The sequence below is a fragment of the Heptranchias perlo genome, chromosome 22 (assembly GCF_035084215.1).
Source record: "Heptranchias perlo isolate sHepPer1 chromosome 22, sHepPer1.hap1, whole genome shotgun sequence".
Lineage (NCBI taxonomy): Eukaryota > Metazoa > Chordata > Chondrichthyes > Hexanchiformes > Hexanchidae > Heptranchias > Heptranchias perlo.
The window spans coordinates 40,798,276-40,870,364 of NC_090346.1; positions in this window are offsets into that span (position 1 = coordinate 40,798,276).

A 72,089-nucleotide genomic window follows, 5' to 3' on the forward strand; every position below is an offset into this window, starting at 1 on the left:
GGTGAAGAATCTGAAGGGTTTAGGGAGGGAATTCCAGAACTTGCTGTATAGGTGGCCGAAGGCACGGCCGCCAATATTGGGGTGAAGGGAGAAGTGGATGCACAAGAGGCCAGAATCATAGGAAGGGAGAGTTTGTGGGGGGGGGGGGGGGGGGGGTTTGCAGGTTGGAAGGAGGTTACTGAGATAGGGAGGGGAAAGACCATAAAGGGATTTAAACACAGCCTACAAAAATTGAAAAGGAACAGACATCACATGCAAACAGTGTTGCATTGCAATGTAATGTATTTGTTACATTTTTGGGAATTTCACACTAAACATTTTCTTGGATTCATCATCACTGGTCACTCCTGGAAGCTGGCTTCACGTCCCTTACAACCTGGAGTGCACCTTTACAGCCAACTGTCTAGTTAAATGATACCAGGGTTCAGATATTCTAACATAGAACTTTTGTGGCGTATACAAACACTGCAGCCTTTACAGAGAAAGACATGGCCAGTTAGCTTGGGATTAGCTGTGTTGAACATGAGTTTTCACCTAGAACGGAGGCAGAGTTGTGTTTTCATTATTTTATATCTGGATTGAGAGGCACTGGAAATTGACAAAGCTCACTATGAAAGTTTTTTTTTTATTCGTTCATGGGATGTGGGCATCGCTGGCGAGGCAGGCATTTATTGCCCATCCCTAATTGCCCTTGAGAAGGTGGCGGTGAGCCGCCTTCTTGAACTGCTGCAGTCCGTGTGGTGAAGGTTCTCCCACAATGCTGTTAGGTAGGGAGTTCCAGGATTTTGACCCAGCGACGATGAAGGAACGGCGATATATTTCCAAGTCGGGATGGTGTGTGACTTGGAGGGGAACGTGCAGGTGGTGTTGTTCCCATGTACCTGCTGCTCTTGTCCCTCTAGGTGGTAGAGGTCATGTGTTTGGGAGGTGCTGTCGAAGAAGCCTTGGCGAGTTGCTGCAGTGCATCCTGTGGATGGTACATACTGCAACCACTATGCGCCAGTGGTGAAGGGAGTGAATGTTTAGGGTGGTGGATGAGGTGCCAATCAAGCAGGCTGCTTTGTACTGGATGGTGTCGAGCTTCTTGAGTGTTGTTGCAGCTGCACCCATCCAGGCAAGTGGAGAGTATTCTATCACATTCCTGACTTGTGCCTTGTAGATGGTGGAAAGGCTTTGGGGAGTCAGGAGGTGAGTCACTCGCCGCAGAATACCAAGCCTCTAGCCTGCTCTTGTAGCCAAGTATTTATATGGCTGGTCCAGTTAAGTTTCTGGTCAATGGTGACCCCCAGGATGTTGATGGTGGGGGATTCGGCGATGGTAATGCCGTTGAATGTCAAGGGGAGGTGGTTAGACTCTCTCTTGTTGGAGATGGTCATTGCCTGGCACTTGTCTGGCGCGAATGTTACTTGCCACTTATGAGCCCAAGCCTGGATGTTGTCCAGGTCTTGCTGCATGCGGGCTCGGACTGCTTCATTATCTGAGGGGTTGCGAATGGAAATGAACACTGTGCAATCATCAGCGAATATCCCCATTTCTGACCTTATGATGGAGGGAAGGTCATTGATGAAGCAGCTGAAGATGGTTGGGCCTAGGACACTGCCCTGAGGAACTCCTGCAGCAATGTCCTGGGGCTGAGATGATTGGCCACCAACAACCACTACCATCTTCCTTTGTGCTAGGTATGACTCCAGCCACTGGAGAGTTTTCCCCCTAATTCCCATTGACTTCAATTTTACTAGGGCTCCTTGGTGCCACACTCGGTCAAATGCTGCCTTGATATCAAGGGCAGTCACTCTCACCTCACCTCTGGAATTCAGCTCTTTTGTCCATGTTTGTACCAAGGCTGTAATGAGGTCTGGAGCCAAGTGGTCCTGGCGGAACCCAAACTGAGCATCGGTGAGCAGGTTATTGGTGAGTAAGTGCCGCTTGATAGCACTGTCAACGACACCTTCCATCACTTTGCTGATGATCGAGAGTAGACTGATGGGGCGGTAATTGGCCGGATTGGATTTGTCCTGCTTTTTGTGGACAGGACATACCTGGGCAATTTTCCACATTGTCGGGTAGATGCCAGTGTTGTAGCTGTACTGGAACAGCTTGGCTAGAGGCGCAGCTAGTTCTGGAGCACAAATCTTCAGCACTACAGCTGGGATGTTGTCGGGGCCCATAGCCTTTGCTGTATCCAGTGCACTCAGCCGTTTCTTGATATCACGTGGAGTGAATCGAATTGGCTGAAGACTGACTTCTGTGATGGTGGGGATATCGGGAGGCGGCTGAGATGGATCATCCACTCGGCACTTCTGGCTGAAGATAGTTGCAAACGCTTCAGCCTTGTCTTTTGCACTCACGTGCTGGACTCCGCCATCATTGAGGATGGGGATGTGTGCAGAGCCTCCTCCTCCTGTTCGTTGTTTAATTGTCCACCATCATTCATGACTGGATGTGGCAGGACTGCAGAGCTTTGATCTGATCCGTTGATTGTGGAATCGCTTAGCTCTGTCTATAGCATGTTGCTTCCGCTGTTTAGCATGCATGTAGTCCTGAGTTGTAGCTTCACCAGGTTGGCACCTCATTTTTAGGTACGCCTGGTGCTGCTCCTGGCATGCTCTTCTACACTCCTCATTGAACCAGGGTTGATCCCCTGGCTTGTTGGTAATGGTTGATTGAGGAATATGCCAGGCCATGAGGTTACAGATTGTGCTGGAATACAATTCTGCACAATCTGTAACCTCACAGCGCCTCATGGATGCCCAGTTTTGAGCTGCTAGATCTGTTCTGAATCCATCCCATTTAGCACGGCAGTAGTGCCACACAACACGTTGGATGGTGTCCTCAGTGCGAAGACGGGACTTCGTCTCCACGAGGACTGTGCGGTGGTCACTCCTACCAATACTGTCATGGACAGATGCATCTGCGACAGGTAGATTGGTGAGGACGAGGTCAAGTAAGTTTTTCCCTCGTGTTGGTTCGCTCACCACCTGCCGCAGGCCCAGTCGAGCTGTTATGTCCTTTGGGACTTGGCCAGCTCGGTCAGTAGTGGTGCTACCGAGCCACTCTTGGTGATGGACATTGAAGTCCCCCACCCAGAGTACATTCTGTGCCCTTGCTACCCTCAGTGCTTCCTCCAAGTGGTGTTCAATATGGAGGAGGACTGATTCATCAGCTGAGGGAAGGCTGTAGGTGGTAATCAGCAGGAGGTTTCCTTGCCCATGTTTGACCTGATGCCATGAGATTTCATGGGGTCCAGAGTCAATGTTGAGGACTCCCAGGGCCACTCCCTCCTGACTGTATATCACTGTACCGCCACCTCTGGTGGGTCTGTCCTGCCGGTGTAAAATGGACTAGTTTGTTGGGTTACAACTGTACCACGTCTCACGAAAGTGCTTTTCAGTCCACTGTCCATAAACACAAGAGTACATGTTGTAGCACATGCAAGAACTGACATCAAAGCTCACCTGCCAAAAACTGGTCCCCATTTAAAATTGGGGCCAAAGATTAAGTTCTGGAGCAGGCAGTCCTGATAGAAAGTCAGTTATCTAAAGGAGCTAATGTTTGGTAGAGGAGTTTGGTGTTAATGAATAAAAAGATAGGTATGTGTACTGTCGATTCAACCACAAACAAAAAGCAAAATATGATGAATTTATAAGGGATAATATACAGCTTGTACTTCTGATGTGTGAGTAAACTTGGGGAGTTAAATTTCTGTGTAATATTACTAAAATAAAGATAATACAAGAACAAAATCGCCGGTTATTAGTTTGCTGACAATCTCACTGACTGGATTCAATGGGATACAATAATGCATTGTCGCTATAATTGGATAAAATCTCAGCTGTATTCCTGAACAGCAGCAGCACAACTGAAAATGACGTATCTCTCAGCCTGTTTTTGTTTTAAGGATCCATATCTATGCAGTTTATTACCTTCATAGGTACTGGACTGAGTGCTGTGTCACTTATAAAAATATTACACTTAATATGTGTTTCATCTGAAGTCCGTCACAGAGCAAGAGCTCTTGCTATTAAACCAAGGTGACAGTTCGGGAGCAGCAAGGAAATGACTCAAAGGCATTCTGCAGTACATTAAACATATCGATACCAATCTCAGACAAAACCTTACTATGTTCAACAAATAGGACTGGGCAGATCATGGAAACAGTGTTATCCTTGATAGCGTAGTTACCATTTGCGAACATAATGCTATATTTTCTCTTGCTTTCAAGTGGTTAGCTGTCCTGCAGGTGATGTATTGCAAGCATTTGAGTACCCTTGACTGGAGAACGATAGTTGCTGGGACTAGAAGGAAAAGAAAAGAAAGACTTGCATTTATATAGCACCTTTCATGACCTCAAGATGTTACAACCAATGAAGTGGAGTCACCATTGGAATATAGGAAGCATGGCAGCTAATGTGCACACAGCAAGGTCCCACAAACAGCAATGAGATAATGACCAGATAATCTGTTTTTTTTTAGTGATGTTGATTGAGGGATAAAGATTGGCCAGGACATTCGGGAGAACTCCCTTGCTCATCTTTAAAACAACACTGTGGATTTTTTTTACACCTGAGAAGTTTAACATCTCATCTGAAAGACAGCACCTCTGACAGTGCAGCACTCCCGCAGCACTGTACTTGAGTGTCGCCTAGATTTTAGGCTGAAGTCTCTGGAGTGGGATTTGAACCCACAACCTTATGACTCAGAGGTGAAAGTGCTACCAACTGAGCCATGGTCAACACAGGCTAAAATGGTTGGGCCGAGCATCTCTGGCAGCAGCAGAGGAAAGAAACTGTAAAAAAAATCTGGAAATAAACGTGTCCAAAAGCAAGAAAACTACAAGGAGATATAGGTCATGAAATTCTTCGGAGCCAATCTTCCGGGAAAGTTAAAGCAGCAGAGCCCCCCCTCCCCCCATTGTGTATTCTCTTTTCTGCTGATTCCCAGCTCTTCTGTATCTCTGCATCCTTTCAAGCCTCCTTTGGTGGCCGTGCCTTCAGCTGCTCTGGAATTCCATCTCTAAATCTCTCTGCTTTTCCACCTCCCTCTCCTCCTTTAAGACCCTCTTTAATCAAGCTTTCGCTCACCTCTCCTAATCTTTCCTTCTTTGGCATTTGTTTTTCCGTACCCCTCTGGTGACGCACCTTGGGAATGTTTTTCTATATTAAAGGCACTAAATAAATGCAAGTTTTTGTTGTTGTAGGGTTTTCTGTGAATTTTCACTAGCAGTAAAGGAAACATCAGAATGAGCCCTGATTCTACTTTCTGTAAGTACATTGGTTTCCAATGTAATATAACATTTTTATATAAAATTTAGCATATGGGAATTCCAGCATGGAGGTCACCCGACCCTGCAAGATTTACCTTCCATGCCATGTGCTGGGATCTTGAGATTGGAAAAACAAGCCTATTGACCCAGAGTCCAAACCTATGGACCAGCTCCTTCTAATTAAAGCTGGCAGCCATAACAACCCATTGTCTTGGCTTTGTGATTCCATCAGTTTACTGTAGGTTAGTCGGTTTACCTCATTATGGAGTGCAGCCACGGGAAGAACAGCATGCAATTGGCTGCACTCCATAATGTAAAAATGCCCTTTAATACATCAGAAGTCATATCATCAGTCTCTAGTATAAAGGGGGAATTAGTCCCATTGTAGCATGCAATGTCCCTTCTTTTTCTCATTACCCTGCTTAATGGCCTATCAAGCACCTTATTCGCTATCATTTCTTTCTCTGGTAATAGGCTATTAGAAACATTAGTGCCTTTTCCAGAGCTTGTTTGAAATACTCTATGTTAAATAAATTCATCTCTCAAAATCTTAAACTTCACTTTTTTGTCTGACGATTATATATGGAGAATAGTGCTGACTAGTTCTTGGCTCTCAATCTCCAACTTGCATTTATAGATCAACTCAGTCACAATTAAATAAATAGCTAGGGAGCACTGGTGGCTTCTGACTGTTATCAACTGAAAGCAAAACAATTTAGAAAACTGTTAAGCTGATTATTGTTGCAACTAACATTTCTACAGAGAATCACTGATCAAAGTGCTTCTCAAACAAAAGGGCAGAGAACGTTGAGATTCTACGTTATTAACATTTTCCCAATCAGTCACAAGCTGCTAAACAAAGACACCAGCAACAGACAGATTAATACCTCCACCAGTCAACAGAGAAATCAATTCACAATGACCCAGGGACCATGCAGTAAAATAGGAAACATGAAAGATCCTGTTCCCAGCTCAATAAATTGAATATTCATACAATTGATGAGGATAATGAGTCACAGATCCTACAGTTACAAAACCACCAGAGACACACAGAAATCCCAAGGAAACTTCCTTACATTAGTAAATAAAGTATAACTGCAGATATATAGTTACCTCAATGCTGCCTCAAGTTAAATGCAATTGCTTCATTCCCTGTATTACTGCGCTAGGGTTGTCAGTTAGTTTGAGAACAGCAGCATTAGCCATTATGATCAAGTGATTGGGTATCTACCATCCAGAATAAGGGCCCTTAAATATTCCAAAATCTTTGATTGCAGAGTCCATGCTTCAAACTAATCTACGACCATATTTAACTTGAGTAATTAAATCCGAAGGTTTAAAATGTATCACATATTCCACCTGTTATTCGGTGAAAACCACGATCTGGAAGATACAAGCTACGCTATGTGAAATTGTCTTTGGATTCCATTTTGTATCAAGGACTCCATTTTGTGGTTAAATGTAAACAATCTTACAACACCAGGTTATAGTCCAACAATTTTATTTGAAAATCACAAGCTTGTGATTTTCAAATAAAATTGTTGGACTATAACCTGGTTTTGTAAGATTGTTTACATTTGTCAACCTCAGTCCATCACCGGCATCTCCACATCATTTTGTGGTTAAAGACGGTTTCTTCAGAAATTTGCTGAAATAGGCAGTATCTGGAGAATGTCAAAAAGACAGCCCAAATCTCGAAGGACCTTGCGAGGCTGGTACTGACTGTTATCATATGACAGGTTTCTGATTCCTGATATGGTTCTGACCTTCTAATAGATACACCTATCTGTTTGACAACTATATGTTTATCTTTTCTGTACCTGTTAAAGCATGTGGCATCCTTGGCTTTATAAACAGATTGTAAACAATTTTACAACACCAAGTTATAGTCCAGCAATTTTATTTTAAATTCACAAGCTTTCGGAGATTTTCTCCTTCCTCAGGCAAATGTTTGCCTGAGGAAGGAGAAAATCTCCGAAAGCTTGTGAATTTAAAATAAAATTGCTGGACTATAACTTGGTGTTGTAAAATTGTTTACAATTGTCAACCCCAGTCCATCACCGGCATCTCCACATCATTTATAAACAGAGGCATAGAGTGCAAAAGCAAGGAAGTTATGCTGAACCTTTATAAATCAATGGTTAGACCCCAACTGGAGTATTGTGTCCAATTCTGGGCACCACACTTTAGGAAGGATGTCAAAGCCTTAGAGAGGGTGCAGATGAGATTTATCAGAATGATACCGGGAATGAGGGACTTCAGTTACGTTGAGCGACTTGAGAAGCTGGGATTGTTCTCCTTATAGCAGAAAAGGTTAAGGGGAGATTTAGTAAAGATGTTCAAAATCATGAAGGGTTTTGACAGAGCAAATATGGAGAAACAGATTACGGTGGCAGAAGGGTCAGTAACCACAGGACACAGATTTAAGATATTTAGCCAAAAAACCAGAGGTGCGATGAGGAGAAATTTTTTTACGTAGCGAGTTGTTATGATCTGGAATGCACTGCCCGAAAGGTTGATAGGAGCAGATTCAATAATCATTTTCAAAAGGGAATTTGGTTAAATAACGGAAGGGGAAAAATTTGCAGGGCTTTGGGGAAAGAGCAGGGGAGTGGGATTAATTGGATAGCTCTTTCAAAGAGCTAGCACAGGCACGAATGACCACCTTCTGTGCTATATCATTCTATGATGTAAGGAGACAGGACTGCTTAGTCATGTCCTGAGACCCGCTTTGAAGCTTTTCACCCCATGGTACCACAAGGTACCATAACCTTCATCACCATCCATAGATATATACCGCAGATAGTTTATTGAAAGATTTTTGCAGGTGGGGGGTGAACTGTCTTCTGGAAAAAGCTTCAGGTGTGAGAATGTCTCCTCTACTACAAATCTGAGTTAGCAAACAGAAAACCCACTTCACAATTGTATTTGGGAGCCTGAGAATAAAATAGAAATACATTAATAACAAAAGTCAACCATTAATAAGTTCTGGGTGTTATAATAGTTAGTCACTGGCAAAGCCTAGGTGCCTTCCAGTCTCTCCATTAAGAAAAGATATATGCCCATTTGCCTTTAACATCTGTTCCTTTTCTCTATCATAAATTTGCTTTAAAATATGGCATAAATCATGTTCATTACAACGTGTACATCTCAAAAAGGAGAGACCAATTGCAATACATAATTTTTGAATCATAGATTCTGACTCAAATGTTCTTGTGTAGGAGTTGGTTAATAGTAATAGCCCTTATAACAAAACACGAGAGAAAATATAGAGAAGAGGTTCTTCTCAAACTACATACAAGCAATTCATTTAGTATTGAGTCATCCCTGTATTTCTATTGACGCAGCAACAAGCAGATGTCGACCAGTTTTTATTTAGCTCTGTGGCAATTTCTAATTGACACTGTTGGCCGATTTATTGTAACTTTCAGGAAGGGTTGCCAAAATGGTTTGGAACTCCGAGTAATCCAAGGGAGCATTTATGCCAGAACTGTGTGTTCCTGTCATGTGAAGTTATCAGAAGTACTAGATAAGTGCCAGGCAATGACCATCTCCAAGAGAGAGTTTAACCACCTCCCCTTGACAGTCAACAGCATTACCATCGCTGAATCCCCTACCATCAACATCCTGAGGGTCACCATTGACCAGAAACTTAACTAGACCAGCCACATAAATACTGTGGCTGCAAGAGCAGGTATTCTGTGGCAAGTGACTCACTTCCTGACTCCCCAAAGCCTTTCCACCATCTACAAGGCACAAGTCAGGAGTGTGATGGAATACTCTCCACTTGCCTGGATGAGTGCAGCTCCAACAACACTCAAGAAGCTCGACACCATCTAGGACAAAGCAGCCCGCTTGATTGGCACCCCATTCACCACCGTAAACATTCACTCCCTTCACCACTGGCGCATCGTGGCTCAGTATCTACCATCTAGAGGATGCACTGCAGCAACTCACCAAGGCTTCTTCGACAGCACCTCCCAAACCCGCGACCTCTACCACCTAGATGGACAAGAGCACCAGGCACATGGGAACACCACCACCCGCACGTTCCCCTCCAAGTCACACACCATCCTGACTTGGAAATATATCGCCGTTCCTTCATCGTCGCTGGGTCAAAATCCTGGAACTCCCTACCTAACAGCACTGTGGGAGAACCTTCACCACATGGACTGCAGCGGTTCAAGAAGGCGGCTCACCACCACCTTCTCAAGGGCAATTAGAAATGGGCAATAAATGCCGGCCTTGCCAGCGACGCCCACATCCAATGAAGGAATAATTTTAAAAAAACTAAAATTTACCCGAGTAATTTTATTTCGCTCACCAAATTTTCCATCCCCGCTCCTCTCCAGTAGGCTTTGACTTTTTGCTTGGGGACAGTTCTTGCTTCTTGCCCCTTCTACCCCGGTAACTCATCCAAGTGAATGTTCCTCATAGTTGAGCCCAGTTGGCGGGGATCGGCAGACTATTCAATCTGCCAATGCTCACTGTTACAGCCAAACCTCATCCTGTCCTATTGCTCAGCAAGATTGCCACACCTGAGCTGGTTACAAGAAAACGGGAGTGATTTTCATCTGCCTACTGCCCCAAATTTACGGCGTGTAAGAACATAAGAGTTAACGACCTGAAACGTTCACTCTGTTTCTTTCTCCACAGATGCTTCCTCACTTGCTGAGCTTTTCCAGCATTTTCTGTTTTTATTTCAGATTTCCAGCATGTGAAGTATTTTGCTTTTGATTAAGAACATAAGAAATAGGAGCAGGAGTCGGCCATATGGCCCCTTGAGTCTGCTCCACCATTCAATAAGATCATGGTTGATCTTCTACCTCAACTCCACTACACCCTATCCCCATATCTCTTGATTTACTAACTCTGAAATCACGTCGTCCTGTGCAGTGGTCTGACTTCAGTTCAAACTATTTTCTCGTTTCTACTCCCTCAGTATTTAAATAAATTAAATCTCATCTCCTCTCACTTTTTCTTCTAAAGTGAATAATCCCAGTCCCTTATCCTGACCTTATCCATGTCTGGGAAGCGTTGTGCTGTCCTCTGTACCATTTCTAATATGTTCATGTTCTTAGTATCCCTTAGTGTCCAAAAATCTATCGATCTCAGTCTTGAATATACTCAACGACTGAGCATCCACAGCCCTCTAGGGTAGAGAATTCCAACGATTCACAACCCTCTGAGTGAAGAAATTCCTCCTCATCTCGGTCCTAAATGCCCGACCCCTTATCTTGAGACTATGACCCCTGGTTCTAGACTCTCCAGCCAGGGGAAACAGCCTCTCAGCATCTACCCTGTCAAGCCCTCGTAAGAACTTTATACGTTTCAATGAGATCACCTCTCATTCTTCTAAACTCCAGAGAATATAGGCCCATTCTATTCAATAGGGACGGTAGTGGAATGAGAATATTTTTTTAAAGTCGTGCCGAGTTTGCGCCAAGGCCCGCCTGATGCAATTATCAAGTGGACCTTGATTTTGGCATCCAGTGCTCTTGCCTGAAATAACCACATCCAACTTGGGGTCCTACACTGGTTTCAGGGACCCTACACCATTTTGGTTGCTACCCATGTTGCTGTTGACAGTCCCTCAAACTACAAATCATTGGATGGTACAAGTCGGGAGGACACTGCTGTTTTCCCTCCATTAATTGTATATGATATCAAATAACATATTAGAAAGGGTACAGAGAATAGCACAAAGCTGCTTCCCAGACGTGAATTAGGTTAGGCTAAGGGACTGGGATTATTGACTTTAGAAGAAAAAGTGAGAGGAGATGAGATTTAATTTATTTAAATACTGAGGGAGTAGAAAGGAGGAAATAGTTTGAACTGAAGCCAGACAACTGCACAAGAGGACATGATTTCAGAGTTAGGAAACAAATGAGAATTAAGAAGGGCCTTCTCAATAAAGACTTGTCTCAATAATTCTCACACCAACCAAAGGCATATAAAATGGTCTTGATTAGGAATGTATGAAACATGAATGCATTCAAACTGGCCAAGTCAGACCGTTGCCAGCAGTGAGTTTTGGGATAGATTGTGTGTTTCTGCATCTGCTAATTGCCCTCTCGGCCAAGTGCGAGCTGGACGGTGGGTTTTAGCGTGCTATGCAACATCAGGGGCTATCACAGCCAAACCCAATTCTGGGAGGAATAGTATTGTGACACTCCAGAGGGATTCTGTCAGTCTCCTGTCGTAACTCCTCTCTCTTTTCTTCCTGGTCTATCCTGAGCCCCAGCACACTCTTCATATTCTTGGAACAACATTTACACTAACCCTTCACACTGCTCTCTGGTTAAGGGGGGCTCCAATTCAGCATCTAGCATTATGGCTACACAGCTCTCCTCACAATAATTTACAAGCACAACCCTAAACCCCTTCCTCCACTTTATCAGCCTTAAACCCCATATATCTTCCTTCACCTCTCACAGGCCACTTGGTACACATTCTTCAACTGCTAGTCTTACCCTTATTCACTTTATTATCTTCCAGGTCTAATCATAGAATCTTACAGCACAGAAGAAGGCTATTCAACCCATTTTGCCTGTGCCATCTCTTTGAAAGAGCTATCCAATTAGCCCCACTCCCCTGCTCTTTCCACATAGCCCTGCAAATTTTTCCTTTTCTAGTATAAATCCTATTCCCTTTTGAAAGTTATTATTGAATCTGTTTCCACCTCCCTTTCCGGCAACACGTTCCAGATCACGACAAATCGCTGTGTGAAAAAAATTCTCCTCAGCTCCCCACTGGGTGACAATGTCTGCCAAAGGCGGGCCATTGGAGGGGGCATCCCCAGCCTTAAGTGCCTCACCCACTTCAAGGAGAAGGTCATGCAGCTCAATGAGGAGGCACTCAGCTCTCGCTGTGGGAGATGGAAAGGTCGGTGGCATCTGGCTGGTGCCAGGTTACTTCCCGAGCGCTGATACAACTACAACTTTTTATCCACTTGTCCGTTTCTTTGATCCCAAGGGGGTGACACTCACCCTTTGTCTTCGACCTTCCATTCCTGCAAATCCATCACAGCAACTGGGGCACAGCAGGAGGAAGATGACGGCGAAGACGATGATGTGGACCAAACTACCCAGGTGTCGCAGCTGCATGATACAGCAGCACATGCAAGACCTCCTGCCAACCCTCTTATAGCACTCCAGCAATGGGAGGTGACACCAAGCTGCCAAGAGATGAGGGCCTCCTCAGTCCCATGAGCCTTTCGAAGAGTATGAGCAGCCAACCAGAGTATGATTCTGACTCTCAGGTGGAGCCTAGAAGAAGTACGAGAACAGGTGAAAGAGACATGTGTAGGCCTCCAAGGGAAGAAACATGGCGTGGAGAAAGAATAGGCTGATTGTGTGCACTTAGGAATTCACTATAATAAAATAGAATGTACAGTGACTTGGTGCCGTGTTCCTCATGGAGGTCAGAGTCAAACAGGAAAGGGGGCTCTCACGTGGGGCTGATGTCTTCACTGATGTATGATGATTGTCCATAAATACAAGTTGTTATGATTCGCACGCTCGTGTAGGGCAAAGAGGGCCGCGATGTTGTCGCGTGATAGATGTGTGGTGGATTGAAGGGATGCCCCTTTATTGGCAAGATGGGTGGGGTGGAGGTTTAGAAGGACACATGGCTGTCAAGGGTAGACTTTGTCCCACTGGAGAGAAGACTTCAGTGATGAGACCTGCTGTGATGCCTCCTGCAGCAAACGTTACCCAGAGTCTCCTTAGCTCCACCCTGTAGTTCTGCAGCCCGTCCGTGATAATGACACGCAAGAGTATGCCCATTGGCAATGCCATGCCTGCTCCTGAGAAGTCCTGACAAAGGGTAAGGGGGGCTAGAAGAGAGAGGGAACTTCCAATCCAAAAATCTGCTGGTGATCTGACCTCTGAGAAGCAGCCAGAAGCAAGTGCAGGTGTCTGTCAGCTTAATGCAGCAAAAAAAACCACACTTTAAAAAACAGTTCCTTTCTTCAGAAATCTTCGATAAAAGATCTGAAGACTCTTCTCTGTCAAGAGCTCCTCACTTTATTCGCTGATCCTAGCGGCTGGTGTGCCTCCTACAAATGGGTGTAACGTTGCCCTCATGCAATAGCGGGATAAATCCAGGACACTCACCTACGGCACCACTGGCTGACAGGCAGCCACGTGTAAACGAAACTCGTGAAGGCTTGCGGGCGCATCTTGGAATGACTCCAGAAGCACGAGGAAACTCGGGGGAAGCTATTTAAAGGCGCACAAGCACCATAAATGTCTTCCCCAGGAGTTTCCTCACTAGAAAAATCATTCCAATGCCGCAATGCACCAGAAACGGTGAGGAAATTAATTTCATAAGAACATAAGAAATAGGAGCAGGAGTAAGCCATACGGCCCCTCGAGCCTGCTCCGCCATTCAATAAGATCGTGGCTGATCTTCGACCTCAACTAAATTTCCTTGTTTGTTGGATATAATGTGATAAATAGGATGATTCAAATTCCATGCAGGCATTAAAGCTTCGACGACAATACCATGTTAATCAAAGGGTTGATTACTCTAAGGGAGGACTGACAGTAAGAATACTGAGTGTTTCTAGAACTGTCAACTGTGAAAGCTGAGGGAGCCAAAACAGGTTCCTCTTTGACAGAAGAATCGACTAACTTTTTATCCTTCTTACGTCAAGTGACTTTCCTCTTGATACCTCTGTTCTGTGACATTTAGCTCCCTCATTCCTAATCGCTAAAAATGCCAAGCAAAATGGGCCCCTCTCCTTCAGTAAATATCATGGTGTCAAACAGAGGATTTGGAAGATTTTACTCTGAATTGTTTTTATTTTCAAAATGCTCATGGATTATGTATTAGAACTCAAAAGATTTGGCTTGGCAGCAATCACAGCTAATTGGAATAGTTTCTGAGTGTAGTTCAATCTTTGGAATTGTACACGCACTCTCTCATTCACACTTTACCTAACTCAGACTTCTGGGGACATGGGATGGCCTTAACCTGAAGTATGGAGTAAGTTACAAAAGATGGAATGCAACACCAGGCATTGCACAGAGATTTTTGTAGGGGGTGGTGGTGTGTGTCAGCTTCACCTCTGACTTCTGAGCGGTCCGAATCGCTCCCACTCCCTGGGTTCTAGACCTTGGACTTATTTGGGGGTTGTGACAAAGTGCAGCAGACAACTGGTTTTGGTGCAAGAAACTTTGACCTTTATTCAAGAGAGGAAATACAACACAACAATCTTAACACTCTAATAAAATGGGGAACACTTCAGTACACGTGAGGGAAATTACAGTAGAAAGATACCTCACCCCTCCCAATCCCACTGTACTAGCTAGGTTGAACTCTAAAGGGCCAGAGATAATGCTCACCAAACGAATCCTTGACAATAATTCACCCAGAGGTAAGTCAGAAATAGATTGTAGAGTGGAAACTTTGCGGATCTTCGGTTTTCTCCTGAGTTGGTTTTCTTTGGTCGCGGTGGCCAATATTACCCAGTTGGTTGGTGGTAATATTCGGTTGGTTGTTTCGTAAGGCCCTTGTTGCCGCGAGGTGTCAGATGGTCACTGGGGCTGTTGCTCTGGTTTCTTCTTGTGTGTGTCGGCCTGCTTCTAGAGCTGCTGACCTTCCCTGTCCAACTGCTTTCCTCTCCTTGTTGTTCGCTGGAAGCTGCTCTTCCTTCCAGACACAGGCAGAACCAAGACAAGCAGCCCACCAGAGCCAGCAAACCAGAGAGAGAGAGAGAGAGAGAGAGGTTTCGAGTTTCCACTTCTGATAACCCTCTCTTACAAAGGTCTTCATCACTTTAAAAAAAACACTTCGGGCTCGAATTTAGCAGGCCTGCGGGTTCCCAGCGGGTGGTCCTCCGGGAGCGTCGAAAACGCGAACGGCGAAATTAGTGGGTTGCCCACGCGATCGTAGCAGGCAATCCACTAATAGGATCCAATTACCTGCTCCTCCGGGGTCCACGGCGCTGGCCTGCGCGTCGGTCGGGCTGCGCATGCGCAGTACGATCTGTCAGCTGGAGGCTCTCTAGTTAAAGGGGCAGTCCTCCACTGACAGATGCTGCAACCAATAGAACAAATTACAGCATGGAGCAGCCCAGGGGGAAGGCTGCTCCCAGTTTAATGATGCCTCACCCCAGCTATCATCAGATGGGGTGAGGAGGAGGGGGAGGACACAGATCTTCCCCCCGGCGGGCGGGAGGAAGCGGCCTGCCTCTGCCACCAAGAAGGCCTGGCTCGAGGTGGCAGAGGGGGTCACCTGCGCCACCAACATATGGCCCACCTGCATACAGTGCAGGAGGCACTGCAATGACCGCAGTAGGTCCGCCACAGTGAGAACACGAAGTCTTTCCCCTACACTCCGTCTGCCACAACACTGCCCCCACCCCAAATCTCCTTCGGCACCGCCAACACTATTCTGTCACATCACCCTTCATGCCCACTCACACCCCATCCTCATCTTACCTCCACCTACTCACCTCGCCAGTACTCATCCTGCCACTAACACGCGACCCAATCCTCATACAATCTCATGGCTCCATCCCATACTCACCCTCTCGTGCATCTCCCTCACGGCGTGCCTCACTCAACCTGCCACCACCTGTGCTGCAGCCACAGGGCATGCATCACATATGTGCAGTAGGCAGGGTAAGGCAAACGTCTCGTCAGCATGAAGGGGGTGCACAAGGGTGTCTGAGGGTTTGTCATGGGTGTTACCCATATTGAATTTCAGAGCCACAAACAGCACACATTATATTGACACCACCACTGCCATGTCTCCGCGAATCCTGTCCATTGTGTCCAATTATGCCCGCTCCTGGGTATCACTATGAGGACCCACCACTGATGCCACCCATCGTGTTACTGCAGAGTAGGTGCAGGTGTATTTGCAGGGCTCGTCCGCGCAGACGACTGAGAGACATCGGCGGTGTAGCCGGCTGCACCCTGGAAGGATGCGGAGGAGAAGGTGTGGAGGACAGTGGTGACTTTGCCAGCGACAGGTAAGCAGTTGGTGCTGGGGCCAGCCAGGAGCAGCTCAGCATGAAAGAGGCTGCAGATCTCCACGACTACATGTCGACCGAATCTGCGCCTCCCTGTGCCCTGCTGCTCGGAGAGGTCCGGGGAGCTGCGCCTCGGTCTGTGGACCCTGTGGCGAGGGTAGTGCCCTCTGCGACGCGTCTCTCTCTGCGGTAGCCCTCCCTCCTGCTGTGCAGGTGGGCGTGCAACCACACCGTGTTGGGGGGATCCACGTCTCTGCGGCGGACGGCGTGGACTGCGAGGCTGCTGGTGCTGGTCATGCTCTTCGTCCTCCGAGGGTGTCCACACACCACCCAACTGGCAGGTGTTGGTCTGAGGGGTTGTGCAGGGTAGGTGTGTGGGTCCTCGGACTGGGGCTGCGGTTTCGTGTCGGTCTGTCCTCTGGCTTGGCCGGGGGGTGGTGGGGGGCAGGGGTTGCCCTATGTGACGCGGTGGCCTCCTGCGTGGGTGAGGGCTCTCCCCCGTGGAGCGCACCTTGGCACCTGCCACAGGCTGCTGGCTGCAACACGCCTGGTTTGAAGGGTCCTGTTTCCCCCAGTGTGGGAAACTGACTGCTTTGAACGTAAAATCCCACACTTCCTCTTTTGACAGCTGCTTCAGCTCATTAACTGACCACAACGAGCAAGTTAAGTACTCTCAAGTGGAACCCCGCTGGCTTTAATTGCCTGCGGGATTCCCACCAGCGGGGCTTTCGCGCGCAGCCCCGCACGTCAGCGCGGTACCCGGAAGTGGCCGGGATTTCGTCCGAATCCGGTCACGTGATCGGAGATCGGGATTTTCGGGGCCTCCCCGCTGGAAACCCGCAGGTAACCCGACCCTAAAATCGAGCCCTTCATGTCTGTTTAAACAGTTCTTATAAAGTCCTTAAGAATCTTTGATGGCTTTTTGATGGTCCCTCATCATGTTGCAATTGCTTCTCCCGATGGGTCATTGTTAATTCCGATTTTTAGAGCTTGTCAAATAAGGCTTCCTTTTGTATCCAACGTCCTAGGTGTTGATAGGTTTTGCTTTAAAACAAAGGCATGGCCCCATGTCTGGAGCAGTTACCTCTTTCAATGGCCTTGAGTGTCGACCACCTGCTGTCGGTTTTGCATTAAAACAGAGACATGTCTGAAGCAGTAAATTCTCCCACATTCCATGTGTGTGTTGTGGATTTGTCTGGTGACCTCTCACCTATCCTTCCATCTTAGGATTTCAGTCAATGGCCAAAGTTTTCCATACTCAGGGAAAAGATGAATTTCTTTAGGGTTTTTCTCCGAGTTTTGGGGGATCTGTGAATGTTGAGAATCTTACATCTTAAACCCACAACCTTCTAACTGAGAGGTGAGATTGTTACCCACTGAGCCACTGTTGACACCTTCCACATTTACCTTTCTAATGTGCAACTGGTCTTCCTGTAAATTTGCTGCACTGCGAGGGACCCATCATTCCATGCGTGCATAGATTGACCGTGACATTTTGGACAATGCGCACACATGGACTCACATCTGCAGTGAGAATGGCGGCATGCGCACATGATAACGTCATGATGTTGCATCACTGACGCGGAATTTTGCCGCCGCGTTCACTGACCTCATGATGACTGGCAGCAGTCAAGACAACCCAGTAAAAAATGGGTCTTCTTGGCCGGCTGCTGGCTGAGAGAGACCTGGGCTGCAGGAGCTTGAAGCTGACAATCAACATAGAAGCAGTTCAAGGCCGGCCATGGTTGCATACACACCTTCTTGCTTCTTCATTAACAAGTTCACAAAAACTGGGTGGTACATGGAAAACGCAAGGGGATCGATGTCTGTGCGATAATGTAAGATGGATGATAGGGAGTCAGCAGCCAGTTAAAGTCAATTGGAATAAAAATGGGGAGAGATGTAAAATGGGCTGCTGACTCGCTATTGCCCAAAGTCAAGATCTGCCCCAAGGAAAATTAGGTGTTTCATATACTGTACAACACACTAGACAGAGCCACGTTATCAATCATTCAGTTGTATTAAGCTAGGCAAATTGTATCCTGATCCAATTGACATTATGAAGTCAATGGAAATGATAATCGGGAGAGATATATAATGGGCGGCTGATCTGAAATCGCCCATTTTACACTATCACCCAAAGTCGAAATGACCCCCAGTCTCTTCCTGTTTCATCATGCTGGGAATCATGGTTTAACATATTGCATGGAGTTATATCCATTCCAACAATTCACTGGTCCCCAAACACAGCCCATATTAGCAAAGACTTAACCAGATCAATTTACTGATAGTAACACACGGCTTAAGCCCATATCTGCTCACACCAACACTTGGTGCAAGGCAGAGGCAAACAATTTGCTGTGGCACAATAGATAACAAGCTCCAGCAGCCCCTTTGGGTCAATTACACAGCTTGTAACCACACATCGTCTTCATGCACAGTTACCCATGGCTAAATCTAACATTACATCAAGTGCAGTCACTGCACTGCTTTCCTCTTAATATAAACCAGGACACCTTGTTGCCCCATTATGATTCATGCACACTACATAAAGATGCAGTCACCCATTTTTTCTGCAATGTGTAGCCAGAGGTATAGACTATTGCTGTGACTCTCCCGGACTCTATCTCTAATTCCCATTATGAAACCTAGAAGAGCAGAGACTGAATTTGAAATTGTAGTTTTAATTATGTCTTGCTTTCTCCCAGAAGGCACTGCCAGGAAACAGAGGCACTATTTAGTCAGATTTAGCCAGACGTCACTATAGGGAGATTGTTGGTTTTGTATCTTTGCACTCTTCCCTTGGAGAATAGTGGGAAGTAGAGGAAGGACTCGCAGACTGATTAACAGCCCGACAGGCCGTGATGTGAGCACTCCAAGGCCGTAACCATCTTTGTACCAGCCAATTGGGTGGTTAGTCCTTTACGGCGGGAGGGTTTTATGGGCTCCCACAACCCATATGTCGAGAGGTGATGGGAGGGGGGGGTCACCCACACCCGCGGGTATCATGCTGAATGGCAACCCTGAATTCAAAGCCAGAGCTCCTGACTGTCTGGAGCGAGGGTTCGAATCCTGCACCTTCTGACCCGAGGTGGGAATTCTATCACTGAGCCAAAGACTCGCTCCTACAGGAAGTTATAGACGAGATCCCCTTGAGGAATGTAAAGTATGACATGGTATAGATAAGGTGAACCCAGAGTGTTAATTCAAGGTAAGTCGGGCTAGTGATGCCAAAGGAAGTAAACTTAAATGAGTAAAAGGGATATTTAAATCCTTCTCCCCCGCCCCGCCCAACAGGCCAGGAACGGTGCAGGCATGTGAGTTAAGATGGTGGGGGCGTTCGCGTTACGTTCCCAATGCGATCACACCCCCGACCATCTTAACTTATCTGAAATCAGGCACTGGAAGGTCAACCGCCCATGAGGGGGCCTAATTTAAATGATGAAGTCATGTCCTGATGAAATCTACAGAACGCAGACGCTATTTTAACTCCCGGGATCGGGAGGCTTGCACGCACTGAAGCCACCAGCAAAAGGTTGTGGCAATCAGCATTGTGTCAAAAGAGGCCCAGGTAAGCTGGGTTTTTAAAAATATTTTCTTAAGGTTCCTTGTGGCCCAGGAGGAGCGGGAGTGCAACAAGAAAATCCTGGGCCTCCCGTCCCCAGGGCTTTCCCTTCCCCTCCTCCAGCCGTGATCGGCCTGGGCCCCCACCTCCTCCCCCCGCTCACTTACCTTGCCGGGGACCGTCCCCTTGGGTTCCCGGCAGCGTCGGCCTGCCATCCGATATCCCGCTCCCACCCGTCGGCTCTTACAGCATTCCTGCTGGCTTCAGGCGGGAGACAGTGCAGAGAAATGTAAATGAGGCCTGGGACTTAAAATGGCCCAAGCCTCACGCGGGGATTCATTGGAGTTTCCCCTCCTACCACGCCCAGAACGTACCCCAAGTTAAAATCGGGACTTAAAAGTAAACTTAAAAGGGAGTTTAGAAAATGTCACCTTGTTTGGGATAAGGCGATAATGTCAAAGACATTTGGATTTGGAATGCACAAAAGACCCTGGATACTAAGCTGGGTGAATTGGAGTACAAAAAGTTCGAAGGTCAATGGGCCAAATGACGTTTCTCATCCTTAACTTTTCTTATTTTCCGACAGTACAACAGTGACTACACTTCAAAAGTACTTCATTGGCTGTAATGAGCTTTGGGACATCCTGAGGTCGTGAAAGGTCTGATAGAAATGCAAGTTCTTTCTTTATGTTCTAATAATGGGTGGGAAAAATGGGAAAGCGTTCCATTTCCATCAATCAACTCAACGCTCGGGCGACAAAACTGCCGAAACGTCCACCCTTTATAGAACCTAGCGGATTTTCATGGCTGCATAGAGTGACACCACTATTCCCGGCCAGAACAGGGTAATTCCCCTGTCAATCACGTCTGGAGACCGTAAGTGACTGGGACTGATTTTACTGACGATTTGTTTGCTGCAGCTCCTGGAGGCTCTTTGTAAATAGACTTTGTAAATAGACTTTGTAAACAAACTTTCTTTGCTGTAAAATTCACTGTTTGGCTTTAAGTCCTGCCCCACCTCCAACTCATTGGCTGACACAGTGGTGTCAATAGACACTACAGATTTTCATTGCTCGATTTTAATTGCCCAATGTCCTTGGACAATATTCTTTGGGCAATTTTCATTGGGCGATCTGCTCCACTAGATTACCGCCCAACTGGTGAAGGTGAAAATTACCACCAATCCAGTGCAAACTACTTCAAAACACACTACTACATTGGCTTAATCTTGCTTTTATTCTAACTCTAGTTATAACAGATTCCTCCCCTCTAGTTTATACTAGCGTAGGGTACGTTGATCAAATTAAAGACGATTGGGTAGAAATTATAATTACCACTGTTGTTCTATCAAATAAATGGGTTAATGACTGCATTAAAGTAGCACAGGAATTTCAGATGAGCATAAGAAAACAGGGCCAATTGTAATTCTTATCCTTATCTCTCATGGACAAAGAAAAATTCAATCTAACCACATCAACATCTGTTACTGAGCAATGAGCTGACTAAAGTTGCCTCCACTAATGGTGTAGCTTGCACAAGAATAAAATACAAGGTCACAGTGAAGCACTGCGACATGCCTTGACTGAAAAATCTTATGAAAGAAGTTTCTTGATTTTATCATTTATTGCTAAGGAAATAGATGCAAATATCTGTACAGTGGAACCTTGGATGAAGTATAATCTGCTATAATCACTAAAAGAGAAAGCTCATCATCACCTTCTCAGAATAACTAGAGTTGGGCAATAAATTCAGCCTTGCCAGTGTCGGCCCCATCCTGAGAACAATTTTTTTAAAATGGTATATCTCATTCATTGCTTATGTTTTTTTTTAAGTTATAACTACAATTAACAATTTTCCTTCCGAGTTTTTCCTAGCATCTCTACTCTTTTCGGATTTTCCTTCTCCTCCCCGGCAGTGACTGCCTCATTCCGACGTATGGCTGCACTGGCTATCTTCTCACTCACTTCTCACCCTACTCATAGACAAACTTAGATAGTGTGGATTAGCAGCTCATTCAAAAACCTGGAGGCCATCACCACTGCCAAGACTGGGCTGAATTTTGAGGCCCCCTGCCCGCCGGAAATGTGGGGGGTGGGGGGTAGTGCCCCGAAAATCACAGCGAAAGACTTACCACCCTACTCCCACCATCACTGAGGCCTCGGTGGCCGGAGCTTGGCAGAGTCAGAGATTAGGCCCATTTAAAAGGCAAACCGGGGTCCTACGACATATAAGCTGGAGGTTCAGCCGTAGAGGATCCCTTCTTCTGTGGTAAGCCTGTGTTTATTTTTCTGGGACCTGGAATGCTCCTCAGGGCCCCACGAAAATACTGCAGGCTGCTGCCAGCCTGGGCTCACAGGATAACAGTCAAAAGCAGGAATCCTGACTGATTTCTTTTTTTTCTCCTCGGTAGCTCTGGTTTACCGAGGACAATCATGGAATCACCCCCGTCAACTTGGCTGAGATCACGGAACCCAATTCACGCCAGGAATTGAATCTGGGAGCTTCGTATATTTAATGAAAACAGCGCTTTTCACATGGAGCCATGGAACTAGACTCCTGTTTAGCCTTGTTAAGCCTTAGAACCATAGAAACGAAACAGCACAGAAGGGGGCCATTCGGCCCATCGTGTCCGTGCCGGCTCTGTTGGTTCTCTCATACTCAGAAGCTTCTGGCATCATGGAGGCAGTTTTTGTGGAACTCCCCCCTGTGTGGCAAGGGGAATTGGGACTGTTACCCACGATCCATTGTTCCCACTTCATGATGTTATACAAGGGGAAATTCCATCATATAATGCTCGGGTCCAATTGCTTCTAACCAGCAGTCCCAACGTTTTAAACAGGGTGAGAAAGGATGACTGAGAGATGATGGGCATGATTTTAGCTCGGAGCCGGGAATCCAGTGATATAGATATTCACCTGGGGAACCCAGAAGCCAAATGAGTGCTTTGCAATCTGTTGATCGCAACTCAATTGAAGGTAACTATTTGTGCTTCTGGGTTTCCCTTGCACCAGGCAGCCAGATTGACAGGTTGGTTGTTTGTCGTGAGGGAAAGGAGACGCAAATCAGAGAGGGGGGGAGGGAGGGAGAGAGAGATCATGGGCCGTGAAAGATATTGGAGGGGTGGGAGGAGGTGGGGGGACACAGACGACATTGGGTGGACCTTGGAAAAGATCGGGGGGTCCAGCATCCGGGTGAGGTGTCCAGCGTTGGCGGGGCAGAGCAGCATCGACCGGGGGCGGGGTGGGGGGCATGTCCAGCATTATGGGGGGGGGGGGGGTGTCCAGCATGAGTGGGGGTTTTCCAGCATCAGGAGGGAGGTGGAAGGACCAGCATTGGGGTGGAGGGGGTGGTTCCAGCGTCAGGTGGGGTCCCCCATCGGGGTGGGGTGGGGGCCGCTGATCGCGAGGGTCCTATCGCACCAGGTGAGCTTGTTGGGCCTCAATGAAGCACTCCTGCTCCTCCGGGCCCACAAGCAGTGCAATAAAGGTACTCACTTCATAGATCCAGCCCTTCCCGCCTGCTTCCACCTGACTTGAATCGGATGTAATAGGAAACGTGAACAGGTAAGTAAAATTTGTTTTACTTTGTAATACACAAAAAATTAAGTGCCTCAACTATCACAATGAGGTACATTGCCCCTTTAAGTATCGGCCTGCCGGCTTTAAGTGGGGACGGGGCATCTGGGTTTCTGTTGTGTGCGCACATCCAAACGCGCCTGGGTTAAAGTGGGCGCATTGGAGTCAGGATAAGAACATGAGAAATAGGACCATGAGTAGGCCATTCAGCCCCTCGAGCCTGCTGCACCATTGAATAAGATCATGGCTGATCTTCGACCTCAACTCCACTTTCCTGCCAGATTCTTTGATTGCCTTAGAGTTCTTTGATTGCCTTAGAGTTCAAACATCTAGAGAATTCCAAAGATTCACAACCCTCTGAGTGAAGGAATCTCTCCTCATCTTAGTCCTAAATGGCCGACCCCTTATCCCGAGACTATGCCCCCTAGTTCTAGACTCTCCAGCCAGGGGAAACAGCCTCACAATATCTACCCTGTCGAGCCCTCTCAGAATCTTATATGTTTCAATGAGATCACTTCTCATTCTTCTAAACTGCAGAGAGTATAGGCCCATTCTACTCAATCTCTCCTCATAGGACAACCCTCTCATCCCAGGAATCAATCTAGTGAACTTTCATTGCACTGCCTCTTAGGCATGTATATCCTTCCTTACGTAAGGAGAGCAAAACTGTACACTGTACACCAGGTGTGGTCTCACCAAGGCCCTATACAATCGCAGCAAGACCTCCTGACTCTTGTACTCCAACCCCCTTGCAATAAAGGCTAATATACCATTCGCCTTCCTAATTGCTTGTTGTACCTGCATGTTAACTTTCTGTGTTTTGAGTACGAGGACACCCAAATCCCTCTGAACACCAACATTTAATAGTTTGTCACTATTTTAAAAATATGTTGTTTTTCTATTCTTCCTACCAAAGTGAATAACCTCACATTTCCCCATATTATACTCCATCTGCCACTTTCTTGCCCACTTACTTAAACTGACTCGATCCCTTTGCAGACTCTTTGTGTCCTCCTCACAGCTTACTTTCCCACCTAGCTTTGTATCATCAGCAAACTTGGATACATTACACTCAGTCCCTTCAATTAAGTCATTAATCTCGATTGTAAATAGCTGAGGGCCAAGCACTGATCCCTGCTGCACCCTACTAGTTACAGCCTGCCAACCAGAAAATGACCCGTTTATTCCCACTCTCTTTTCTGTCTGTTAACCAATCCTCTATCCATGCTAATATATTGCCCCCAACCTCATAAGCCCTTACCTTTTGTGTGGCACCTTATCGAATGCCTTTTGAAAATCCAAACATACTACATCAACTGGTTCCCCTTTATCTACCCTGCTAGTTACATCCTCAAAAAACTCTAATAGATTTGTCAAACACGATTTCTCTTTCATATATCCATGTTGACTCTGCATAATCATATTACCGCTACAGGTGAGGTGCCTGAAGATTGGAGGGTAGCAAATGTTGTGCCTTTGTTTAAGAAGGGCGGCAGGGAAAAGCCTGGGAACTACAGACCAGTGAGCCTGACATCTGTAGTGGGTAAGTTGTTAGAGGGTATTCTGAGGGACAGGATCTACAGGCATTTGGAGAGGCAGGGACTAATTAGGAACAGTCAGCATGGTTTTGTGAGAGGAAAATCATGTCTCACAAATTTGATTGAGTTTTTTGAAGGGGTAACCAAGAAGATAGATGAGGGCTGTGCAGTAGACGTGGTCTACATGGACTTCAGCAAAGCATTTGACAAGGTACCGCATGGTAGGTTGTTACATAAGGTTAAATCTCATGGGATCCAAGGTGAGGTAGCCAATTGGATACAAAATTGGCTTGACGACAGAAGACAGAGGGTGGTTGTAGAGGGTTGTTTTTCAAACTGGATGCCTGTGTCCAGCGGTGTGCCTCAGGGATCGGTGCTGGGTCCGCTGTTATTTGTTATTTATATTAATGATTTGGATGAGAATTTAGGAGGCATGGTTAGTAAGTTTGCAGATGACACCAAGATTGGTGGCATTGTGGACAGTGAAGAAGGTTATCTGGGATTGCAACGGGATCTTGATCAATTGGGCCAGTGGGGTTTAATTTAGATAAATGTGAGGTGATGCATTTTGGTAGATCGAATCGGGCCAGGACCTACTCCGTTAATGGTAGGGCGTTGGGGAGAGTTATAGAACAAAGAGATCTAGGAGTACAGATTCATAGCTCCTTGAAAGTGGAGTCACAGGTGGATAGGGTGGTGAAGAAGGCATTCGGCATGCTTGGTTTCATTGGTCAGAACATTGAATGCAGGAGTTGGGATGTCTTGTTGAAGTTGTACAGGGCATTGGTGAGGCCACACTTGGAGTACTGTGTACAGTTCTGGTCACCCTATTATAGAAAGGATATTATTAAACTAGAAAGAGTGCAGAAAAGATTTACTAGGATGCTACCGGGACTTGATGGTTTGACTTACAGGGAGAGGTTAGACAGACTGGGACTTTTTTCCCTGGAGAGTAGGAGGTTAAGGGGTGATCTTATAGAAGTCTATAAAATAATGAGGGGCATAGATAAGGTCGATAGTCAAAATCTTTTCCCAAAGGTAGGGGAGTCTATAACGAGGGGGCATAGATTTAAGGTGAGAGGGAAGAGATACAAAAGGGTCCAGAGGGGCAATTTTTTCACTCAAAGTGTGGTGAGTGTCTGGAACGAGCTGCCAGAGGCAGTAGTAGAGGCGGGTACAATTTTGTCTTTTAAAAAGCATTTGGACAGTGACATGGGTAAGATGGGTATGGAGGGATATGGGCCAAGTGCAGTCAATTGGGACTAGCTTAGTGGTATAAACTGGGCGACATGGACATGTTGGGCCGAAGGGCCTGTTTCCATGTTGTAACTTCTATGATTCTATGATTTTCTAAGTGGCCCGTTGCCACGTCCTTAGTAATAGATTCCAGCATTTTCCTGACTACTGAAGTCAGGCAAACTGGCCTGTAATTCCCTGTTTTCTCTCTCCCTCCTTTCTTGCATAGCGGTGTTACATTTGCTACCTTCCAATCCACTGGGACTGTTCTGGAATCTAGGGAATTTTGGAAGATCACAACCAATGCATCCATTATCTCTGCAGCCACCTCATGTAGAACCCTAGAATATAGGCCATCAGATCCAGGGGATTGTTGGCTTTCAGTCCCATTAATTTCTCCAGTACTTTTTCTTTACTAATATTAATTACTTTAAGTTCCTCACTCACATTAGACCCTTGGTTCCCCACTATTTCTGGTATTTTTTTTGTGTCTTCTATTGCGAAGACAGTTACAAAATATTTGTTTAACGTCTCTGCCATTTCCTTATTCCCCATCATAATTTCACCTGTCTCAGCCTCTAAAGGACCCACGTTTACTTTTGCTACTCTCTTCCTTTTTACATACTTGTAGAAGCTCTTACAATCTGTTTTTATATTTCTTGCTAGTTTACTCTCTAAATATTCTATTTTCTCCCTCTTTATCAATTTCTTGGTCATCCTTTGCTGGTTTCTAAAACTCTCCCAATCCTCAGGCTTCTTATTCTTCTTGGCAACATTATAAGCCTCTCTTGTAATCCAATACTATCTTTAACTTCTCTAGTTAGCTGCGGTTGGATCACTTTTCCTGTGGAGTTTTTATTTCTCAATGGAATTTATTCCTCAATTGAGAATTATGAATTATTTCTTTAAATGTTCACCATTGCTTATCTACCATCATATCTTTTGATCCAATTTCCCAATCTACCTTAGGAAACTTTCTCCTCACACCTACGTAATTTAAATTTAAGACACTAGTTTCGGACTTAACTACATTACTCTCAAACTCAATATGAAATTCTATCATATTATGATCACTCTGCCCCAGAGGATCTTTGCTATAAGATTACTAATGAACCCTGTCTCATTACACAATACCAGATCCAAGATAGCCAGTTCCTTAGTTGTTTCCTTGACATACTGTTCTAGGAAACTGTCTCGAATGCATTCCATAAACTTGTCCTCCAAACTACTTTTGCCAATTTGATTTGTCCAGTCTATATGAAGACTAAAGTCCCCCACGATTATTGCATTACCTTTGTTAGAAGCTCCTCTTATTTCTTGATTAATACTCTGTCCAACATTATAACCACTGTTAGGGGGCCTGTAAACTACTCCCACCAATGTTTTCTGCCCCTTGTTATTTCTTATCTCCACCCACACTGATTCTACTTCCTGATCTTCTGAGCTAAGATCCTTTCTCACTACTGTCTTTATGTCATCTTTTATTATCAGGGCTACCCACCCCCACTCCTCCTTTTCCATTTTGTCTGTCTTCTCGAAAAGTCAAGTATCCTGGAATATTTAGTTCCCAACTTTGGTCACCTTGCAACCACATCTCTGTAATGGCTACTAGATCAAACCCATTTATCTCTATTTGTGACATTAATTCACCTATCGTATTACGAATGCTTCATGCATTCAGATAAAGCACCTTTAATTTTTAACTTTTTACTAATTTTCCCTAATTTGACCTTATTCACTGATGCACTATTACCCTTAAACTCTCTGGCCCTTCCTAACACACTCTGCTTATCTTTACCCAAATCGTTACACTGCTCAATGGCCTTGACTCTTCTCCTTAGATTTTTAAATTTACACTTACCTGAACACTCCTCGACCCCCCACCTTTAGCTTAAAGTCTTGGGATGCAGTCCCGCTCCAAAAATCTACTATTTTTACTGCCCACCCATCCCCTACCCACCCGTTCATGGGGGTTAAAATTACCCTTGATGTTTCTAAGGCATTGCCCTTTATAAAATTTAGGATTATAGATCAGTTCAGTAGACTGCACTGCCTTTTCAAATGGAATTTTTACAGACCTTATGTAAAGAGCACATATTTGGCCAGGAGCCACATCGTACATCATCAAAAGGAGTGCATATTTAAGGCAAAATGTTAGAACTCTAATTACCAACTTTGAGTTAATTTTTTCAAAAAAAAAATCAGTAATTATCATTATCAGAAATACTTTGAACATATGCAAATGGAAATCAATATTGTCAAAGTTAAATTAGAAAGCCCTATGGCATTTTCAAATAGTCTGAAAAGTGCCTGAGAACGACAATAGCATCCGTTATAGAATCTTAGAATGGTTACAGCACAGGAGAAGGCCATTTGGCCCATCGAGCCCATGTTGGTTATTGATTGAAGTTACTATTATCCATAAAGCATTATATAGTTACAGTCCCAGAGTACCGACTTCAAGTAGAAAGCGCTGGAGAATTTCTGCTTGTAGCATTTACAATTATATTGCACAATTGCGTACATATTCAGCAGATGGAGCCTCGTCAGAGAGGTAATGTTATCATTCAGTTGGTAACAACGACTTGCATTTATATAGTGGCTTTAGCAAAGAAAAACATCTCAAGGCACTTCACGGAAGCATAATCAGACAAAAATGGATTCCGAGCCAAAGAAGATTTATGTGTTGGGGGGGAGGGGGTGACCAAAAGTCAAAGAGGTGGGTGTTAAAGCAGGAAATGGAGATGGAGAGGCGGTGGGGTTTAGGGAGGGAATTCCAAGGGCATGGGGTCTAGACGGCCCAAGAACGGCTGCAAATTGTGAGGCGAAAGATGTGAGAGATGCACAAGAGGCCAGATTCAGAGGAACACAGTTGTGGGGGTTAAAGGGTTGAAGAAGGTTATGGAGATAGGGAGGGGGAAGTAGGCGGTTTGTTAAAGCTGGGAAGTGGAACACTTTCCCATTTCATGCATCAAGTACTGCCAGGTCAGCTAGAGTTCAGATAGAGTGAAACACTATTTAATCTCCCCCAAGAATGTGACTCAGAATAGTGCCCATTACTACACCATCTCCCATTTCTCACACTGAAGCAGTACATGTGCTTAATGCCCAATTATAAAATTCCAGGGTTGCCTCATCTAATGTACTGGAGCTGTGAAAAAAATTAGCCTTTTCACCTGAGGGTGTTAATCCACCTTTACTTTCATAAAGCATTCTAAATCCTCTAGTATTTTGGACATTCCAATATCAACAAATGTAAACAATCTTACAACACCAAGTTATAGTCCAACAATTTTATTTGAAAATCACAAGCTTTCGGAGGCTTCCTCCTTCGTCAGGTGAATGTCAGGAAATCCTTGAACCTTTCGCATTTATATTCAGAGAACAATACCTGGTGATTACAGATAATCATTCCAACTGCCCGTTGTCAAGGCAATCAAAGTGTTCAGACAGAGAGGTGTTACCTACAGGACCACTGAATATACAAACGGCCAGAACACAAAACAGAGAGAGAGAGGGAGAAACATCAATAAATTTCCAGGCCTATCTGAAAGGCTTCTTCAAGGCACGCTCCCTCACCTTAACAACAAGCAGTTTGGCGCATTGCTTCCAGCTCACATTAAGGACAGCTCCTGTTCGCAGAGAATGGTGCTGGCATTTAAGTGACAGAAAACAAATATGGCAACTCTTCAAACTGAAAAAGGTTGTGTGGTTGTGTTGAAAAAAACAGGGTCTGTGGCACATCAGCAGTGAGAGAAAGCAACAACAAAAACAGGCCCCACTAATGGCCTGAAAGTCAAGCTTTCTCCAGAAGGATTTGTCCCTGCAATCTCAGATGTTTAATGCAAAGCTGTTTTTAATGCTTGAGGGCAGTAATGATTCAAAAAAGGTAGTTCTCTTGTGCATTGTTTAATTTAAAACCAAAGCTGAAAGCTGGCGGTAAAGGAAATGCAAAACTCATACATTTTACGCCAAATGCTCTCTTTATTTAGTCTGAATTTAATTGAATTGCTAACCGTGCCACTTTATGAGCATTCCAAATATCACGTTATCAACATTTAAGCTGTGAATAATTAAGAACAGAACAAGTTTAAGTGCCGTACCTATTAAAAGATCTGTACTTTTCATCACCAATTATCTTTTATTCCATAGTAAGCCAGAGCAAATGAAACAAATAGAATATTCTTGTATGTAAATCAGCTGCTGTTATATTACAATCTTTTTGATTTTGTTTTCACAAAATGATCTGGATTTAACTGCAGAACTCTCATTAAGCTTTTTCATTAGCACCAATGCAGTGGAAGCAAGATGTCTTGTATTTAAAGATCTAATTAAGGTGATTTTCATTTACACAAGGTCAAAGTATCTCGGATTCTGGTAGCATGAATAGAGCACATTACAGTTATTAGTATTAATAAGCTAACTCATTAGCCAACAAGTATTAGCTTTTAAAGCATATTTAATGGCCACATTAATGTTTAGAGTAAAAGAAAAAAAGACTTGAAAGATTTGCATTTATATAACACCTTTTACGACCTCAGGACTTTCCAAAACGGTTCACAGCCGATGAAGTACTTTTGAAGTGTAGTCACTGTTGTAATGTAGGAAAACAGTCATTGATACAAATTCGCCAGCAACAGAGATGTCAAGATGTATTAAAATCAGTGAGATAGCCTCTCCGAAACTTGCAGAAGGTCACTGGGGAAGACGACAGGGCGGTGGGAGGGTGCAGGGCCTGCCTGAGCACCCCTGAAGTGTCCGGGGGGAAGCCTCTAGCCACTCTTGGTGGTAGATCTTAACTTTGTGCGATAGTGTAAAACAATTGATAGCGAGACGGCAGCCTGTTTTACATCTCTCCCGATTTTATTTCTATTGACTTTTACACTATTGCGCAAAGAGGTAGAGAAGGACACGGTGCTCGGGAACTCGGTGCAGCAGAGCAAAGAATTCATTTTCCGTGAGTTTAGAGCACAATAAAGTAAGGCCATGTGATCGACATCAAACCTGTGAGGCTCAAGGAAAATACGTGAGGGTAGACTTACTGCAGTCAGTCAAAAGAAAGAAAGAAAGAATTTGCATTTATATAGCGCCTTTCATGACCTCAGGATGTCCCAAAGTGTTTTACAGCCAATGAAGAACTTTTGAAGTGTAATCACTGTTGTAATGTAAGAAATACGGCAGCCAATTTGCGCTCAGCAAGGTCCCATAAGCAGCAAGGTGATAGTGACTAGATTATTTGTTTTAGTGTTGTTGTTTGAGGGATAAATATTGGCCAGGACACCGGGGAGAACTCCTATGCTCCTCTTCGAATAGTGCCATGGGATCTTTTACGTCCACTGAGAGGGCAAACGGGGCTTTGGTTTAACGTCTCAATCAACTAGCTTGCTACACTGGGGTTTCCAACAGATTCTACTTTTGATTTGACCCTGTATTTACCTCAATGGGCCTTTCTCATGAAAAGTAAGACTTCTATCCCATTTAGTTGGAGCATACTGTAAAATATAGTCATACCCTAGCTCTTAATTTCCAAAGTCTCTAAGTAGAGGAAGAAGTCAATTATGAACAAAATGACATGACTCTGAAAAATTGGGAATAACCAGGGGATACAAGGAAGTGTCCATCAGCCCTTCCTATAGAATTGTTGTGGAGATGCCGGTGATGGACTGGGGTGGACAAATGTAAGGAATCTTACAACACCAGGTTATAGTCCAACAAATTTATTTTAAAATCACAAGCTTTCGGAGATTATCCCCTTCGTCAGATGAATGAGTGACGAAGGGGATAATCTCCGAAAGCTTGTGATTTTAAAATAAATTTGTTGGACTATAACCTGGTGTTGTAAGATTCCTTATAGAATTGTTGATCATATTCTCCTAAAACACTTACTGTACCAGGATTAATTAAATAGTTGTCAAATACTGTACTAGACTGTGAAAGGACAGAAACATGTTATGCTTTTTGATGCTGTCAAAACATTTCTTTGTAATTCTTACTAAGGCTGGAAATTTTTAGTGTTTGATTTCATTTTTATCTGGTGAGTTTTTATTAAATTAACCCTTGCCCTGTAGTAAAAAGCTTTCTTCAGTAATGTATGCAGTTGACCATCCCATTGCAAGTATATTCAAAGAAAGAGGTTCTGTTGTATTATGCTGGTTTGTGGTTTTCATAGATAAAATGGATGGAAACACAGAATTAAGTCTGAAAAGCACAAGTACAAACCCTGGAATATCACGTCATCAAAATAGAACTTGACAACCAGAAAGCACATCTTGACTTTGTGTGATAATGTAAAATGGGTGAAAACCCGTTTTACATCACTCCCAATTTAAAAGTCCAATTCCTTGCTCGATAAAACTGAACGGGGATAGATCTGGACTTTGTGCGATAGTATAAAACAGGTGATAGCTCGTCGGCAGCCCATTTTACATTTCTCCTGATCTTTATTTCCCTGGACTTCAATGGAAATGAAAATCGGGGGAGATGTATAATGGGCGGCTGATTCGATATTCCCTGTTTTACACTGTCTCCCAAAGTCAAAATTACCCCCAATTTCTCTAAAATGACACCCAGAGCAATGCAGAAGTACATGAGAGCTCAAAGCAACAGGTTAACAAACTTGCATTCTGATTTGGTGATCCTTGGAGGTTGGACTTAAAGAAGAAAGGCTTGAATTTATATAGCACCATTCATGACCTCAGGATGTCCCAAAGCAATTTAATGCCAATGAAGTATTTTGAAGCTGGAAATGTTTAGTGTTTGATTTTGTTTTTATCTGGTGAGTTTTTATTAAAGTTGCCCAACTGATGTAATGTAGGAAACCTGGCAGCCAATTTGCATACAGCAAGGTCCCAAAAACAGCAATATGTTAATGACCAGATAATCTGTTTTTAGTGATGTTGGCTGAGGGATAAATATAGGCCAGGACAGTGGGGAGATCTCCCCTGGTCTTCTTCGAATAGGATCTTTTACGTCCACCCGAGAGGGCAGACGGGGCCTCGGTTTAACGTCTCACCTGAAAGACAGCACCTCTGACAGTGCAGCACTCCCTCAGTACTGCACTGAAGTGTCAGCCTAGATTTCGTGCTCAAATCTCAAGTCAACCTCCACAGGGGATTCTCCTAATCAGCCGCCGTGACTCCAGCAGAATATTCGCGGAAACCCTGGAGAAACAGCTTAAACAGCGTTCACACCATTTCTCCAGGAGCTTCCGTAGATCTTCCACCAAAGTTACAGCGGACGATCAGGAGAATCCCCACAGAAATTCAACCCCATGGTCTCTATGCAACCGATGGCATATGTCAGCTAGTAAAAAGAAAGGCTTGCATTTATACAATGCCTTTCATGACCTCAGGACGTCCCAAAAAGCTTTACAGCCAATGAAGCACAGCTCTACTGAGGCAAAATGCCACAGACTTTTGCTGATCTGATGTGCCAAAGAATTAATTGTTTTGGGCAATTCTTTTTAAATGATTGGGCCCTCCACAGTCTCCTTTCACTGTTCTACAGCTGTTCAAAACAATATACCATTTGTGGAGACAATGGGCTCGATTTTGACTTTTGAGCAGAGTGCGCTGGTCACCCACCCAGTTGGGAGGCAAAGCTCCCCCCCCCCGCACCCCTGATTTTGAGGCCCGACCTCATTTACCAGGTGAGCTGCATGGCGCCAAATGGGTGTCCCGACGCAGCTCGCCAGATTCGGCAAAGGAAACTGGGCTGGAGCTGCCGCCAGGAATGTAAGTGGGGAGGGGAGATGGGATTGCGGTCTTGGATGGTGGGGGTCTCAGGGCGGTAAAGGCCCAGATAATTTTTGTGGGCCCCGGAGGTGCACTCCTGCTGCTCCGAGGCCCACAAAAATAATTCAATACTTACCTTTAGAGGACCTCTTCTCCTCCATCGCCCGCGGAGTGCAGGCTCCGACTAGTTCATACCTAAAATGGCAATCGGGATCCTATTTTTTTTTAATTCGTTCATGGGATGTGAGTGTCACAGGCGAGGCCAGCATTTATTGCCCTTGAGAAGGTGGTGGTGAGCCGCCCTCTTGAACAACTGAGTGGCTTGCTAGGCCATTTCAGAGGGCAATTAAGAATCAACCACATTGCTGTGGGTCTGGAGTCACATATAGGCCAGACCGGGTAAGGACGGCAGGTTTCCTTCCCTAAAGGACATTAGTGAACCAGATGGGTTTTTACGACAATCCGGTAGTTTCATGGCCACCATTACTGATACTAGTTTTTTTTTATTCCAGATTTTATTTAATTCATTGAATTTAAATTCCCCAGCTGCCGTGGTGGGATTTGAACTCATGACTCTGGAATATTAGTCCAGGCCTCTGGATTACTAGTCCAGTAACATAACCACTATGCTACCGTACCCATACCCAGTTACATTATAGGGCCCTGATTTCCATATTAGAACGGGCCTATCGCCTGAATCAGGCGGTGCTTTGGACCCGCAGGGGTAGGTCCCTTTTAAAATGGAGTTGGCCATATTGCCGGTGTTAACAGGACGATAAGGCGACTGACCCCATTTTGAGGACGTTACTGTCCCATTAACACCAGGCGAAGGGAGTCAAAAGCAACCCCATTGTTGCTAAGCAACTAAAAGGTTCTGTGTGTAGTTATTTAACCCTAGTTCGACTGTAACCCAAAGCAAACATGTATTATGCTGGTATATGAGTTGTAGAATGCCTGATTGGCTTATTTTAGTTGGGTCTGATTCTTAACAATTATTTTAACTGGTATTGCCTGTAATTAATCAAGAATGCAAAATCAAGTCGGTGGTGTTCTCAACATCAACCTAATATCAAATAAACCCTTTCTGTTCTAACTGCTAAATGGGCAGCAGTTTCACTGCAAGACAGGATAATTCCGCTGTATGATTTTAATAAAGGAACGGTCTGCCATTTTATGTATTACACTGGACATTTGTTTTTTAAGCTCTTCACAAAATTCAGTGCTATTAAAAGGAATGCAGTAGATTCACTGCCTGCAACCATTTCAGATACCGCTGAGCAAGCACACTGCTCCTGCAGCGTAACCTAGCCTGTTCTTTTTCTAATTAAAAATCTTATCTTTTGAATTTTTACAAACTTTCGGAACTACACGCATTAATTACAATTTTTTTTTAACTGACTTTTCAACCAAATACCTTAAGCAATTGTCAAATAAATCCCAAATGGTACTGAAACTCTCTTCATTAAATTGTATTGTTTCCAACATTTTTTTCTTTGCCCAACGGATTGGACGGATCACTCTTCCATCCATCTAGCGCTTTCAGTTCTCCTGAGCCCGTAGGATTGATTGTTCGAAGCTGTTTCCAAATTCATTTGCCTATTTACCCTCCCCAGCTCGGAAATATTCCTCCTTAGATAGAAGTAGCTAGGTTGCTGTCATCCTGTGCATGATCCTGGCCTTATACTGCAGTACTTGGGTTTTGAATGCTGATATGTGAAATAACTCTTCCCTGAAGGTTAACAGTCATATTGGGGCCGATTTTCGGATGGCCGAGCGGGTGCGTTGGGGACGGGGCGGTGGGGGGGGGGGGTAAAATGGGGGAATCCCGGAGCGGGTCCGGAGCCCGGCTCCAACCTGCCCACTTCCGGGTTCCACAATGGCGCGTTCGGGTGCGCGCGCAGTTCCCCCATGCGGGACTCCCACTGGCAATTAAAGTTGGTGGGATGACAATTCACGTACTTATTTAGATAGTTGAAGTCCTTGACAGACCTCATTGACTGGAGATTTTGGCGGGGGTGCAATTTTCAAGTATCCTCAGCGTGTTTCCCGTGCTGTGGGAAACACTCCATGTTGGAGCAGACGTGTTTCAGCCAGCAGCCAGTGGGAGATGCAAAAGATTCTTTGACAGTTGGAGGGAATACCTCATTTATTGCAGTAGGGCACTCTGTCACTTCAGATAAAGTTTTGGCTGCAACACCTTTGTCTTTCCACTCAAAATTATTAATTTATACCCTAAACTCTGCTGTGCAAACACATTTACCTACTTTGCGGACCCCCTCAAACTCACACCGTCAGGATGGGGGGGCGCCATAGCTGCATTCACCACTTCATCCGAGGACGAGCAACATCACCAGCCTCGCCAGGCACGCCGTCCACTTCCGCCACGTGGAGCTCCACAACACAGTGCTGTGCCACAGGCACCTGCACAACAGCAGGGAGGGCAACAACAGAGAGAGCGACGTCGCAGGAGGCACTACCCTCGCCACAGGGTCTACAGACCGAGGCTCAGCTACCTGGACCTCTCTGAGGAGCAGTGCATACGGAGGCTCAGACTCAGTCGCCAGGTAGGCGCGGACATCTGCAGCCTCCTTCATGCCTAGCTGCTCCCGGCTGATCCGAAGAGCATCTTCTTACTTGTCGCTGTCAAAGTCACCACTGCCCTCAACTTCTTCGCCTCCGGATCCTTCCAGGGTGCCACTGGGGACATCGCCGGGGTCTCTCAGTCATCTGCACACAAGTGCATAAGGCAGGTCACCGACGGCTTATTCTGCAGGGCCTCGCACGATATCAACTTCCCCATGGATGACCTCAGCCAGACGGAGAGGGCAGTTGGATTCCACGCTGTGGCTGGCTTCCCACAGATGCAGGGTGTAATCGATTGCACCCATATAGCAATACGAGCACCTCCACACGAGCCAGGACTGTTCATCAACAGGAAGGGCTATCACTCCATCAACATTCAGCTCATCTGTGACCACCGCAAGAAATTCCTTCGCGTATGCTCCAGATACCCTGGCAGCTGGCACAATTCCTTCATCCTCTGGGAGTCCAACATCCCGCCCCGCTTCCATGTACCCAACACCTGCAAAGGCTGGTTCTTCGAAGACAAGGGATATAACGACAGCCACATCGCTACCAGGTCTACAATTGAGCATGCTAGAGGGCTGCTCAAGATGCACAACATGGCACAACAGAGAGGGGTGCCGCTGGAGGAGGCCCCATCCACATCTGCCACCCATATTGAGGAGGAGGAGGAGGAGGACGAGGAGGAGGAGGCAGAGGAGGAGGAGGCCAAGGAGGAGGAACAACCCATGGGCAGAACAGTGGCTCACCTGGCTGCTCGTGAGGCCAGGGAGTCACTGATATGTGAACGGTTCTCCTAACATCAGACAGTGTGAAGAGTCTAATCCTCACCACCTGGACAGAGGAGCGGCCACACCAGCCCCCTCTCCTGTCCCCTGCACAAAATAGTTGTGCAACTACACCTACACTCACTGTAGAGTGACCCAATAGGTGGCATCAAGTGTGGGTATTCATGGTGAACCTCATGAAAGGGACTTATTGCATAAGCCAGTCAAGAATGGGCAAGACGTAGCAGTTGTGACAATAATAAGATTTATTGTGAGTGGAAAAAAAATCAAATCTAAATAAAAAACATGACAAGTCGTCAAACACCCTTGTGCATCCCCTTTGTGTTCACAAAACCTTTGCCTTACACTTCTGGCTACTCCTGTGTGGTGCTTCCCCTGTGGCTGCAGCAGAGGTAGTGGCAGGATAAGGTCCCACACAAGAGGTTAGTGTGCAAAATTAAAGCACATGGGATTGGGGGGAATATACTGGCATGGATTGAAAATTGGTTAACAGACAGGAAACAGAGAGTAGGAATAATCGGGTCTTTTTCCGGGTGGCAGGCAGTGACTAGTGTGGTACCCAGGGATCAGTGCTTGGGCCCCAGCTATTCACAATATATATCAATGATTTGGATGAGGGAACTAAATGTAACATTTCCAAGTTTGCAGACGACACAAAGCTGGGGTGGAATGTGAGCTGTGAGGAAGATGCAAAGAGGCTCCAATATGATTTAGACAAGTTGAGTGAGTGGGCAAGAACATGGCAGATGCAGTATAACGTGGATAAATGTGAGGTTATCCACTTTGGTTGTTAAAAACAGAAAGGCAGATTATTATCTGAATGGTGATAGATTGGGAAAAGGGGAGGTGCAACAAGACCTAGGTGTCCTTGTACACCAGTCGCTGAAAGCGAGCATTCAGGTGCAGCAAGCAGTTAGGAAGGCGAATGGTATGTTGGCCTTCATTGCAAGAGGATTTGAGTACAGGAACAGGGATGTCTTACTGCAGTTATACAGGGCCTTGGTGAGACCACACCTGGAATATTGTGTGCAGTTTTGGTCTCCTTATCTGAGGAAGGATGTCCTTGCCATGGAGGGAGTGCAACGAAGGTTTACCAGACTGATTCCAGGGATGGCAGGACTGACGTATGAGGAGAGATTGGGTTGACTAGGCCTATATTCACTAGTCATGATGTGGAGATGCCGGTGATGGACTGGGGTTGACAATTGTAAACAATTTTACAACACCAAGTTATAGTCCAGCAATTTTATTTTAAATTCACAAGCTTTCGGAGATTTTCTCCTTCCTCAGGCAAACATTTGCCTGAGGAAGGAGAAAATCTCCGAAAGCTTGTGAATTTAAAATAAAATTGCTGGACTATAACTTGGTGTTGTAAAATTGTTTACTATATTCACTAGAGTTTAGGAGAATGAGAGGTGATCTCATCGAAACATATAAAATTCTAACAGAACTAGACAGACTAGATGCAGGGAGGATGTTCCCGATGGCTGGGGAGTCCAGAACCAGGGGTCACAGTCTCAGGATATGGGGTATGCCATTTAGAACTGAGATGAGAAGAAATTTCTTCACTCAGAGGGTGGTGAACCTGTGGAATTCTCTACCACTGAAGGCAGTGGAGGCCAAGTCATTAGATGCATTCAAAAAGGAGATAGATATATTTCTTAATGCTAAAGGGATCAAGGGATATGCGGAAAAAGCGGGAACAGGGTACTAAGTTAGACGACCAGTCATGATCATTTTGAATGGCAGAGCAGGCCCGAAGGACCGAATGGCCAACTCTTGCTCCTATTTTCTATGTTTCTATGTTGCTCTTGTTGATGCCCTGACCGATTCGATGCTTTGGGCCGATACCCTCTGAGTTTCGGTGCACGGGAGGGCCCCTCCAAAGACTGCTCCACCTGCACCTGTGGAGGGGCAGACTCGACCATCTGAAGAGGAGGCAGCATTATGGGTACTGGTTGAGAGGGGGGGACAACGGGTGAGACGTTAAAGCGCTTTGAGTGGCGTCCCCACTTCCGCGTCCCCACTTCCATGTCCCCACTTCCATGTCCCCTTTCACCATCATCCCTCTCCTGGGCCAGGCCCACATCACTCCTACCACCCTGCTGGACAACAGTTTGGAGGACATGTGTGAAGCCTTGTAAGGCCAGTGCTAGTGTATCTGTCTGCCTGTTTAAGGTGGCAGAAAGTTGCTCACCCTGAGTCCGAACGGCCGTTGTCAGGGCCTCAATGGCCTCATTGTTGAGCCGTGCTTGAAGCTCGATGGAGGCAAGCCTTCCCTCCATCGCAGACATTCCTGCACTTACCCACGACACTATCTCAGAGATGCCCTCACGTCCCTGTGACAGTATCTCGGAGATCCACTCCTGTACCTGTGCCACCATTCCACTCATGCAGGAGTTGGACTCCTCCATCCTCTGCGCGATTGTGGAGAGTGCGCGTGGCAACTGTTCCAGCACCTCGCAAATGTGCTGCTGCCCCTCGATCATTCTCCTTTTCATGGATGGCCCCCAGGGTTCAGCATCTGTGTCCAGCTGAGCAGAGCCTGGAGAAGAGTGCTCCCACCGACACGGACTCTCCACGGCTGCCCCTGCCACCAGTATCTGCTCGTGCTCACACGTGTGTGGTGACTCACCATGTGCAACCCCAACTAAGTGAGGACGGGGACCCACCGAGGTGTGTGTATCTGCGCTGGTGGATGGCTCACTCAGATGTGACGGTGCCCCCTCAGAGGCTGGCAGGTCCTCTGAGGAATCGCCCTCTGCCGTCACGGCAGTTGCTGAAGGCCCTGTGAGAGAACATAAGGCAATATTAAGCATTATAACAGATGTTGAGGTGCTGAAGATAGCAAGGCATGTTAAGCTCATTTGCTATTGTGAGTGCTGAATGTTAAAGTTCAGTCACCAGCCGTTTGTCGGGTGCCCGTCTCAGCGTCCCCCACGGACAGGCACTCGAGGGTGCAGCTCAATTCGAGAGCCTCCTGCTCTGCCTCCATGAGGACGACTTAATGTTGTGGCCCCTCCCCGGTCTTCGCCCTCTCCTGTGCATTCTGGGCTCCCTTCTCCTACAAGGGGAGAAAGTAGAGAGGCGTGAGTGAGTGATGGTGACATGGCCAACCACTGAATTCATTGATTTGGGTGAGGCTGACCTTGAAAGAGATGCATCAGAGGGTGAGTATGAGATAGAGCTATGAGATTGTATGAGGATTGGGTTGAGTGGTAGTGGTGGGATGAGTACTGGGGAGGTGAGTAAGTGCAGGTAAGATAAGGATGAGGGTTCAGTGGGTGTGAGGCGTGATGTGATAGAGTAGTGTTGGCAGTGCAGAATGAGTTGGGGGGTGGGGGTGGTGATGTGGAAGACGGAGTGTAGGAGAATAAGTAAGAGTACTCACTTTGGCTGGCCTAGTTAGGTCACTGAAGCGCTTCCTGCACTGGATCCAGCTGCGGGAGACGTTGCTGCTGCTGGTGACCTCCTCTGCCACCTCCACCCACGCCTACTTGGTGGCAGAGGCAGGCCACTACCTCCTGTCCGCCGGGTGGAATATCTCTCTCCTCCTCCCCACCCCATCCAGTAACACCTGGAGTGAGGCATCATTAAACCTGGGAGCAGCCTTTCCCCTGGGCTGCTCCATGCTGCTCTTTTGGCTGGTTGCTGCAGGAGCAGCATTGGAGGACTGCCCCTTTAAATAGGGCTCCTCCAGCTGACAGCCTGTGATGCGGGTGCGCAGTCCGCCCGCTGCGCAGGTTTCTAACGGGAAACCCAGAAGCCAAGGTAAGTGGCTTCAATTTACTCGCGATCACATGGGGAACCCACCGATTTTACTGGGCGGGTTACCCACGCGCCCAGTTGCCCCCCCCCCCCCCCGCTGCCAACCCGCCTCCCTGGTAGTAATGGGGCCATTGTTTCTGCTCTTCATCAAAGGCACAGGATTAGTGGCAAATTAGCATTTTGAAAAAATCTTGAACTAAGATGAAGTATGTTTTTTTTAAATCAAATATTACCATCATTTATTTCTTCTGGATTATGAGACTCTGAGCTCTTCAAAATCCACACAGATCCTTTGACTGCTCTCCAACCTTCAGGCAAATTGCAACCCTTGTCTGGCAAAGCATGTTCTGCTCTAATCCGGCAGTGGGGGCTATTTTAACTTATGGTGATAGTGTAAAACGGGTGATGTCAGATCTTCTGCTCATTGTACATCTCTCCTGATTTTTATTTCCATTGACTTCTATCTGGCGGGGTGTATAACAGGTGGCCAATTCGATATCGTCCATTTTACAATATCGTCAGAAGTTAAAATTACTCCCCACCCCCCCCCCCCCACCCCACATCTTTACCAACCCTATCCTCTTGACTCACCCAGTGAGTCCTACAAAATATCCTCTTTCTTAAGTAAAACTCTCCCCATCCATGATCTCATCCTGCAGGAGTATATAAATATCTTGGATCAGATCTAAACCTGGCTGAGCAATGATGACTCCTTCCCCTTCACTGAGGCCGTTACCCTCTGACCTCACATCCCCACCCTAACCACTGCAGTGTCCACATACAGCTCATCTACAAATCCCACCTTTCATCTCTGCCCCTTTTTGCCTGACTCCTTTTCACATTCAAACCTCTCATCCTCTTTCAGCCATCTCAGCTCTCCATCAACATTCTCCTCATCTATCATGCCACAGACTCCCAGATATCTTCCTTATCAAAGTCTTCTCCCTCCCATCTCTTAGAATCTGTCCTGAGAAAATCCTTGTCCTTGGTGATTTCAATCTCTATTTTAACTCACCCTCCCCATCATGATTTCCTTACCCTCTTTACTTCCATCAATCTTTCCTACCTGGGGGTAAATTTTCACCTTCATGTCCTGGCCGATAATTTGGTGGAGCAGATCATCCACCTGTTGTCGAACCCACCCGATTTTCATTCCATTAATTTTAATTACAACGATGAACCACTCCTCCAGATTAATGTCCAAGCAGTGACAATGAAAATTTGCACCATGGTCACTCCCTCAACTTTTTCATTCCATGAGACCTGGAGTCGTCTGAGTCTTAATGGCGGCAGGACTCTCTCTCTCTCGACACACGAAGGAAAACAGCAAAGAATTTTATAAGTTCATAAAGAAGTAAGAGAATAGTTAAAGAAGGAATGGGACCCTTTAATGATGATGGGGGGGGGGGGCATCTTGTTTTTGAAAGCAAGGGAAGGGCAGAGATGTTTAATAAGTATTTTGCCTCAGTTTTTACAGTGGATAGTGAATGTAAGACTGGAGGAGTACCTGAGAAGATTGAGAAAGATCCACTATTGGAGAGGAATATTGAAAAGGAAACTGTGGTAAAGAGATGACTGAGAGTAAAAGTAGAAAGTCCACCAGGCCCAAATGGTACGCATCGCAGAATAATGAAGGAAGTTGGAGAGGACATCGGGGGCACTAATCCTAATTTTCAAAACTCTTTAATAAGGGAAACTGTGCCAAAGGACAGGATAAAGGGGGAAAGTGAGAAGCCAAGAAATTATAGGCCAGTAGTCTTACCTCAGTTGTGGAATAACTTTATAGCCCAAAGTACAGGATGGGATCAGCAAACACTTAGAAAGGCCATAAGATAATCAGGGAGAGTTAGCATGGATTTGTAATGGGCAGATTGTGCTTGATGAATTTAATTGAACTTTCAAAGAAGCCATTGGCACCAGATGTGTGAAACCCTCTCCGTTATAGTTACTGCAGCAGAGTAGGATCACGGATACTCAGCCCCAGAGTGTAAATGGAATTCTGCATATTTCAATTCTCAGAAGGCATTTCATAAGATGCCACATGTTAAGTCTTGTTACAGATGTTAAGGCACTGTGTAGAGTGCAGCTGGATGGGTTGAGAGATGGCAAGGAGACAGAAAGCAAAGAGTTCGGGGTAGGTGGATGTTTTGCATATTGGTCAGATGTGGGTAGAGTTGCACCCCAGGGTTCATTTTTTGTTTTCCATTTATGCAAATCATTTGATAGTGGCTTGGCTTAGTAGTAGCACACTGATCTCTAACTCAGAAGGTCCTGGGTTCAAGCCCACTTCCAGGGAAATAAACACATACTTCAGTATACAGTACTGAGGGAGTGCTGCTTTGTCGTAGATGCAGTCTTTCAAATGAGATGTTAAACCGAGGCCATATTTGCCTGTTTAGGTGGATGTAAAAGATCCCATGGCACTATTTGAAGAGGAGCATGGAAGTTCTCCCGATGTCCTTGCCAATATTTATCCCTTTACCAACACCAAAAAAAAGTTTGACCGGTCATTATCTCATTGCTGTTTGTGGAACGTTATGATGTGAAAATTGGCGACCATGTTTGCCTACAGTACAACAGTGACTATACTTCAAAAGTAATTAATTGGCTGTAAGATACTTTGGAACATCCTGTGGCTGTGAAAGGCTCTATATGAATGCAAGTTCTCTCTTCTTCTTAAAGGCACAAGGGAATAATATTGAAGGTACCATTGATACCAATGTAGGAGGCATGACCAACTGAGCAAGAATCCAGGAGGTTACAGGAGGACATAGATAGGACAGCAGTTCACTATAGAGAAATGTGAAGTCGTTTTGAGACAAAAAGCAGCAAAAGGAAGCGTCCCCGAAATGATGTTTTATGAAAATTGCTTAAATCACACGGCTGGGTAATTTGCTTTTTCTTTTAAGCAAATAAATAACTTTGAACGAACATGTGTCGACTGTAATACCATTTCTTGGCCTGTTCCCGTATCCTTTTATACTCTTCCTTTTAAAATATTTATTCAATTCCCTTATATATGATGTTATAGTCTCTGCCTCAATAGCCACTTTTGGTCAAGCATTCCAACTTCTAACTTCTTCCTTAATACTAGTTATAATCTTCAATCCATTAAAAGAAAGACTTGCATTTCTATACTGCCTTTCATGACCTCAGAACGTCCCAAAGCGCATTACAACTAATGAAGTACTTTTGACGTGTGGTCACTGTTGTAATGTAGGAAACACAGCAGCTAATTTGTGCACAGAAAGGTCCCACAAACAGCAATGTGATAATGACCAGGTAATCTGTTTGTGATGTTGGTTGAGGGATAAATAATGGCCAGGTCACTGGGGAAAACTCCCCTGCTGTTCTTGGAAATGGTGCTGTGAAATCATTTTACATCCACCTGAGAGGGCAGACGGGGCCTCGGTTTAACAATTAATCCAAAAAACAGCACCTCCAACAGTGCAGCATTCCCTCAGTACTGCACTGGTAATGTCAGCCTAGATTTTTGTGCTTAAGTCCCTGGAGTGGGACTATAAACCCACAACCTTCTAACTCAGAAGCAAGACTGCTACCAACTGAGCCACTGACACCATTTCCCACATTACTGATTTACCACACAATGGATTTCATTTTCACACCTGAAGCCTTAAGATTTTCACTGAAAATACAACTGCAGAGACGTGAAATAACGAGCATCAAATTCAAATGAACCAGACAGTTCCTGCCAGCAAATCACTGCAAGTGGAGGAGGTGGAATGGCAAAGCCATCTGTTGTAATGGGTCGCAGTGAGAATTCCACCTCAGGCTTTCATTTAGCAGCCGCAGGGTAGAAGAGAAGGTGGTAGACCAGGGATCTCATGGATAAGGAGCCTATGCAGTGATCATGAAGAGATGGGAATAGGTCTGGCAGAGGCACACAATCTGGTGACAGACGTGATGGCTGGAAAGCCCTGTGCCTGCCGTATGTGACTGGCAGTTCAAGCAATCAAATATACAAAGACAGGCGTTTGACTATTGATGTTTTTCCCCAATTTTAAGAAGGTTTTTATTTATTCTATTATTTTTATCCTTATCCCTTCACAATCCACTCACTGTTATGCTTGCTCCTCCAGCCTGGAGAATTGTCTGCCCGAGGCTATAAACTAATCCACAACCATGAGCGTTGTTGCACAATGATGTGCCTGGCAAGAGGCCTGATTCAAATGTGGTGAAGCAGAAGATTTAAGTTTTTCCTCCTTGTGAGGTGGACAGTCTTTTTGCCATTTGCGGCTGCATCGAGTGATCTGACTGAAGAAACTTGGCCAGTTACGGTTACCATTTGATCTTCTAAAAACAGTGTAATGTCTGGGGAAATGGTTTGGCTTCTCAGTCCTTCTTCTCCCGCTATCTTCATAAAGCATTGCAATACTGAACTGAGTACACACAGGACTGAAAATAACTCATTGCAAATAACAGAAAACCAGTATGGAATCATTCAGTTCTTTGAATACATACATGTGCCAGAAGTTACTGCCAAATAAAGTTGCCTTAGTGCGAAGGGTTCAGATATAGTGAGAGCTAAGCAGATTCTTTTGCAGTTTGTTAAATCATTCCATTATGCAGAGCCAGTGGGTTTTGAGGATTGGGTATAAACCAGGCTGCCTAGGAACAAGCTCCAGCCAGCAGCTGGCCCCTGCCAGGAGCAAGCTGCCATGAGCGGAGAGCCTTTTGTAGAACACGAGCAGCCAACCACCTCCCACATTACTGGACCTTAGATCACACCTAGGACAAGCTCTGGAATAGTAGAGCGAAAAGTATGTTTAGCTACCTAAGGGAAGCACATTGTTACGAAAGAGTAGGTTCTCCCATCTTCCTGAGGACGCTGGCTCATGCTGGGGTAGATGCCGGCAGTCCTCTGGAACTTTGCCCAAGTGGCCACTCTTCCTGTGTAAGACTAAACAGTTAGTGTCAACTCGCTATTCATCCGTCGAAGGGCATCGGCGGCTGCTAAATGAAAGCCTGAGGTGGAGGTCTCACTACGACGAAGCCAGGATTCAGTCCTTGCCTTACGTCCACCCATTACACTTCTGAGCAATTAGGATAGTCCCTGCTCTATCTAGTGATGCTGAGGTGCATCCTAATGTCCCTACCACCATCCTAGCTAAATCAACTAGCTCAGCACAGACCATGGATCAAACCAGATTTCTTCCTTGCCTTTGTGGATCAATTCCATATTTGGCAATGCACTTACCAACTAAGCTATCAGAGAGTTCTTCTAATAGTTATAATCAGCCACTTACATTGACAAATTTGGCAATGGGTGACAATATGGTAACAAAAGCGATTTCAGATAAAATCTGAGGTCACGTTGCAGTGAGGAACACAACAGGAATCAATGAACTAAACTCCACTTGTCACTGCTCTATGGACAAAGTTTCTGGAGACTATACATATGAGACACATGGGCACTGTATTTTCTTAATCTCCACCCACAGTGTGACTGACCACAGCAATGTGATACCATGATGCAGCCCCCAAAATCTGGTTGTTTTTAAAGCAAAAGTATCACTGGCTGAAATTCTGCTGAAGTTACTTAGAAAGAAAAGAAAGATTTGCATTTACGTAGCACCTTTCATAACCTCAGGTCATCCCAAAGTACTCTACAGCCAATGAAGTACTTCTTTTTGAAGCATAGGCTCTGTTGCAATGTAGGAAACATGGCAGCCAATTTACGCTCAGCAAGATCCCACAAACAGCAATGAGATAATATGTGTTTTTTTTTTAAGAGTTGTTGGTCGAAGGTTAAATATTGGTCAGGACATGGGGGAGAACTCCCCTGCTCTTCTTCAAAATAGTGCCACGGGATCTTTTACATCTACCTGAGAGGGCAGATGGGACCTCAGTTTAACGTCTCTTCCGAAAGACGGCAACTTTGACAGTGCAGCACTCCCCCAGTACTGCACTGAAGTGTCAGCCTAGATTATGTGCTCAAGTCTTTGGAGTGGGATGCCAATGTTTTACATTTTTAAAAAAATTCTAATCTATCAAAGCTCATTTTTGGCCAAAAAAAAAGCTTTTTCTCTTTTTACCTAAACTCAACCAGCCATATTTATATAAATGGCAGAGGGAGCTTGATCCTCAAAGAAGATAAATCCAGTTACAGCTGACACGGCAATTAGCACTTCATCTACCAGGATAGAACTCAGTAATGCAATAAAATCAATAATGGAATATTTTATTGAGTGGATTTCATTCTCAACTGCCAAGTGCTTATCCATGCAGATAACCCAACTAAATAACAGTAATGTGCTTGAATACCAATCACATTGGTGGCTAAAAGTGTCACAGATCAATTCCTAAAATTGAAGAGTCATTTCTTTAGTAACTGACTTCAGTTAAAAAAAAACCAATGGGAACACTGACGGGACTGAATTTTACTCATTCCCGGTTGTTGGCATTAGCAATAATGCGAGGTGCAGTTGCATGCAATGCATATCGATTCTACCTGGCAGCAAGAAAGCACAGTTTTGCATCGTTAGATTATTATTCACCGGTTGATTTGAATCTGTTCCTGTCACGCTTTAGTGCCAGTGCATTGGAATTATGTTATTGCTCTTGGGGAGGATTTGACCTCACGCACTGAAGGAAGGTTAAAAGGGCTATTTTGGCTCAGGTCACTCTGCAGAACATAAGAACATAAGAACATAAGAAATTGGAGCAGGAGTAGGCCAATCGGCCCCTCGAGCCTGCTCCGCCATTCAATAAGATCATGGCTGATCTGATCCCAACCACAAATCTAAAGAACACAAGAAGTCGGAGCAGGACCCGGCCACATAGCCCCTGGGCCCTCTCCGCCACCCACAGGGCATTGACCGATCCGAACTCAGCTTCATGTCCAATTTCCTGCCCGCTCCCCATAACCCCTAATTCCCTTTACTTCTAGGAAACTGTCTATTTCTGTTTTAAATTTATCTAATGATGTAGCTTCCACAGCTTCCTGGGGCAGCAAATTCCACAGACCGACCACCCTCTGAGTGAAGAAGTTTCTCCTCATCTCAGTTTTGAAAGAGCAGCCCCTTATTCTAAGATTATGCCCCCTAGTTCTAGTTTCACCCATCTTTGGGAACATCCTTACTGCATCCACCCGATCAAGACCCTTCACAATCTTATATGTTTCAATAAGATCGCCTCTCATTCTTCTGAACTCCAATGAGTAGAGTCCCAATCTACTCAACCTCTCCTCATATGTCCGCCCCCTCATCCCCGGGATTAACCGAGTGAACCTTCTTTGTACTGCCTCGAGAGCAAGTATGTCTTTTCTTAAGTATGGAGACCAAAACTGTATGCAGTATTCCAGGTGCGGTCTCACCAATACCTTATATAATTGCAGCAATACCTCCTTGTTTTTATATTCTATCCCCCTAGCAATAAAAGCCAACATTCCGTTGGCTTTCTTGATCACCTGCTGCACCTGCATACCAACTTTTTGATTTTCTTGCACTACGACCCCCAGATCCCTTTGTACTGCAGTACTTTCCAGTCTCTCGCCATTAAGAAAATAACTTGCTCTCTGATTTTTCCTGCCAAAGTGCATAACCTCACATTTTCCAATATTATATTGCATCTGCCAAATCTCCGCCCACTCACCCAGCCTGTCTATATCCCCTTGCAGGTTTTTTATGTCCTCCTCACTCTCTACTTTCCCTCCCATCTTTGTATCATCTGCAAATTTTGATATGTTGCACTCGGTCCCCTCCTCCAAATCGTTAATATAGATTGTAAAGAGTTGGGGACCCAGCACCGACCCCTGTGGAACACCACTGGTTACTGGTTGCCAGTCCGAAAATGAACCATTTATCCCAACTCTCTGCTTCCTGTTCGATAACCAATCCTCCACCCATGCCAGAATATTACCCCCAATCCCGTGATTTTTTATCTTAAGTAATAATCTTTTATGTGGCACCTTGTCGAATGCCTTCTGGAAGTCTACCGAGAATACCGAGAATACCGAGAAAATATAACGGGGAAGTGATATTTTTTTTAAACAAAATGGTGGCGTTGCTGAGTTCTTACACTGTTGCAAGGCGGCATAGTGAACGCTCGGAGGCAGAAACCCACCCGACCTCTCAATTGTATTCAGATTTGCGGTGGGGCCACTTCAGTACATGGCCCTTGTTTCCTCTGAGAGAAGGGAACTTCAAACATCTGGTAGGGTTAGATGAAGAGGGGTGGGAGGAGGCTCGTGTGGAGCATAAACGCCAGCATAGACCAGTTGGCAGAATGGCCCGTTCCTGTGCTGTAGGCTCTATGTAACTCTATATATCAAGAACCACTGCGAATAAGAAGACACAACATTGGTGCATTGCACTGGGAAACCAAGTATGGCTTGAATGCTATGCCGTAGTTGGTAAGTTGTTTTGATATGTTAAATAAATATTTAATGACTTTATCAGTTTAATCAAATTAATTTTTGACTTCTACAGCTTAACCTGTCTATACATCTATCAGCATAATATAGTTCCTTGAGCCCCAATTGGCCGTCGTGAATTTGTGTCAATGTTCTCCATCCTCGTTGTTCAAGTGTGTGTGCTCTCTGGCTCTGCAGTTCTGTGGGAGTCTCCCAGCTTCTTGCTGTAACCTTGGGGTAAGACTGGTGGAACCTGCAGATAAACAGTGCGAGCAGCCATCTTCAGCTGTTTACTCCATTCCTTGGTGGTCTGCTGGTCTCCTGCGGAGTTATAGTAAGAAACCAGGTGAACTCCTGTGGAATTTCAGGGCCTTTATATTTTTCTCTTTTCTAATTAATTATTTTCTACTTTTGCTATCTCGCCAACCACATTACGCCAAACTTTCCTTCCCAATTTTCTCGCCTCCAAATTTTCCCCAATCACACTTCACAAAAAAATGCTCTCCAATCATCTTTCAGCAGCAAAACTTCTCCCCAATACTTTTTGCCCAAACAGCAGATACCCATCTATCCCATTACATTTTCTAAAAATAATGTTTATAACATGATAAACACAAAACGTTTAGTAATTCAGAAAAAAAAATCACAACCTACCCATCCAATCTTCCAATCACCCCAACAACTTCTCCCGCTTGGCCTGTAACATCCCAGTGGGCCTCGTTAACATCCCTGACCTCAGGTATTCTCCCTTAATATGTCATGGTCCATTCCAACCTAGCTCACCAGAGGATACCCAACTTGGTCAATACAAGATTACCCCCAGTGTGCGCAGAGACACCTCATGGTTTCTTCTCTTGGCTTGCTGCCTCATACACCAGCGCAAGTTAATGGTGCATGCCCAATCCCTGAGTTCCCTCCCCCAACTGCATCTCAGTCCTGTGCTTTAAACGGCTGCTCCAATACCAGTGCCTGCTCTGGCTGCTCCCTAACCCCACACCTGCCCCGACTGTTCCCAGGCTCTGTGTCGCCCTCAGTTGCTCCCAGGCCCGACACTCATCCTCGCTGTTCCACTGTTTCTATGAAACGTTTCACCTATTTTCAAACACTCACCTATAGTACGATATTTTTTCCAACCTGTACATTTATTCATTTATCATTTGCCTTGTGCTTGCTGTTTTTTTTTTGCTCTTTCAAGAAGTATGTTCTGTTACCAAAATGGGATACAGTAAAAACATTTGTAGATCTGCTCCCCAACTGATTCTCAGCCTTATGTGCTCCTGTATTTGTAAAAATAGATATGCTTAAGATTATACAAGAATTAATATCTTGAAAAGACAAACCTGTAACAATTCAATATAATTACACATTTAGATTTCATGTATTACACACTTCATATTTAACTGGATATATTCACAATTATATATAATTGGATATAATTAAACAATTAGATATAACTCTAATTATTTACATATATCCTATATTTATATTTAATTTGACGCATATATTTCTGAGGCTCATCCATATATTTTTAGTAATTATATAAGAAAGAAGAAGGACTTGTATTTCTATAGCACCTTTCATGATCTCAGGGCGTCCCAAAGCGCTTTATAGCCAATCAAGTACTTTTGAAGTGTGGTCGGTGTTGTAATGTAGGAAATGCAGCAGCCAATTTACACACAGCAAGCTCCCACAAAGTTGGTTGAGGGATGTTGGTTGAGGGATAAATATCGGTCGGGACACTGGGGAGAACGTCCCTGCTCTTCTTTGAAATAGTGCCATGGGATCTTTTATGTTCACCTGAGAGGGCAGATAGGGCCTCGGTTTAACATCTCATCTGAAAAACTTCACCTTCAACAATGTAGCATTCCCTCAGTACTGCACTGTACAGCCGTATCAACCTCGACTTTGTGCTCAAGTCTCTGGAGTGGGACTTGAACCCACAACTGTCTGACTCAGAGGTGAGAGTGCTACCCACTGAGCCAACACTGGCACCTGTGAGTGATAAATAGATTACTTATATAACTGGGGTTCCATTTATATTTACTAGCTGATATTCCTTAGCGCAGCTCTTGCGTGATTTGGGATCTGGCAAACAATGGTGGTGTTTAGCTGCATAACCTAGCCCATCTCTTTATAGCCACGACTCTGATACTCCCTGTGGGGGAAGTGATATGAATAGGTATATCCTGAGGTTAATTCATTGGTTTGCACTGTTATGGTTGCATGTTTCTCTGGATTGGCAGCTGCGTGGCTCCTCCCCCCTCAGGGGTGGGGCCAGGTCATCATAAGATCCGAAAAACCAGCAGGAAATATTGATCTTTTTTGTATACTCTTTAAAGAATACTCAGTTGTGATTTGTTTTTGCAAAGTGTAACATCTGGAGTGTGATAGGTGCACTTCAAAACAAATGTGTCTAGAAAGAAAAAACTGCAACTTCTGGAAATATTTTTTAAAAAGAGAAAATGCTAAAAAAAAATACAGAACAGATGGGTCAGCATCTGTAAAGGGATGAGGCAGGTTAAAGTTTCTTGTGAGGACCATTTGTCAGAGTTTGACTGCCCATTTTCTCAGCCATGAAATAATGAATACCATAAGAAAGAAAAAATTAGAAACTTGCATTTATATAGCGCCTTTCATGCCTTCAGGGTGTCCCAAAGTGATTTACAGCCAATATATCACTTTTAAAGTGGTAATGTAGAAAGCATGGCAGCCAATTTGCATGGAACCACAAACAGCAGTGAGACCGTTTCTATTGGCGTTGGTTGAGGGATAAATGTTGGCCAGGATGCCGGGAATACTGCCCTGCTCTTCTTCGAATATTGCCATGGGATCTTTGATGTTCATCTGAGCTGGCAGACAGGGCCTTGATTTAATGTCTCATCTGAAAGACGGCACCTCGTAACTGCGCAGAGCTTCTTCAGCACTGCACTGAGGTGTCAGCCTAGATTAAGCGCTCAAGTTTCTACAGTGGGGCTTAAACCCACAGCCTTTGGATTCAGAGACGAGAGTGCTACCTACTGAGCCAAGGCTGACACTTCCAGCTCTAAATAGCCAGAATGTCAATGGAATTTTCTGATCGAATAATACAGCAGTACTAAGATGTGTTAGCGAGAGCACTGTAGACTGTCATGAATGATAGGAGCAATATCAAACTTCTGGCTGCTGAAGATGGCAGACTCTGCACCAGAGTCACTACTGAAGGGTCACACTCAAAACATTAATCTCTCTACAGATCCTGACAGCCTCTCTCCATATTTCCAGCATTTTCTGTTTTGATTTCTTTTCTATCTATAGATACTTATGTAAGTAGGGGGTGGTGAGGAGGATAAGGTTTATTTGGCTGTGCGGTGAGAAGGAATACTAATAAATATGTGTTCTTGTACATTCTTCAGGGCTCTAACTAGGCAAAATGCCAATGGAATTTTATGATAGAAAAATACTGAAGAGCCAAAACATGTTTGCAAAAGAACAGTAGACTGCATGAATGACAACTCTAAGAAAAGGCCACTGACAAACGTGATCGCTGAAGATGAGATAATCTGCATTAGAGTCACTGTTTCATGCAGTTTTGACAGATGTGAACATATTAGATCACAAGCAATCTCGACCCAGGGACGTAATTGACTGAGGATTGGCTCTTAACTATTAATAAACATCCTGTTTGCCTCGGCTGTCACAGATAATAATCAAATTGTGTATAGAATCTAACAATGAGGATCTAAATAAAACCACTTTTAATTGCGATTATGCTAGTGAATTCTAGGGTGCAGGAGGACATGTTGGCTTGAAGCCTTCCTTCTTATTCATTTTAGTTTGATGCTTGGATCTGATGCACAGTTATAAGATATCATGAGCATAAAGAAGCTATTGCAACAGCGATCAAGGAAAAAGTAGGATGACTCGAAAAAACTGGTGACATTCTCCAGGGCTACACAAGGGTTGCCAACCTTCCAGGATTGCCCTGGAGTCTCCAGGAACTGAAGGTTAATCTTGCTGCGAGCGACCTGGGAGAAAAATCATTGGGGCATTAAAAAAAAATCTGCTTTTTTCATACTCTTTGACTAATTTTGTTTATTAGCTCTAGAAATATTGGAAATTGGAAAAAAAAGCTGTTTGACTGGGGGCAGGGCCGTTGGAAGTCATGTGATGAAACTTCCAGGAATATGTCCGATCAGAGTTAGCAACCCTAAGCTACACACCGACTCATTTTTTAATCTGCCTGGGACAGAATCCTGTACGCACGAGCACAGGTGAAAGGGAAAATAGAATCTGAAACACAAGGAAGGTGGTTTTTCTCCAAATGGATACACTCAACCCTTTTCTTGCATCTAATCTAACAGGAAACCAGTTACGCTTCAGATTTAAAGATACGAAGAAAAACTCTGAATGTTGGAAATATGAAATAAAAACAAAAAAATACTAGAAATGTACAGCAGGGGCGGTGAGCATCTGAAAGAGAAAGCTCAAAAGACATGCATTTATGTCATGCCTTATCAAATCTCTCAGAATCTTCCCAAAGTGCTTCACATGCAAATATTACTTTGAGATGTTAGTGACTGTTGTTATGTGGCTATTTTACACACAGTAGGATCCCACAAGTGAATTCCTACAGATAGCAATTAGATGAATGACCAGTCAATCTGTTTTTGGTGGTATTGGCTGAGGTAGGAATGTTGGCCAGGACACCGGAGGACCTGCCTGCTTTTCCTTCAATGGCATGGGATCTCCAACACCCATCTAAACCACCAGACCAAGGGTTCCGCGCAAGGCCAAGGTTTAACATCTCATCCGAAGGATGGCATTTCCAACAAAGCATTACTCCCTCACAGCTCTTATATTATGAGCTCAAGCTCCTGCACTTGAACATTCAACTTTTTCACTTGAGACGAGAATGCTACCAACTGAGCTTGGCTGACACAATGTCAGCACTGATGAAGGGACGCACCTGAGATTTTAACCTATCTTTCCATTTTCAGCATTTTCTGCCTTCATTTAAATCTTTGGGCTTACTTGGCCCTGGGAATAGAAGTGCCAACAGAGCACAGCCAGGACCACTGAGGAAGAATAAACATAACCCCTCACTGCAGAAACTGGAACTGATTAATGCAAAGTAAGCAATGTTTTCCGACACATGCATTGCTGCTGAACACAGAAGAAAAACCACACAGAGTAAACATATTGGCCTGAACCTCCTAACGTCTCATGCCCCTGGTGGAAACGGAGGGAAAATCACACCTGTGATTTTCCAATATGTCACCTGTTGTGTGCAAGGCCTCGCCATTGATGCAGGACTTTAGAAAGTTCTGGCCTTTCTACTCAAGTGCAACAGAAAAATAGGTATATCATGCCTATAATTCAAATGGGAACAAATAAAACAGAAGTGGCATTAGAACTGAATACATCTTCACTCCTCAAATCTCCTCAAAGAAAAAAACTGTAAGAATTCAGCTGAAACTTTCACCCAAAGTAGACTGGCTGGACCCCAGGGAAATATGGCTGAGAACTGCCCAGTTATACTGTTTCCCATTGGTTTCCTTCCAGAATTATAGTAGAAGGCCAATAGAACCCTCTATGAAATTTCAGGGCCAATAATCCATTTCTTAAAGCAAGCACCACATTTTATTTTATGTGGTCCATCACACGTTTTAAAGATTATATAACTAAAATTTGTAAAGCATGTTGGCACCAGGGATCCTCAAGTTAGTTCAGGCCAGTGGATGAAAATATTAAAGTGATCATGATGTCTTTACAAATAAGGAGTTACGTCTTCCAAGGCGACATATTTCCTTTAAACGCTATCTTCTGGAACCACACTGTTGGGTTTATTTTTACGGCTATTAAAGTACATGAAGTCCCCGGAATACTAACACTCCATTTTTGCACTCAACAATCCTTTTTCTTTGCTGTAGCCCTACAGGAACTCGAATAGATTGCAAACTGTTGAATTATTAAATTCTCTGCTGAAAGATGGTAATTTTAGGAAAACAAGTTTCATCTTGTTTTCTGAAAAAAATAAACACATATAATCAAATTTACACATAAATGCATTCTGATTATTTTGTTTCCCGAATAATCTTCTTAAAGATATGAAAATATGTCACAGTGTTACTTACCCGTGTATTAAGAACATTTTAACATTCTGTAGAGACAAGCACAGCTATTAAATCTGAATTCAGTTGAGAAAGAAGTTTGTGGTATAGGTCTGTAGTCTGCACCTTAACGTCAGCACAAAGCTCTAGTTAATCGCAGAAAGAGAAAAAAAAATGTGTCAGCTCTTTACAGCCTGTATCTGTATCCTCCGCGGAAGCTGAGTTTTCCTTTATACTCACTGAAGATCCCAACCTGCACTGTGTCCATAAGCAAAAATGTCACATCTTCCTTATTAGATGCTGGCGCTGAGCATTCATCTGAATTCCCCAGAGTGACCCTAATTTAGCCAGTTCTGGGAAATCGCCCAACTTTTACTCAACTTGAATCACTTCGGGTTCAGATAGGAGTGTCTTTGTTTTATTTAGAAAAGGCGCGCACACGAAAAGACGGGCAGAATGTCACTTTCTCCTTGCACAACACCATTTCTCATGTGTTGCACATACGCAGAAGAAATATTTTGTGGCCCTCATTGGAAGTTAACTCTCTCATCTTGTACAGCAGTTTTAACTTGCCATTACTGAAACACAAACTGTATGGGGTAGAAATTGGTGTGTGTTGCGCCAGTTTTTCGGGTGCATAACGGGCGCAAAGTGTGCCCAATTTAGCCATGGGACAGCTTGCATCCAATCTGTGCAGGTGTTGGTCCTGCTGCTAAATTCGTGGGGCCCTTTCTTTGCCTAAAGGAGGCATTTGGATCCTTAAATATGTAAATTAGCAGCCTAACCCCTATTAAAGGACCCCATCCAGAAATTAGTCGGCCACGAATATTTTAAAAACATCCTGTGGACTCAGGAGGAGCAGAGTGCTCCCCCCGACGTCATGGGTGTCGCGATTCCACGCCTCCCATAGCCTGCTCCAAGCCTCCTACATAAGAACATAAGAAATAGGAGCAGGAGTAGGCCATACCGCCCCTCGAGCCTGCTCCACCATTCAATCAGATCATGGCTGATCTTCTACCTCAATTCCACTTTTCTGCTCTATCCCCATATCCCTTGATTCCCTTAATGACCAAAAATCTATAGATCTCAATCTTGAATGAGCATCCACAGCCCTCTGGGGTGGAGAATTCCAAAGATTCACAAGCCGCTGAGTGAAGAAATTTTTCCACATCTCAGTCCTAAATGGCTGACCTCTTATCTTGAGACTATGAGCCTTAGTTCTAGATTCTCCAGCCAGGGGAACCAGCCTCTCAGCATCTACCATGTCAAGCCCTTTAAGAATTTTATGCATTTCAATGAGATCACCTCTTATTTCTCTAAACTCCAGACAGTATAGGCCCATTCTACTCAATCACTCCTCATAGGACAACCCTCTCATCCAAGGAATCAATCTAGTGAGCCTTTGTTGCACCCCCTCTAAGGCAAGTATATCCTCCCTTAGGTAAGGAGCCCAAAACTGGACACAGTACTCCAGGTGTGGTCTCAACAAAGCCCTACATAATTGCAGCAGACCTCCTTACTCTTATACGCTAACCTCCTTGCAATAAAGGCTAATACACCATTTGCCTTCCTAATTGCTTGCTGTACCTGCATGTTGACTTTCTATGATTCGTGTACAAGGACACCCAAATCACTCTAAATACCAACATTTCTTAGTCTCTCACCTTTTAAAAAATATTCTGCTTTTCTATCCTTCCTACCAAAGTGGATAATTTCACATTTCCCCACATTATACTCCATCTGCCACCTTCTCCCACCTTCACTTAACCTGTCTATATCCTTTTGCAGCCTCTTTGTGTCCTCCTCACAGCTTACTTTCCCCACTTAGCTTTGTATCGTCAGCAAACTCGGATACATTGCACTCGGTCCCCTCATCTAAGTCATTGATATATATTGTAAACAGCTGAGGCCCAAGCACTGATCCTTGCGTCATCCCACTAGTTACAACCTGCCAACCCAAAAATGACTCATTTATTCCTACTCTCTGTTTTCTGTCCGTTAACCAGTCCCCAATCCCGTGCGCCCTAATCTTGTTTAACAACCTCTTGTGCGACACCTTATCAAATGCCTTTTGAAAATCCAAATATACTACATCCATTGGTTCCCTCTTATCTACCCTGCTAGTTACACCCTCGACAAACTCTAATAGATTTAACAAACATGATTTCCCTTTCATAAAACCGTGTTGATTGTGCCTAATCATATTATGATTTTCTAAGTGCCCTGTTACTACATCCTTAATAATAAGTTCTACATTCTCCCGACGACTGATGTCAGGCTAACTGGCCTGTAGTTCCCTGTTTTCTCTCTCCCACCTTTCTTGAATAGCAGGGTTACATTTGCTACCTTCCAATCCATGGGGACCGTTCTAGAATCTAGGGAATTCTGGAAGATCAGAACCAATGCATCCACTATCTCTGCAGCCACCTCTTTTAAAACCCTAGGATGGAGGCCATCAGGTCCAGGGGATTTGTCAACTTTTAGTCCCATTCATTTCTCCAGTACTTTTTATCGACTAATATTAATTACTTTAAGTTCCTCACTCTCATTAGACCCTTCATTCCCCATTATTTCCGATATGTTTTTTGTGTCTTCCACTGTGAAGTCAGTTACGAAATATTTGTTTAACATCTTTGCCATTTCCTTATTCCCCATTTTAATTTCTCCTGTCTCTGCCTCTACAGGACCCACATTTGCTTTCTCTGATCTTTTCCTTTTTACAGACTTGTAGAAGCTCTTATAATCTGTTTTTATATTTCTTGCTAGTTTACTTTCATATTCAGTTTTCTCCCTCTTTGCCAATTTCTTGGTCATCCTTTACTGATGTCTAAAACCCTCCCAATCCTTGGGCTTACTACTCGTCTTGGCAACATTGCAAGCATCTTCTTTTAATCTAATACTTAATCTTAACTTCTCTAGTTTGCCACGGTTGGATCACTTTTCCGGTGACGTTTTTATTCCTCAAGGAAATGTATATTCATTGAGAATTATGAATTATTTCTTTAAATGTTCAACATTGCTTATCTACTGTCATATCTTTTAATCTAATTTCCTAATCTACCTTAGGCAACTTTCTCCTCATTCCTACGTAATTGGCTTTATTAAAATTTAAGACGCTAATTTCGGACTTAACTACATCACTCTCAAACTCAATATGAAATTCTATCATATTATGATCACTCTGCCCCAGAGGATCTTTGCTATAAGATTACTAATGAACCCTGTCTCATTACACAATACTACATCCAAGATAGCCAGTTCCCTAGTTGTTTCCTCGACATATTGTTCTAGGAAACTGTCTCGAATGCATCCCTTGAACTCATCCTCCAAACTACTTTTGCCAATTTGGTTTAAAGTCCCGCCACGATTATTGCACTACCCTTGTTACATGCTCCTCCAATTTCCTGATTTATAATCTATCCAACACTATAACTATTGATGGAGGGCCTATAAACTACTCCCACTGGTGTTTTCTGCCCCTTGTTATTTCTTAGCTCCACCCATTCCGATTCTACTTCCTGATTTTCTGAGCTTTTCTCACTCCTGCCTTTATCTCGTCCTTTATTATCAGGGCTCCCCCCCAAACACTCCCCCTCCTTTTCCATTTTGTCTGTCTTTTCTAAAAGTCACATACCCTGGAATATTTAGTCCCCAACCTTTATCACCCTGCAACCACGTCTCAGTATTGGCTACTAGATCAAACTCATTTATCTCTATTTGTGCCATTAATTTATCTATCTCATTACGAATGCTTCATGCATTCAGATAGAGCGGCTTTAATTTTAACTTTTTACTATTTTTCCTTGATGTGACCTTAGTCACTAATGCCCTATTACCTTTGTTAAACTCTCTGTCCCTTCCTGACACAACCTGCTTGTTTTCACTCAAATCGCTACTCTGCTCTACAGCCTTGACTTTTCTCTTTAGGCTGATAAATTTACCTTTACTTGAACCCTCTCTCCCCCCATCTTATTAGTTTAAATCCCTATCTACCATCCTAGTTATTCGATTCGCCAGGACACTGGTCCCAGCCCAGTTTAAGTGGAGCCCATCCCAGCAGAACAGCTCCCTCTTTCCCTCGTACTGGTGCCACTACCCATGAATTGAAACCCCTGCTTCCCACACCACTCTTTCAGCCATCTAATCTGTTTGTCCCTATGCCAATTTGTGCGTAGCTCAGGTAGTGATCCGGAGATTATTACCTTTGAGGTTCTGCTTTTTAATTTGGACCCTAGCTCCTCAAACTCCCTCAGCAGAGCCTCATTTCTAGTTCTACTGATGTCATTGGTTCTTACGTGGACCACAACAACTGGATCTTGCCCTTCCTTCTCCAAGTTCGTCTCCATCCACGAGGAGATGTCCTTAACCCTGGCACCGGGCAGGCAACACAGCCTTCGGGACTCCCGGTCGCGGCTGCAGAGAACAGTATCTATCCCCCTGACTATGCTATCTCCTACCACTACCACATTCCTTTTCATTCCCCCCACTTGAATGGCCCCTTGTACCATGATGCTGTGGTCAATTTGCCCATCCACCTTGCAGTCTTTGTTCTCATCCATACAGGTAGCAAGTACCTTGTACCTGTTGAACAAGGTCAAAGGTTGAGGTTCCTCCACCACTGCATCTGGGGTCCCCTTACCTGCCTGACTTGCAGTTACACCCTCCTGTCCCTGACCACTAACCAAATCTCAACCACTACTTAACCTAAGGGGTGTGACTGCCTCCTGGGTCAAAGTTTCCAGGTAACTCTCCCCCTCCCTGACGCATCGCAATGTCTGCACCTCGGACTCCAGCTCAACAACTCTGAGCCGAAGTTCCTCGAGTTGCAGGCATGTACCTCTCAGGACTTACCTGAAGGCCAATGACGGCGAAGCAGGCAGCCCGTCACAGATTATTGCTCAGGCGATTCGATAGGATGGTCACTGTTCAGTGAAGCCCAGCAGCTGTCAGGGCCAGCTGTTCGAGGCAGAAGTGAGCAGTTCCTGAGGCAGAAGAGGCTGGAGGTCTTTAAATTCAGATGTCTCCAGGTAGGAAACCACTTTTTTAAAGCAGCTTTTCTAATGCCATTCTGCCGATGGACACCTGCACTTGCTTCGGACTCCTTTTCACAGGGTCGGACCACTGGCTGATTTCTGGACCCCCACCATTCTCCCCATCCCCTACCCACCGCCAGGAGCAGGTCTGGTATTCCCAATTGGCACCTTTCCTCATGCTGCTTCCAGGTGTCATCTGAGGGCCAGGATTCTTCAAGGTGGTTGGATGCTCATGCTGTACAATAGGCTCTGGAGACTGAGATGGCCTTTGTCTCATGTCAGCTTGCTCCTTGTCAACATGGTTCCAATGATGCTTTGAAAGGGGACAACTGGAGGCCTGGCATGTACTGCTGCCCTGAGAGACAGAAGCCTCATGGAACTGCAACTCCTGACCGCTTGATCCTCATCAACTTTTTTACCACCACCAGCATCTGCCTTCTCCTCTGTCACCCATTATTGTGGTGGATCTGCAAAAAAGGAGGGTAGAAGCCAAGAATGGGTGAGGGCATAGAGAAGGGGGTAGAAAGGGTTAGAAGGTTGTGTCTGTGTGGTGCTTCACAGGGATGCCAGGGCAACAAGCGTAAGTGTTCAGTTACTAACCTGGCACCAAGACAATGCTGCCATCCTTGCCATCTCCCATGGCAAAAGCAGAGAAAGTACTTTCCCATGAGTTGCTTGGCCTTGTCCTCAAAGGGGATGATGGGTTTAAAGGTGGGGATGCCCCCTCCAATGGCCTGCTCTTGGCAGGCATTGTGCGCCAATTTGTCCAACAAGAAGATATAGTGAATGAGGGTAAGACTAGCAGTGGAAGGGTGTGTGCCAAGTGGCATGGAAGAGGTGAAGCAAGATGTGAGAGTAGAAAGCTGCTAAAGCAGAGTCCAGTCGAATCCCCACTGAAATCCAGGGCCAATGTTCCTAAGTTCTCACTATAAGAATACTCCTCATTCAGCCAGTTTTACTTTTCATTATTTTATTTTCTGTGATAAACTAAAGGAACTTTAGCCGTGACTTATAAACAACAACATCAGAGCTATGCTTCAGCAAATATAAGTTCAATTTTTTCATTTTTTTTCTATCTCCAGCAGAAAACCACTTTGATGTTCTAAGTTAAGACAGGATGAGCCAAGATGAGTGTTTTAATTAGAACGTCTAACTACTTGCTAGTTATTGCAGAGTAAATTAATTTATTTTTTAATATTAATATTCTTAATATTTAATAATACATCCACTTTTTGATGACTGATAAAGGGGTCTTAAGCATTAAAATTATATTACATGCAATGAGTGTCTCTACTAAACTGGCAATGGATTTTATAGACAGCCAAATACCTTAGAATGGCAGCTGTCTGTAATACTATGAAAAGACATTGTAAATTAGACACTTCTCCACTGACCCATGAAGAATCAGTCTGGATAAAGAAAAACTATATTTCTCTGCTTGTAATTGCCATCTCCACTTCTGTCCTTATATATAAAAAATGTTCATTATTCCACCCCTTTACTTTCCGTTCACCCTGCAGCGCACACTCAAACTGTTCTGAACCTGGTTGTAACAAAAAGTTCAAGGTGAACCTGACTGCAAGTTAAGTTTAGTGGTCTCAGGTTTTTTTTTCAACCCCTCTCTATAAGAATAGTAGTTATCCTGCATCTGTTTCTACTGCACACACTGGCCCAAATAGTTCAAAGCAGAATGTCAGATATTCACCTGATATTATCCCCTCCAATCTACATTATTTTACGCTTTTGGGGCCTTTTTATCATCAGTCTGGTGTAAGTCTTTCACTTGACATTACATCACTCCATCGTGGCCCCTCTACTCATCATTACATCACTCCATCATGACCCCTCCACTCATCATTACATCACTCCATCGTGACCTCTCCACTCATCATTACATCACTCCATCGTGGCCCCTCTACTCATCATTACATCACTCCATCGTGGCCCCTCTACTCATCATTACATCACTCCATCATGACCCCTCCACTCATCATTACATCACTCCATCGTGGTCCCTCTACTCATCATTACATCACTCCATCATGACCCCTCTACTCATCATTACATCACTCCATCATGACCTCTCTACTCATCATTACATCACTCCATCATGACCCCTCTACTCATCATTACATCACTCCATCATGACCCCTCTACTCATCATTACATCACTCCATCATGACCTCTCTACTCATCATTACATCACTCCATCATGACCTCTCCACTCATCATTACATCACTCCATCGTGGCCCCTCTACTCATCATTACATCACTCCATCGTGGCCCCTCTACTCATCATTACATCACTCCATCATGACCCCTCCACTCATCATTACATCACTCCATCGTGGCCCCTCTACTCATCATTACATCACTCCATCATGACCCCTCTACTCATCATTACATCACTCCATCATGACCCCTCCACTCATCATTACATCACTCCATCATGACCTCTCCACTCATCATTACATCACTCCATCATGACCCCTCCACTCATCATTACATCACTCCATCATGACCTCTCCACTCATCATTACATCACTCCATCATGACCCCTCTACTCATCATTACATCACTCCATCATGACCTCTCCACTCATCATTACATCACTCCATCATGACCCCTCTACTCATCATTACATCACTCCATCATGACCCCTCCACTCATCATTACATCACTCCATCATGACCTCTCCACTCATCATTACATCACTCCATCATGACCCCTCTACTCATCATTACATCACTCCATCATGACCTCTCTACTCATCATTACATCACTCCATCATGACCCCTCTACTCATCATTACATCACTCCATCATGACCCCTCTACTCATCATTACATCATTCCATCATGACCTCTCTACTCATCATTACATCACTCCATCATGACCCCTCTACTCATCATTACATCACTCCATCATGACCCCTCTACTCATCATTACATCACTCCATCATGACCTCTCTACTCATCATTACATCACTCCATCATGACCCCTCTACTCATCATTACATCACTCCATCATGACCCCTCTACTCATCATTACATCACTCCATCATGACCTCTCTACTCATCATTACATCACTCCATCATGACCCCTCTACTCATCATTACATCACTCCATTATGACCCCTCTACTCATCATTACATCACTCCATCATGACCCCTCTACTCATCATTACATCACTCCATCATGACCCCTCTACTCATCATTACATCACTCCATCATGACCCCTCTACTTATCATTGCATCACTCCATCATGACATCACTCAACCATGATCTCCCCCCACTCAGCATTATGACACGTCAGTACATCCCTCCAGTGACCAGTAAAACAAATGGTTATATCCTGGGCTCGACACAGATTCTGTGTAAATAGAAAAGAGGATCTGTTCTTCTTGCAGGCAATCTTTTCACTTCATTATCTGGCAGTTCTTCAATACTGCCATACAGCAGTTTTTACTCATTGCCCACAGCCTTTAACACTGTTTGGGATATTTCAAGTTAATGGGAGCAAGCTGGAAGTGATAGTTATCAGCTGCAGATTTCATGCAGTTAATATTGGAACAACATTAACAATAACTTAAAGCAATCCCGAGCACCAGAGCCATCGACCATGGACAAACCCAGGTGTGAGATTTGCAGTCCTGACCTATATCTTTGCGGTGTACAAAGAATCAGAATTTTACAGCACGGTAGGTCACTCCAGCTGAAACATTAATAAGCTAAAAACGACAAGCAGTTTTCATCACTTGGGTGTCAGTGGATGACCAAGAGGCATTAATTACTTTTTCTAATTTTTCTTTTCATGTCTATGGCGACCGTTTAAAATGGTAAAGGGATTTGACAAGGTAGCTACAGAGAAATTATTTCCTCACTCCAGTGAAATCAGGAAGCACGTATTCACACAAAAAGTAGTGGAAATCTGGAACTCTCTCCCCAAAATGATAGTGGATGCTGGGTCAATTGAAATTTTCAAGACTGGGGTCAATAGATTTTTGTTAGGTAGGGGTATTAAGAGATAAGGAGAAAAGGTGGGCAAACAGAGTTGAGGTACGGATCAGCCATGATCTAATTGAATGGGAGAGCAGGCTCGAGGGACTGAATGGATTACTCCTGTTCCAATGTTCCTGCCAAAATCAAAATAGGGTCAGATAGCATGGGCCTAAAATAAGACCTAAAATGTGCAGAAGGGTCTATTGCAAAATGAATGCACCTTATTCATAATAGAGGCAAGCATTTCACTGTGACTAAACTGCTTTAGGAGAAATTATTCAAATCACTTGCTGACAGCAGCTTTTCTCCCAATGAAATCAATAATATATTCGGCTGTGTCTGCTATTCTGTCATTCATTTTTAATTTAAACAGTCCACTTTAAGCCCTGAATTTCTATACTAAAGTACAAATAATGTCCCATCCTGTAGAAAAGTTCTGGTTGGCATTCAAAGCGTAAACTGCCTAATGCAAAGAGCAATGATTCAAGTAGGTTGCTGATCTTACAGAAATGGTTATTTTAATGCTGTAGCTTTCCATCAAATCAATAATCTAATACATTGCTCCTGAGAGAGCATGTTTCGCTCCATGGTGAGGTCGGGTGTGATCAGTGTTGATCATGAGATGAAGTATCTAGAATTAAAAAGAAGTATCTCACATGTAACATATCTTTACATAATCTTCCTTCCGAGCCAACAATTCAGATCAACTGTAGAACTGTTACCGTGGCAGATATCTATGAATTCAGAGTATCAGAGCTTGTCATAAACAGAGAAGAAGATGATTACCAACAGACCCTGCAGAAAGTCTATCGGGAAATTCCACATGTAAACCAGTTGGTTTTCTGCGTGAATATTGATTCAGGAGCCCTTGTAAAAAGAACTGTACCTTGATTAGTCAGTGTACTCCCACCTGAGGCTCAGAAACCACAGTTCGGAACAGAAAAGGCAAGTAGCAGTTGTGATATGTGGAAGAGAAGACTATCTGGCTGACTTCAGAAGTGAGGAAGATATAACTGTTCATGAGTGAGCTATGAAGGTCTCTCCAGCAGTGGAATAAATGGATATTCATTTCACTGCCAGTGTTTATATAGTGTCTTAGAGATTATGTAATTTACATTTTATTCAGTTTATATAGATAGTTCCAATAACATTTTAGTGCACTGTGTTATCATGGCTCTAAATACTGGTTCCTTGGTCAGGAAGATAATGGTCCATAATTTGCTGTGACAGGGCATCTAATGGTGTCTGCCTTTAGTTAGACTTGCCCTTGCACTGATAGGTTTTAAAAAAAATTTGCGTGGCAAGTTGCTGAAAGTGCGAGCTGACAACGTCACAGCAAGGGAAACAGGGCATCTGGGACCTGTGTGAACAGGGCAAGCAACTGTGTATCTCCTTAACCAATCAGATTGAAGGATTGTGAAATTAACAGCACAAGGGCTGAGAAGGAAGTGTAAATTAGAGTGGGTGAGTTCAATGTCAAATCAGGTACAGAAAGAGAAATAAAGAGAGGGAAAGAAAGATTGGATTAAGAGAGAGAAAAAAAGAGACAGAAAGGAAAAGTAAAAATCTCCATTTTTAAAATCTCCAACAACAATTAAAACCTGAAGGAATGAGACTCCACACTTGAATAGTTAATTTTCAGTGCCTGAGAGGTTGACTGGCAGTAATTAACACTTACCATGTCGTTAAAAGGGTACTTAGACTGAAATAGACTTTCTATGGCGAGTTTAGTTTGTATCTAGCGAGAAAATATATCAACTTCACGCCGTTCAATGCAATTTCAGTGGTGAGGCAGACAGTGAGATGCCGTTTTCGCGAAGCTGACGGGGGAGTGGCATATCTCGGACAGCAACTTTGGGATATTTGAGTTTAACCGTGCGTCTGCCCCTCGCCTGAAATTGCTGCATCATTTGTGCATAAATAATGGCGAGCACCATTAGCTTGACCGTTATTTTGACAGCAAATTATGGTCCAATATTCTTTTTGTGTTCTTTGACTGTATAATCATAAAACCATCTTCAGTCTGTATAAAACTTTCTGGACTCAACACTGATTTCAAACCTTCAGATCATAACCACTGCTCCCATTTTTTCGGTCAGCTAGTGCTGGTAATGGTTCTGCTGCTGCCATTTACAGCGACTCCTGATCAATCTTTTGTTTCTTAACCTGTCCCATTACCACCCTACTTGCCTTGCACCATCATCCCTTTTGTCATTTAATCACTCGTGCCCTCCACCCTATCACAGACCTTTGCTTTTGTTCTTTCCTCCCTCTCTCCCCCCTTTCCCTGGATCCGTACTTGCTTAAAAACTTTAACTCTTTTAACATCTTCCAGTTCTGACGAAAGGTCTTCGACCTGAAACGTTAACTCTGATTCTTTCTCCACAGATGCTGCCTGACCTGCTGACCTTCTCCAGCATTCACTGGTTTTATTTCAGTCTTTATACAGACCATCTTAAAACATTTCGCTATTACACAGCTGGCTGCAAATGGAGACCTGATACTGTAAAGCATCTGAATATGGCAGTTTTATGCCAGCAGTGAAAAGACAACAGTAGTTTTGGTTGTGATTAAAGTGGTGAGGGATGTATCTGAGAAAATGGTGGCTAGAAATCAAATGGTCATTTAGAAGCCAAGATACTTGGAGATTCTTAAACACTGAGGACACATGGAATACTTCAGAATATACGTAAAGAAAATGGGAGAGCTGCGGCAGATACTTTGGATGCTGCAATAGGACTGAATTATTATCATAGGAATTCTTTGGCTATTATCCTAGCATTCAGACCCTGAGGGGTTTTCCCAGTTCTGCCATAACTTCAGCAGGAGACCACCAGACAAATGGTGTAAATGGCCATTTACACTGTTATGTTTCTCTGGGGGTTAAGCTGGTCTCCCACCGAAGTTACAGCAGGAGACTGGGAGAATCCCTGTGGAATTTCAGGGCCCTAGAGACAGAAAAATAACAGACTCATGCTGGAGAATCTGGGGGAATTGATTCCAGTTGTTCATAATATTTAATAATGACCTTGATAAAGGTACTGGGAATTAAGTCTGTCAATGACACCAGACTGTGAAATCAATATGTTTGAAGGAGAGGAAACCATTCATAGAATTCAGAGAGAGAGGAATAGTAAATTACGGTTATTACTGAGAAATATAAGATCTTCGAGGTGAATTGCTGTGCTTCATTGTGGTGTTAGAGAATTATTACTTTGGAATACTTTTCTTGGACAGTATTTGCACTTTATCTTTCAGGCTTCCTTGAGATTGTTTCTTCTTTGGTCCCTCTCACCAGTCACCCCTGTCCTCGCTGACCTACTTTGGTCTTCTGCCTCAAATTTAAAATTATCATCCTCATGTTTAAATCTTCATCCCTATCACCCCTCCCTATCTCTGTAACCTCCTTCTGCCCTATAACCCTCCGAGAACTCTGCGTTCCTCCAACTCTGGCCGCTTGTACATTCCCTCCTCCCATCACCCCCACCAATGATGGTTGTGCTGTCAACAGTCTAGATCCTACACTCTGAAATTCCCTCCCTAATCCTCTCTGCCTCTCCGCCTTTAAGACCTTCTGAAAAAACCTCTCTTTGACCAACCTTTCAGTCATCCCTCCTAATATCTCCTTTTTTGGTATCCATTTTGTCTGATTACATTTCTGTGAAACACCTTGGGATGTTTTTCTATGTTAAAGGTGCTATATAAATGCAAGTTGTTGTTGTTTACTCCATCTGCCTGGGGGTTATGTCAGTCTCCCAATGGAGTTATGGAGGGAGACCAGTAGAACCCTATGGAACTTCAGTACTAATATGATCAAGTCAAGGTTTGAGGCTTGAATCCACAATTTCCTGAGCCAATCTGACACTCAAAGGGCATGAGAAAAAGTCAAGGATGAGGAAAGGACCCAATGACTTCATCCCTCTGATATTTGAACTCACCCAGGGCACCATCAAACTCGATCTCCTCTAATGTCTTTCATTCCAATACTTTACCTGGCAGATCATCCCCAACAGTATCACACTTTGACTGAAGTACTTTTTTCTAAGATATGTTTTAAATTTACTTTTCATTCATTTAAATTTATCCCCGCTTCTTCTGACCCGACTGACAAATTAATATTCTGGATTTACCCTATCTATGTCATTTAATAACTTATACAGTTTAATAAGACGTTAGAGTGATGAACCTCCATCTGTAGAGCTGTGATCATTTTATCCTGGATCCTCTGCTCCTGGGTAAATTCCACTTTCAAGCTGATAGCGGTATCTGAACTAGCTGGCTTAAATCTCACCTTCGTTGTTCTTAGGAAAACTTTCACATCTAAGTGACACACTTATGTGACCAGCATGTATCTGGCTGGTATAGTCATACAATCTCAACTTCTGTAACTTTCCTCTTTCATTCTGTTGGAGAGACATTTACCGATTTTACAGAGACATATACTAGACATAGAACTATGACACTTTTTACTACAAAGACTACTCAAAGAACTAGAACAAAACTAAGGACTGAAGACTGAGACTTTAATGTCAAGACACCATCTTATACATCCTTAATTTCTAAAGAAATCACCTCAATTTTATTGACCAGTATGAGTGACACATGTGTTAGAAGCATTCAATCCTTCTGGTGTCAATCAGCCCTGTAGGTACCCTTGATGATACCTGCAATTCAATGAAGCACCAGCACTTGGACATGCCAGGTCACTTCTCAGCCTTTGCTAACAAAGGAGTTAAACACGGTCCAGATAAGGCAGAAGATATTTATGTCCCCCTTAATAAGCTGTCTGTGGGCCTGTTTTTTAATCCCAGGTAAGGATTTTTTTTTTATTCATTCATGGGATGTGGCTTCGCTGGCAAGGCCAGCATTTATTGCCCATCCCTAATTGCCCTTGAGAAGGTGATGGTGAGCCGCCTTCTTGAACTGCTGCAGTCCGCGTGGTGAAGGTTCTCCCACAGTGCTGTTAAGAAGGGAGTTCCAGGATTTTGACCCAGCGACAATGAAGGAAAGGCGATATATTTCCAAGTCGGGATGGTGTGTGACTTGGAGGGGAACGTGCAGGTGGTGTTGTTCCCATGTGCCTGCTGCTCTTGTCCTTCTAGGTGGTAGAGGTCGTGGGTTTGGGAGGTGCTGGCGAAGAAGCCTTGGCGAGTTGCTGCAGTGCATCCTGTGGATGGTACACACTGCAGCCACAGTGCGCCGGTGGTGAAGGGAGTGAATGTTTAGGGTGGTGGATGGGGTGCCAATCAAGCGGGCTGCTTTATCTTGGATGGTGTCGAGCTTCTTGAGTGTTGTTGGAGCTGCACTCATCCAGGCAAGTGGAGAGTATGCCATCACACTCCTGACTTGTGCCTTGTAGATAGTGGAAAGGCTTTGGGGAGTCAGGAGGTGAGTCACTCACTGCAGAATACCCAGCCTCTGACCTGCTCTTGTAGCCACAGTATTTATATGGCTGGTCCAGTTAAGTTTCTGGTCAATGGTGACCCCCAGGATGTTGATGGTGGGGGATTCGGCAATGGTAATGTTGTTGAATGTCCAAGGGAGGTGGTTAGACTCTCTCTTGTTGGAGATGGTCATTGCCTGGCATGAATGTTACTTGCCAGTTATCAGCCCAAGCCTGGATGTTGTCCAGGTCTTGCTGCATGCGGGCACAGACTGCTTCATTATTTGAGGGGTTGCGAATGGAACTGAACACTGTGCAATCATCAGCGAACATCCCCATTGGGATGGAGGGAAGGTCATTGATGAAGCAGCTGAAGATGGTTGGGCCTAGGACACTGCTCTGAGGAACTCCTACAGCAATGTCCTGGGGCTGAGATGATTGGCCTCCAACAACCACTACCATCTTCCTTTGAGCTAGGTATGACTCCAGCCACTGGAGAGATTTCCCCCTCTTTCCCATTGACTTCAATTTTACTAGGGCTCCTTGGTGCCACACTCGGTCAAATGCTGCCTTCATGTCAAGGGCAGTCACTCTCACCTCACCTCTGGAATTCAGCTCTTTTGTCCATGTTTGGACCAAGGCTGTAATGAGGTCTGGAGCCGAGTGGTCCTGGCGGAACCCAAACTGAGCATCGGTGAGCAGGTTATTGGTGAGTAAGTGCTGCTTGATAGCACTGTCGATGACACCTTCCATCACTTTGCTGATGATTGAGAGTAGACTGATGGGGCGGTAATTGGCCGGATTGGATTTGTCCTGCTTTTGTGGACAGGACATACCTGGGCAATTTTCCACATTGTCGGGTAGATGCCAGTGTTGTACTGGAACAGTTTGGCTAGAGGTACGGCTAGTTCTGGAGCACAAGTCGTCAGCACTACAGCTGGGATGTTGTCGGGGCCCATAGCCTTTTCTGTATCCAGTGCACTCAGCCATTTCTTGATATCACGTGGAGTGAATCGAATTGGCTGAAGACTGGCTTCTGTGATGGTGGGGATATCGGGAGGAGGCCGAGATGGATCATCCACCCCGCACTTCTGGCTGAAGATGGTTGCAAACGCTTCATGTTTTATTCCGTTCCTGGCAATTAGTCTGATTACTGATTCCAGTTTGAAAACACATTTAGGGCAATTCTTAGGACATTTCTCCTACAACTGTCTCTGACTATCTCCTACTGACCCCCTCTCTCTGCCTTTCTGTTCATCATTCTCTCTTTCTCTTGCTGCTTTCTTCTCACACTTTCTCTTTTTATCTCTTTATCTCTGACTCTTTTACTCCCCCTATTTCCGTCGTCTCTCCTCTCTCTCTTCTTTCTTCTCTCACTCCTCATGCTTCTTACACACCTCTCTCTTTTATGAGAAAATTGGAGACAAGTTACGATATCGGGCCAGAAATCGTGCAGAGCGGTGAGGCAACTCTCACCGCAGGTCCTGTGGATTAAATTAACAAAAATACTTACTGCAGGCTCTGTGGCGTCGAATTGCTTGAATTTGAACTAAAAAAAAAATGTGCGTTATCAACCCAGAGCCTCTGAGCAGCGTGAGTTGCCGCGGGGCTGGAAATGTCTGTGAGAGAGAAAACACGCCCACAAAATCTGTCAGGAAGAGAAGTCCCGCCCACAGATTCAGGCTGCACTGCCCAAGCAGACAAGCAGACTTCATTAATTTAAAGTTAGTATTCTGGATGTCATCGTAAATAAACATTTTAATTTTTTTATATATCAAGCCAAAGAAATAATTGAATTAAATTAAAGAAACAGAAGGGAAAAGTAAAAAAAATTAACTTTTTAATTTTTTTTAAAAAATCTTTAATAACCAAAAACTATTAAAATAAGTAGTAATATGAGACTCGGCATTTTTAAAAATTAATTTTTAGTTGTTTGGCAGTCATTAAGACTAACTTTAAAACTTAGTTTAGAGCTGGTATTTTTAAGCGTACCTGTTTGGTGGCATAATTAGTTACTTTCCAACTGGGCAGATGAGCAAGTTGGCGATTTTTCAATGATTTCTCTGATTGCAGCGTGCGATGGCCCTTTAATTCGAAGCTGTCATGTCACCGGCGAACGACTAGGAGCAAGTTCCGGATTTCCGCGTTTCACCGTGCACGTGCGAACACGGGAA